Source organism: Lycium ferocissimum, unplaced genomic scaffold, assembly GCF_029784015.1.
Source record: "Lycium ferocissimum isolate CSIRO_LF1 unplaced genomic scaffold, AGI_CSIRO_Lferr_CH_V1 ctg4893, whole genome shotgun sequence".
In the NCBI taxonomy this organism is placed as follows: domain Eukaryota; kingdom Viridiplantae; phylum Streptophyta; class Magnoliopsida; order Solanales; family Solanaceae; genus Lycium; species Lycium ferocissimum.
In genome coordinates, this window is record NW_026725804.1 from 1 (window position 1) to 50989 (window position 50989).

General features: G+C 36.1%; 4 protein-coding genes and 1 pseudogene across 6 annotated transcripts; all 5 read left to right on the forward strand.

The window, feature by feature from the left end:
- Window positions 1–9533: 9533 nt before the first annotated feature.
- Window positions 9534–22338, forward strand: LOC132044577 (putative pentatricopeptide repeat-containing protein At3g16890, mitochondrial). 3 transcript variants are annotated; one of them, XM_059435071.1, is made up of 3 exons: window positions 9534–11815; window positions 21722–22061; window positions 22153–22338. In XM_059435071.1, the coding sequence occupies exon 1, from the start codon at window positions 9626–9628 to the stop codon at window positions 11678–11680; it is 2055 nt and encodes a 684-aa protein (XP_059291054.1). In that variant the 5' UTR covers window positions 9534–9625; the 3' UTR covers window positions 11681–11815; window positions 21722–22061; window positions 22153–22338. The 3 variants fall into 3 exon arrangements, with proteins under 3 accessions (XP_059291054.1, XP_059291055.1, XP_059291056.1); XM_059435072.1 differs by having other exon boundaries at window positions 21962–22061; XM_059435073.1 differs by lacking the exons at window positions 21722–22061; window positions 22153–22338 and adding an exon at window positions 18447–18587.
- LOC132044578 (uncharacterized) lies at window positions 16648–18671 on the forward strand (annotated as a pseudogene).
- A 976-nt stretch (window positions 22339–23314) lies between the features above and the next one.
- On the forward strand, window positions 23315–25338 carry LOC132044574 (uncharacterized). The gene is made up of 4 exons (XM_059435069.1): window positions 23315–23737; window positions 23833–24035; window positions 24141–24366; window positions 24990–25338. The coding sequence occupies exons 1-4, from the start codon at window positions 23632–23634 to the stop codon at window positions 25103–25105; spliced, it is 651 nt and encodes a 216-aa protein (XP_059291052.1). The 5' UTR covers window positions 23315–23631; the 3' UTR covers window positions 25106–25338.
- A 3045-nt stretch (window positions 25339–28383) lies between these two features.
- Window positions 28384–30534, forward strand: LOC132044575 (protein trichome birefringence-like 4). The gene is made up of 5 exons (XM_059435070.1): window positions 28384–28960; window positions 29052–29244; window positions 29343–29536; window positions 29615–29773; window positions 29858–30534. Exons 1-5 carry the CDS (start codon window positions 28476–28478, stop codon window positions 30189–30191), a joined length of 1365 nt encoding a protein of 454 aa, XP_059291053.1. The 5' UTR covers window positions 28384–28475; the 3' UTR covers window positions 30192–30534.
- A 3509-nt stretch (window positions 30535–34043) lies between these two features.
- LOC132044579 (AMSH-like ubiquitin thioesterase 3) lies at window positions 34044–46925 on the forward strand. The gene is made up of 14 exons (XM_059435075.1): window positions 34044–34309; window positions 35385–35449; window positions 35539–35614; window positions 35848–36051; window positions 36462–36556; window positions 42691–42796; window positions 42880–42926; window positions 43114–43438; window positions 43623–43712; window positions 43820–43882; window positions 44403–44477; window positions 45472–45534; window positions 45917–45969; window positions 46549–46925. Exons 1-14 carry the CDS (start codon window positions 34199–34201, stop codon window positions 46721–46723), a joined length of 1548 nt encoding a protein of 515 aa, XP_059291058.1. The 5' UTR covers window positions 34044–34198; the 3' UTR covers window positions 46724–46925.
- The last annotated feature ends 4064 nt before the right edge of the window (window positions 46926–50989 follow it).

The following is a 50989-nucleotide window of genomic DNA, read 5'->3' on the forward strand; positions in this document are numbered from 1 at the left end:
TCTTCTTCTTTGTTTTTCTTTCTCTCCAAATTCCTTCAATTAAAATGATGACTCCCCATATATATATATATATATGTATATATATATATATATATATGTGTGTGTCTTCCACCACTTTCCCATATTTATTTTTAAGTCCCTCAATTAAAGAAATGTGGGCACTTGACCCTTCTTTCATTGTCTAGAAATTTCTTAAATTCATAGGAAAGATGACTTATTTTTTGTCATCATTTTCCATTCTTTTTCTTTTTCTTTTTCTCTTTTTTTTTTTTGTCACATGGCCAATATGGCCCTTTTAGAACTTTCATGATCCTTTTGTGAAATTCCCGTTTTGCCCCTTGACTTTCCTCAATATTACCATTTTGCCCCTAGCCTTCCGCATTATTTCCACGGCGCATTTTGCGAATTTCTCTTTTTGCCCTTAGCCTCTCACAATATTTCCATACTAAGAATAGTCATAAATAATATTCATGACAACTCGTACATTAAAATAATTTTTGGAAAATAGTCTCGCCCTTAACTTCTCGCAATTGTCTCGAATTATTCGAACGTATGAAGTACGGGCTATAACAGTCCAAGAACAAGTAACACAGTAATAGTAATATCAAGACAGAATCAATGTAATATATGAATGAGGTGATCAGTGCATATGCAATGCAATGATATGCACTGGCCAAATGACTGTCTCCGTACACACATGCTATGGACGGATAACCTCTACATCTCCAAAGTCATGACCCATGAGGGACCTGCGAAGTCCATGTACTAGTCACTCCGCACACAGCCCAGAGATGACTTCCACAATACCAGCCACTCCGTACACAGCCCAGAGATGGTTCCATATCACTAGCCATTCCGCACACAACCTAGAGATGGATACTATATCAAGTTTGTCCAAAATCTCGAATGTTTCCTTCTCACTTATCATTATCGGTACCAATCACATATCATATTAATGTATCATGAAAATGAGTATGAATGCAATGCATAATATCAAGATCAAGTTTAATGACATCGATTCCCAATCGTGCCTCTACATGGACACATATCACAATATCAATATCGAATCAAGTTCTTTCCTTTATCAATGATAATGTCAAGATAAGTGAGAGACAACCGTATCACAACCACAATATGGGAACCAAGTAACAAGTCCGCTACCACACACATGGCGACAAGACAATACACAACAAGAGGCGATAATCCCACAAATCAACAATAATACCAACCTAGGATTCCATCCCTACTTCATACCCGAAGCCGTAACATTCTTTCTCAGTCAATAACTAACTCTACATATGCTTCGCTAACTGAAGTCTAACTAAAAGGTAAGCCACAACATACCTCCTTTGTCGAGCTGGTGCCAAGAACAATCAGATCATGGCCTTGCCCTTCCGAAGAGTCTCCGAATACTCAAAGTCTAGCCATTATCAAATTCTAAGTTATAAACAAGAAACAATGGTACCCATATTGCTATACATTCGTCCGAATCAAAATTAACGAAGGAAAAGAGTGAAATCGTGCCCACAAGCGTAAAGCGGGTATTCAATGATGGAATAGGTAACCCAACGTTATAGAAGTCCAATTCTACTCTCCATTTGCTAATTTAGCTCAAGTATTGATCAATTTCATCATTCAAAGCAAAAACCCCAATTTAGGCATAAACCGTAGCTTTCCATATTCAATTTTTTTAACTCAAATGGAAGACTCAAGCCTATTGGTTACTAATTAATGAAATTTCATGGTTACATTAGTCAAATTCATCAATTAATCTCACATTGAAAGCCTAGAATTCAAATAACAAAGTTAAGGTTAAGCCTCATCTTCTCCCATTAGTGTTCTAGATTCCCACCATTGATTCAAGCTTACGAAAGATAAATAATGAACAACGAGGTTAGAAGACTTACCCCAAAAAGAATCCACTCAGAAACACCTTAAATCGCCCATGAGACACTTAGGAGAAATAATTTTTAGGAATGGGAAATGAAAGGTTTAACTTAGCATTTAATGACTTCTGGAACAGTGATTTTCGCCGCAGCAAAAAAACGACCGCTACAGCGGACTCCCATGGAACTCACATTTCCGCACCCACGGACCAGGCCTCACAGAGGCTAGTCCGCCGGGGCACACTCAATCTCGCTGGGGTGAGACACCAGACACCAGAATTTTCCTGGTTTTTCGCCAAGTCCTTCCCAAATCCCGACAATCACCCGAGACCTCCCAGATGCAAACTAGACATTTACACACACATAAAAATGCGCTAAGGACTCACTCGTGGTCTCAGAATTTCCATCGTAAGTCTAGTTGACCTGGTCAACACCCAGTGGCAAAAAATCAAATTTCCAACCAATAATCCAAAACGCTCCCGGGTGCCTGGGGAACCAAATTGAACGTCCTATACCAAGTTATAATTGAACCTCCGGACCTCACGAATTCGGCGGATTTCCAAAAAAAGGCCGGTCTACTCAAAAGTCAACTGTCGGTCAATCATTTTTCACTTTAAGGTTCTATCTCTCATAAGTCATCATAAAACTCGCTCAATTACCTCGGGAACCGTGCCACCCAATTCGGCGGGTCAAAATCATGATAACAGGGATGGGGGAAGGGTCAACGGGGGTAAATGGGTCAAAAGCACTATAACGATCAAACGGGTCGTGACATCAGATACCAATTAGACAATCGTTTGTTCTCGAATGACAAAGTAGAGAAACGGGGGAAAAGTACTTGAAACGGTAAACAACTGGGGATATCTAGTATGCATATCGCACTCGGTCTTCCTTGTGGCCTCCTCAACAAGACGTCCCTTCCATTGCACCTTAACTGAAGCTATCTCTTTCGATCTCAACTTTCTCACTTGCCTATGCAAGATAGCTACGGGCTCTTCCTCATAAGAGTGATTCTTATCAAGCAACACGGAGTCCCAACGAATGTTATAAGAACCGTCTAAATGGTACCTCTTTAGCATGGAAACATGAAATACCGTTTGAATACTTGACAGGCCTGGTGGCAAAGCAAACTCATACGCCACTGCACCAACACGACGGAGAATCTCAAATGGACCAGTATACCTAGGGCTCAACTTGCCCTTCTTCCCAAATCGCATAACACCCTTCATGGGTGAAATCTTAAGAAGAACTGCTCACACTCTATAAACTCCAAGTCTCAAACCTTTCGGTCTGCATACACCTTTGCCTACTTTGAGCTGCCAGAAGCTTTTCCTGAATCAGCTTTACCATGTCCAAGGACTCCCTCAGCAAGTCTGTACCCCAAGGTGTCAACTCAAAAGCATTAAACCGCCCAATCGGAGAATGATATCTCCTCACATATAAAGCCTCGAATGGCGCTATATCAATACTCGAATGGTAGCTATTGTTGTACGTAAACTCTACTAATGGTAAGAATTGGTCCCAATGACCACCAGAATCAATAACGCAAGCCCTCAACATATCCTTAAGCACCTGAATAGTCCTCTCGGACTGACCATCAGTCTGTGGATGAAATGCAGTGCTAATATCTAACTTAGTACCCAACTCACTCTATAAAGTCTTCCAGAAATATGAGGTAAACTGAGTCCCTCGGTCGGAAATGATAGAAATTAGAACCCTGTGCAATCGCACAATCTCTCGGATGTAAATCTTGGCCAACTTCTTTGCATTATAAGTAACCTGAACTGGGATGAAATGTGCAGACTTAGTCAACCTATCCACAATGACCCAAACCGAATCATACTTGCCCAAGGTCTTCGGAAGACCCACAACAAAATCCATGGCTATCCTCTCCTATTTCTATTCGGGGATGGACATCCTCTGAAGCACATCACCAGGTCTCTGGTGCTCATACTTCACTTGCTGGCAATTCAAACTATTACACCTTGTAGTTTTGTATGTTGAAATTCGTTAGATGCTAGCGGCTCAATTGTAAACACTGGAGTTATTTTCTAGCATGTATGAGATTATATACGCCTATTTTATGATTATGAGGGTTAAGCTCAGGTAATAGGTCATGGAAGGATTAGAGAACAAGTGAATTAAGGAAATTAAGTTTGTTGGAACTTTGGAGAAGGGATGGGCAAGGTTTCGTACGATAATTTTGGCCTAACTTGAAAAAGGAATATCTCCTAGGATATCAGGAGTTTTGAAGTAAAACAAAAGCCTAAATTGAAGTTCAGGAAGTCTAGTTTCCAACGCAACAAACCGCGCATCGATCCGACATCAGAATCAAACGTTATGAGAATTTTAAGACAGACTGCTAGAGCAGGAATTAACCCTGCGCGAATGCTCCTGGGAGTGGCGCGAACGCTAAGGGAAGCCACTGGGAAACTCTTCACGAATGCGCCCAAGATGGCACGAACGTGAAGGGCAAAAATTGAGTCGGTGCAAACCGACTCCAAAACAATATAAAAGGGGGTTTACCCTCTTATTTTCATCATTTCACCCCTGAAAATTATCCCCAACTCCCTAGAACATTCTCCCAAATTCCACCCATAAATTTTAGCCCAAATCAAGTGTAACCTCAGTATTTAGATTTAGATAGCGTATAGTTGTAATTATAGTATCGTATTGCGATGAATCTTGGCTTAGATTCAAGGTGAATATTGAAGATATTGCGGTTTTAGCGGGAAAAAGGTAAGAATCTCTCCTTATTGATGTTGATTTAGGTTTATTTACGGAGATAGAGCTAATAAATGGTTGAAAAATGAATTAGTTGGTTGAAAAATCGAATAAACATCGTATGAGATGTTTTATAGAGTATTTTGGTATTGATGATGATGTTGTTGATGTTGTTGTTGTTGGTTGTTGGTATTGTAATTTCGGGTTAGGGATATAAGCCGGGGAGATGCTGTCGGAATTTCGGCAGATTTTAAAAGGATTTAATTTAAAGGCTTAAGACAAGCACATGACGATAAGCATAACAATAGTATGAATGGTTTTATATGTAGATTATGAGACTATGAATGATCTTATGTAGATAGCAAGACAGGAAGCAGGTTGGGAAGTCGAGAAGTAAGCTTCAGCTATGTTAAGGTTGTTCCTTCTTTTCTTGGCATGATTCCATATAAAGTAAGAGCGTAATAACCTTGTGACTAGAAATTGTCTAGGTAGAGCTTGTCATATTGTTGCATGATTTTTGAGTGTTCTGTTATTTTTTCTGAGGGGCTATATCCCCTTTTTATGTCCTTGAGTTCATAGAGAGACAGAAGAGACATGTTACAGTATCGATATTCTTTTGTACATACATGATATGCATATATTATATTTGGCCTGGCCACTTGGTCAGTGAGATAGATTTGCCTGACCGACGGGTCAGAGATATTTTACAGTTGCTTAGCCGTGTCACGACCCAAACCGATGAGTCGTGACGAACGTTTGACCTTTAGCGACCAAACACCCCTAAACACGTATTTGAAACATACTGAACATCAAAGGCCCATAAATGGCATAAACTGATCTCATAAGAGGGAAACATCGAACTCCGTACATCTACATATATATATACACAACATGCGAAGAACAAGTGCAAGCCGCCTAGGTCGCTACATATACTATACACAAAAGAATAGGCCGAAAAGGCTACTCGTCCGACCGCTACATACAATCGTCTGGCTGCACCTCTACTATATTAAAAGCTGTAGAAAGGATGGGACGGTGGCCCCGTCATACCCATATGTATACACATCTAAAAAGGGCATACCAAAACCGATGTAGCTCCGGATCAAATGGAGCGTGCATCGACCATCGCTAGATCTGAGGTCCCACCGAGCCGGACCACCGTCCGTCGTCCCGTACACGCGGTATGAACGCAGCCCCCCGAGCAACGGGGAGTCAGTACGGATAATGTACCGAGTATGTAAGGCATAAGAACAACATGTATACATAAGAATCATGGATAAGATCTGAACTCATAAACTGAAATGACTGACTGCATGTACTTGTATGAACTAGTATCTGCCTAAATCTGTATAACTGACAATGCCTCTGTGGGCACATAATATGCATGCTCATGCCTATCAATGATGGTCATGCATCTATATATGTGTGCGTATATAACGCATGTTGTATGTGTGTATATAACGCCTGTAAAGCCTCTATGGCATCTCATCATATCATATCGGCTCCTCTGCAGCCATAATCAATATAATCATCATAGTGGTAGTGCGTATATAACGCCTATATCTCTTCTCATACTTTACACATATCTAATATTCGCGTATATAACGCCTTCTGGTCACGGGTCAATGTACATAAATATATAATGAATGTAATGCATGAAATAACTGTATGCACGGAGCTGACTACAAAAGACTAGACCCATGAACAGAAGGATCACTCATAAACGGGGTACATGAACATCAAAGACTGAAGTACTTCTAATGCTTCTAAGAGTAGAGTAATATGGAAGCTCTCTTACTCGCTTGTTGGATCATATCATAAGATCATGCCAAAAGAAGGAAAGAATGGCCTTAACATACCTTGAAGTATACTCAATCGTCCAACTTCTACCTCTCGAACTTGCAAGTCTACAATCAAGATAACATAGGGCTTAATTAGGCTATTTACCTCGCTTACTAATCATTTTAAACACGAATAGAGCTTGATAATTTATGAGCAACATTTTCCTTATAAGCTTAACAAGTCTTCAACTTCTCATTCGGTCCAACATCAACCACAATACCCACAACATAATGACAACACATATAGATATCAAAATATACTTAAATCCATTCCCAATCATCTCTTAAAATAACCCCAAGTCACCATCTTATCCTTCATCAACTTACCATTCCCACAAATACCTTCTTTTTACCTAGTTCACTAAAACTCTTGGTAATAAACTCAAATACAAGGGTAGAAATCATTTACATACCTTGAGGGGTCAAAATTCCAAGAATCACTTCAACTTTAACTCCCTAAGCTTCACAACCTTGAAGAAACCCTAGAAACAACCTTCTTCTTCACAAGCTCGGGTTTACGTGGTCCGGGTCTTGTCAAATCTTCACTAATATGATGAAAATATTGGGAGAGAATATATTAGGGTTTTTTCGATTGGAATGGAGGAAAATATGAAATAAGGTCATGCACCACCTATTTATACTTGGAAGCCAAAAAGGCTACAGCGGTCCGGTTCGAAGAGCGGGTCGACGGCCCGTCGACTTGCGCCTGCAGATGCAAGGCTGCGGGATCCTGTCAACGTCGCACATCGACGGTCCGTCGACCATGTCGACGACCCGTTGACGATGACTGGTGTTCTGCATTTTTCTCGATTCGCCTCGTATCGCGTCGATTCGATTCGTTCAACTTCTAACTCTATAAAATTGCCGGGAATATCCCTCCGGTACCCTCGTACACGGGTAAGGCACTTTCTACTACAAACTCGGGCTCGGGTCTCTATTCCAAGGGCATACCCGACTAGGAACCCATAGGTTTTACCACTACGAGAACGAGGGGTGTAACAGGCCACTTGGTCAGTGAGACATATGATATCATTGTATTTGAGACAGATCAGAGGGATATTCTGAGAATTCTTTGGCCACCAGGTTATATTGTTTTCGCTCGCTCGGCTATCGTTGCCTTACATACTTGGTCTCGTTTTGTGCGACGTTCCTTTTGCGGGGGGCCGTATTTATGCTGCGGGTACGGTCCCGACGCACCGGTACACCTCCGAAAAGTGGCGAGAACCGATATCGGCCCGATTGGTGAACTCCTTTTGTTCGGAGTTGCCGTGTCCTTGGAGTCTCTCCTTTTTTTTATTACGGATTGTATGGCGCGGTCACACATTCCTGAGGCTTGTACGAGTCCCGTATATAGCGTGTACGTGTGATATGGGTCGGTTTGTATATGTCCGTTTGATCTTTTGTTGGCTTTGTACAATCAACCGCCGCCCCCGTGGGCTTGCTCGGTTGTGCGCGAGATATTCTGGGTGTATGTGCCCAGTTCAGACGAGATAGTGAGTATTTGTTTATCTATCCAGTTTGCGGCCTCGCCAGCTTGTTGGTAATGTCTGTGCACAGGTATAACTATTGGTTCAGGGTGGGGGTTACTCCCCCAGATTTTCAGGTTTAGAGTGGTTCTCTAGGGCCTAGTTTGGCATCGAGTGCCGGTCACGCCACTCCTGACTTGGCGCGTGACAAACTTGGTATCAGAGAAGGTCTGTCTTAGAGAGTCTACAAGCCGTGTCTAGTAGAGTCTTGTTTATAGATCCGATGCATATGGTGTATGAATATCATATGCACAACATTACCTTATGAGATAAAGACATACACTCTGTGAGAAAGGAGAAAATGTTATAGCACATGATTTCATATCACGTGTGCAAATTTCGATCAACAGGGTTAAATAAGTTTTATCTCGACTTATTGTTGTGTGAGACCCAAAAAGTGAGTACCCTTAGGACTCTTATCAATGACTTGAAGGTTGGTTTGATGTTCGATATCTTATCATGCTATGAAATGATCGTGAGAGATTTAGTTTGGCGGAGCATGACTAGAAACGAATTCAAGTTGAGAGACTCGTGAGAAGAGGGCGATCATGAACGAAATCTCATTTAATTAGTGGTTGCTGGTACCAATTATGACTTATGGGTCATAATTGTGGACACAAGAAATTATGATACATGAGATCTAGAGAGGTGTATTAATGTGATTCGAATGATCTGGGGTACTGAGAATACTTCTTATGACATCTACTTGAAGAATCTCATTATGACGAGAGTCTATATATTCCTAACAGATGTATAGTAATGTGCTCTCATAGTAGGCTGGTCGCACAATCTATTTATCCAGTATGAATGATGCAAGAGAAAGAAAAGAAAAATATGTTTTCTTTTAGCTTGATCGAGCTTGAGCAATCCCTTATGTATGAGTGGGAGAATGTTAATAAAAATATCTTTTGGACCTAATACACCCTTAAGGGTGCTAGCTAAGTAAGACAACCCATTTATTAATCTAATAACCCTAAGTTCTATTATGGTCTATATAAGCATCATTATGGGTGTTGGAAGATGTACTCTAAGTCATCCAGAGAACGGCTAGGGTTAGTAGAATTCTCTGCATATCTTAAGTAAGATATTTAGGCTGTGGAACTAGGGTTCCCAACCGTCACGTGAGGATTCCCGACAACTTATAATTCAAGTCGTGGTTGCTGCAGACGATTCCGCAAGTAGAAAACCCATAAGTCTCCGAACGAGCAATTACTACATAAAGTTATCCAACACCACATCACATTCCTCAATCAACTAATTTTATCTATAAAAATTACTCGAGCTCGATTATACTATTTTTTTTTATTTTTTAATTTTATTTGTCCTAATTCATTTCAGTACTCAATAATTTATATTTAAAACAAATTAATAATTCTTTATGACTATAATTTTTTTTTTTTTTTTTCATATCACAAATTTGATTCCATATTGACATATTAATCTCCAACCAAACTGAAAAGATTCTGTGACCAAAACTTAAAAGAAAATCAAAAGAAGAACAAAATAAAGATAGGTTATTTTTAAGTTTATATTAATATGGAGGTGATTAATTAGGTTATTTTTAAGTTTATATGGAGGTGATTAATAACAGAGTCTTGAACAAAACTATAGAGCGAAATCTGTACTTTGGAAAGGGGAATGAAAGAGTATGAGAAGGTTTTCCTCCCTAGCTTCAAGGGCTTCTTTCACCAATCTCTCTAAACAAAACCATAATTCCCTCACACCAAAAACTTCAAATCTTGCCACCACTAGCAATCCCAGCACTGAACAAAGGAATTCCAACACTTCAACCGCAGCTAAAAAAGGACACTTTATTGACCATGAGTATTTTACCCAGATTCTTGCACGAAAAGACTGGTATTTATTGCTAAACCATGAGTATAAAGCCAAGAGGGTTACTTTGAATCAACAGGCAGTTGTTAGTATTTTGCAAAATCAAGAAAACCCGTTACACCCTTTGAGATTTTATATTTGGGTTTTGAATATTTGTCCCTCTTTTTCCAAGAATCAATCAGTTAAAGGGGTTTTAGGTAATGTACTTTATAGAAAAGGTCCACTTTTGTTGTCAGCTGAGCTAGTTCTCGATATCAAGAATTCTGGAAATGTAGTTACTGTTGACTTGCTTTGTGTTTTGATTGGTAGTTGGGGGAGATTAGGGTTAGGGAAGTATTGTGCTGACATTTTAGAGCAAGTTTCTTATTTGGGGCTTGCTCCTAGTGCTAGGTTGTATAATGCGGTAATCGATGCGTTGATCAAGTGCAACTCGCTTGACTTAGCTTATTTAAAGTTTCAGCAAATGCAGGTCGATAACTGTAATCCCGATAGGTTTACGTATAATATTCTCATTCATGGAGTTTGTAAGGCTGGGGTTGTGGAGGAGGCGCTCCGTCTGGTGAAACAGATGGAGGGGGTGGGGTACTCTCCCAATGTGTTTACTTACACAATTTTGGTTGAGGGGTTTTGTAATGCTAAAAGGGTAGACGAGGCATTTGAGCTCTTCGGTGTAATGAAGAGTAGGGGTGTTGTTCCAAATGAAGCTACTGTAAGATCATTGGTTAATGGGGTATTTCGCTGTATGCCACCAGATAAGGCCTTTGAATTGTTATTTAGATGGTTAGAGAAAGCTGTCTTGCCTAATGTAGCTTGTTCTTCCATGCTACATTGCCTTAGTACTAATTTTTTGCCAAGAGAAGCAGCTCAACTTTTAAGAATATCAATTGATAGAGGTTACTTACTGGATAACTCAACTCTTAACATTGTACTTACTTGTTTAATCAAAGGATTAGAGCTTGATGATACTTGTCGGATGTTAGACTTCATCACTGTTCGAGGGGTGAAGGTTAGTGTTGATATTTATCTTGCACTTGCTGATGCTCTTTATAAAGCAGGGAGAGTAGAACAGGGGAACGGATATTTGGACCAGATGTTTAAGGATGGTCTTGTATCTAACACATTCTTCTATAACCGGGTCATTGATTGCTTTTGCAAAATCAAAATGATGGACAAAGCATCAGAAGCTTTCAAAGATATGCTTCAGAGAGGTGTCACTCCCAATGTTGTAACTTTTAACACTCTTATTACTGGATATGCCAAGGTAGGAGAGGTTAAGAAGGTACATGAGCTACTAGTCATGCTACTGGAACATGGTTCTCGACCAGACATTTTTACGTTTAGTTCACTGATTGATAGCCTTTGTAGAGTTAACCGGATTGGCGATGCGTTAGACTGTTTCACAGAGATGGTAGAATGGGGAGTTGCTCCAAACGCTGTTACGTACAATATCTTAATTCGTGCACTTTGTATCATCGGGGATGTTGGTAGATCACTGAAATTATTAAGAAAAATGCAAGGTGATGGAATAAAAGCAGATGTTTTCTCCTTCAACGCCTTAATTCAAAGTTTTTGTAGAATGAATAAGATTGATGAGGCACAAACACTTCTGCTAAGCATGTTGACGCTAGATTTGAGCCCTGATAATCATACTTATGGTGCTTTTATCAGAGCCTTATGTAACTCTAGGAGATTTGATGAAGCCAAGAACTTGTTTTTCTCAATGGAAGCAAATGGATGCGTCCCCGACGTTTTGACATGTAAATTATATCTTGATTCAATGATCCAATCAGGTCGTACTGAAGAAGCTCAGGGTGTTTTAAGGGAGTGCAGAAAAAGGGGAATGTTATTGGAACCCATTACTTCTTCGTAGTATCTTTGATTTAGGAGTGATTATCCCATAATGCTCCCAAGCTACGCTGCTTGTTAGCGAATCATGAACATAAACCTGCTCTTAATTCATCAGGCTGGGTTATGCTCTATATTATTGGAGCCAAATGCACTATAGGTATGACTGTTTTCTTGATAAGTTACCATAGATATGCTGGTATGATCTCCTCTCTCTGATACTTTACTTGTTTTCTTCTTCTTTTGTTGCCCTGTCCATTTTTTTAATTATAAATGTCTTTCCATTTTGATCCCTAAGTTGCTGTTTAGTTTTATTGTTTCCCCGTTGATGCATGACAAAGAAAAACCTATAGCTAATAAAAGTTACCTTTTTCCCTTCCTTGGTCCTCTGATCACTGTATTTGCAACTGTAAATCCCAAAGGTGAATGATGCCATGTAGGCAAGGACAAAGATGCGTACTGGACAGGCAGAGGAAAAAGTAGGATTTGGTTGTAATACAGTACCTAAGTGTTTGATGTATACATCTAGGTAGGGCTGTGCAGTTTGGTTCAACCCGAAATTTTGAACCAAAATAATTATTTCGGATCATTTAATTCGGTTTACGATTTAACAGGCTGGTTTACCAATTCAATGATCAGTTATAATGGTTTCACGGTTCGGTTACACTTTGGTATATTTAACACCCGAACCGACCGAATATCCGCATTGGGCATGCATATAAATGTATAGCCTGGCCTTACAGCGTATATCTAGTTTCCTCCTTTCTATTACAAAACATTTAGGGCTTCCCTTCGATGTTTCCTAAATCATAGCCGTCTCTCACTCTCTCTCACTCAGCCCTAAGTTGTGGTTTCACGGTCGGGTTATGGTTTGGTATATTTCACACCCGAGCCGACTGAGAAATCGAATTGGGCATGCGTATATAGGTACAACGTGGCCCTACAACGTATATCTAATTTCATCCTTTCTATTACAAAACATTTAGGGCTTCCCTTCGATATTTCCTAAATCATAGCTCTCTCTCACTCTCTCTGTCTCAACCCTAAGTTTGCGTCTCTCTCTCAATCTCGACTTCTCAAGAGTCTAGACCACAACCGTTGTAGTCTCTCTCACTTAGAATCGGGGTCTCTTTCTCTCCCAGACTCTCAGATTTCAAGGCTCAAGCTCCATCTCTGATTTCATCTATGGTTTTCAGGTTAAGAAATTACTCTTTTCATCTATATTTTTGTTTGATATTTTGTTGATTCTTTCCCTTCATTTTTGCTGCATAGTTGCATTCATCTTCTCCTTTCTATTTTCTGTGTATGCTCTTTTGATTTCACTGTGTAATTGTTCAATTGTCCCTTTCTATTTTCCGTCTTTGACTTTTTTGTTCGATTTTAAGTGATCATAAAATACAAAGCCGTTATTTTGAAATGGTTCATGTGTTGCACTGAAAATGTAGGTTTTTTCTTTACATTTTTATGCTTCGTTGGGTCTGATACTCTGATATGATCAATGAGCAACCCTTATAGTTCCACTATAATAGCTGGATTCACCCTTTCTATTTATGTTGAATCATTACATTCATCTTTTTCACTTTGCCTTCATAGATGACAGATGTAGGGTCCGAAGTGACGGGGAATCTGATTCACGTTGTTGCAAAAGTGGCACTTTAAATGAATCATCGACAAACACAAGCCCTACTCCTATTGGATCTCCTTCTAAAAAAAGAAAAGAAAAGAAAAAACCATGAAAGACAGATCTAAGGCTTGGAAACACTTCGAAAGGTTCATTGATGAACATGAAATCAAAAAAGCGAAATGTAAGTATTGCGATCAAGTATATGATGCTCACTCAAAAGGTTGCGGTACTAATAATTTGCTTGCACATATGGGAAAATGTAAGAACTTTACCCGTCATCTTTGACCTAACTCAAAAACAAATTGGTTTTGAACCTAAAAAAAGTGGTGAAAAAGGTCTCACGTATCCCTTGGAAATTTGATCAGGACGTGTGTAGAGGGTTTTAGCTTGTATGATTATTGTGGACGAGCAACCTTTTAATTTGGTTGAAAAGAAGGGTTTTAGAGATTTTGTTAGGGCTGTTCAACCTATGTTTCATGTTCCTTCACGTACTACTGTGACTATTGATTGTCTTGAGCTTTACAATGAAGAGAAATAAGCTTTGAAAAAGTATTTCAAAGAAACAAGACAGAATTTGTATTACTACAGAGACATGGATTTCAATTCAAAGATTTAATTATATGTGTAACTGGTGATTGATTGAATAAGATTGGAAGTTGAATAAAAGAATTTTAACCTTTTATCCAATCACTAGTCACAAAGATAATTATTTAGCTAGTGGTATTTGTAAATGTTTGCTTGAATAAGGATTGGGTAAATTTTTTACCATGAAGTTCTTATGATGTCATGGTTAAAAAGTTGTCAAAAACAATTTACTAAGTGGAATACCAATATGATGGAAGATAAACACCTTCATGTGAGGTCTATGGTCATATCAATCTAGATGTTCAAGATGGCTTGAAAGAAGGGAGTGTTCCTGTTGAACGTGTTAGACAAGCTGTTAGGTACATTAGGCAAACTCCTGCAAGATGAAGGAGCTTTAAGAATTGTTGAGATTTTGACAAGATAATATCTAAGAAATTTTTGTGCCTAGATGTTTTTATTAGGTGGAATTCTACATATTTGATGTTGAATGTTGTAGGTGCACTCTTAAGCATTGATGGGGAAAGTGTTAGATGCATTGTTAAGTGTTTTGAAATTTTTTATCAATTCACCTTGAAATTATCTGGTTCACTTTAAGTTACATCTAATGTGCCCTTTCTTGAGATTTGTGAAGTGGCTTTTTATTTGAAAGAGAAATTTGACAAGTATTGGGGTGATCCTCAAAAGATGAACAAAATGATTTTTATTCTATGTGTGTTGGATCCTCGCCACCTGTTTCACTCTCTTTCTTTCGCTTGAACTACTATGTTTGGAGAAACACAAGGGATGAAAATACAAGAGGAAGTCAAGACATACATGGAATCTTTATTCAATGAGTATGCAAAGAATAATGTTATTCATATCCATCTTTTCCATTTTCACCTACTTCATCAAAGACATCCAACGGCAATATATAATTATTATAGTCCAAATTGTCTAGAAAAGAAAAAGAATAACTCATGCAAGATTTAAATAGGCATAAGAATGGTGGAGGTATTGATTCTAAAACAGAGCTGGATGCGTATTTGGGTGAAGATGTTGAGGAAGATAGAGATGGTTTTGATATTTTAAATTGATGGAAAGTGAATTCACTTAGATTTCCTAGTCTTGGTGAGATGGCTCATGATGTGTTAGCCATTCTCATTTCTAGTGTGGCATCTGAATCTACTTTTAGTACCGGAAGGCCTATACTTGATCCATTTAGGAGTTCATTGACTCCTACATTGGTGTAAGAGCTTGTGTGTGTTCAAGATTGACTTCGTAATGAATCAACTCCCTACTATGAAGAAGAACCAACTTCACAAATTTCAAGAAGTGTGCGTTAATGCAACAATGATCCCGATACCTTCAATGTGAGTTGATGAAAATTTCAAGAAACTTCTCATGCGTCTAACACTTTCCCCATCACTACTTAAGAGTGCACCTGCAGCTTCCTCGTCCTCACAAAGATGGTTAGTAATATAGTTCATCAATCCATAATCAATATCACGATATTTTAAAAAAAAGCTTCCTTATAAACTATAGCAACATTCAATATAAAATATGTGGAATTCCACCTAGTAAGAGCATCTAATTAGAAAGATTTCTTAGATGTTATCTTGTCAAGATCACACAATCCCTAAACCTCTTCCATGTTGCGGGAGATTGCCTAATGTACCTAACAGTTTGTGTAACACATTCCACAAACATACTCCCTACTTTCAAGCCATCTTGAACAACTAGATTGATGATGTGAGCCATACACCTCATATGCAGGTGTTTATCTTCCATCATATTGGTATTCACTTAGTAAATGTTTTGACAACTCTTTAACCATGACATAATTAGAACTTTCATAATCAGCTGTCATAGTAAATTTTTTATCCAATACCCATTCAAGCAAACATTTTGAAATACCACTAGCTAAATCTTGACTAGTGATTGGACAAAAGTTTAATGTACTTTTATGCAAATTCAATCTTTGTCAATAAAATGACCAGTTAGAAATTAATTCTTTGAATTGAAGTCCATGTGTCAGTAGTAATACAAATTCTCTGTCTTGTTTCTTTGAAATATTTTTTCAAAGCTTGTTTCTCTTCATTGTAAAGCTCAAGACAATCTCTAGTTACAGTAGTATGAGAAGGAACATGAAACATGATACATAGGTCGAACAACCCTAACAAAATCTCTAAAACCCTCCTTTTCAACCCAATCAAAAGGTTGCTCGTCCACAATAATCATACGAGCTAAAACTCTCCTACAGACATCTTGATCAAATTTCCAAGGGACAAGTGAAACATCCTTTTTCACCACATTTTTTAGGTTCAGAACCAATTTGTGTTTGAGTTAGGTCAAAGCTGAGAAAATTGCTAGTACCACAATCTTTTTAAGTGAACATCATATACTTGATTGCAATACTTACATTTTGATGTTCATCAATGAACCTTTCGAAGTGTTTCCAAGCCTTATATCTATCTTTCATGGTTTTTCTTTCTTTCTTTCTTTTTTTTTTTTTCTTCCGGAAGAAGATCCAGTAGGACTTGTGTTTGCCGATGATTCATTTGAAGCGCCACTTTTGGAACAACTTGAATTTGATCTTGTGTAGTCCTAAAGTTTAGTATTCAGAGCGAAACATGACTGTTATGTTTCAAAACCCTTTACTACTCCAGTAAGATGATTGCATAAGGCGTTTCTAATTAATGCTGTTTATATTTCACCGAAATATAGAAGAATGAAACAATAGCCAGGACAAATTAATCCCAACATGCAATTCCTACAGTTAACTTTTCTTTTTTTTTTTTTTTTTTTTTTTTTTTTTTTTGATTGATTAGGCAAAGTACTAAACTTGTTCTAATTTTTGAGAAGTTGCAAGTTTAGTTTAGTCACCCATTCAACTTTTTAGATCAGGTAAGGATGCTAAACTAAACTTGTACAACTTTTTGAGAAGAATGTACAAGTGAATGGGTGACTGAAGCACTTCGTTAGCGAATAAGCAATCCAATCAGTTATAGATACAATATTTTTTTCCTTACAGGCCAAAAATATATGAAACAAAAATGATTGATATACTATTATTTCACTCAATATTCTGGAAAGTCTTCAACGGTATTGTTTTCTCTTCCTTCTCGAAATGTGAGGAAGCGCCTTTGGAACTACTAGCAGTGGTTCACTTAATTATTTCTCGTTAGTATAGATTAAGATAAACAAGAAGAGGGGGCTCTTCTTTGTTGAGAGCCAAGATCATGACATCCTCTAAGAATGAAGAAAGTGGTGCTCAGGATGCAGCAGAACAGATTAAGGCTGCAGCCTTGTCAGCTGCAAATTGTTTGAGTCATGCTCAGGCTGGGCGTGCTGCTGCTAGAAATGTCAATGCAAATGGCCAGAAGGAAGGACCCCGTCGAAGGCAGGAAAGAAAAGAAGCAAAGAGGCAGATGTATTTAATGAGTACTGAGAAACGGGTGAGACTGCATGAAAGAAGAGACAAGGCGTCAGGTTCCATGCTTGATGCAGCTTCACAATGTCAGAAATGTTTCCAGGCAGGGCATTGAACTTTTTTTGACAATGAAAAGTTCAATGCCCTGCCTGGAAGAATGAGAGGGTGTACATATCACGACCGTCTCGTACACAGCAGCTGAAAAATCCAAAGTTGAGGATGAAAATATCAATATGTTATGATCTAGAAAACCCAAATATTGAGAAGGAGATGAAGAGTGAAAAATCTGTGAAGAAGAGTAAGGGGAAGCATAAGTCTGATATGGAGACAGGGACTGTGCTTATTGGTCCGGTTTTTTATATTATCTGTTCGGTTTATCGGTTTTCGGTTTGTAAACATTCTAAATCTATAACCAAAACAATAAGATATTTGTTAGCGGTTTTCGATTTATCGGTTAGCGGTCCATAATGGTTCGGTTTTCGGTTTAGCTGATAAGAAAATGCTCTAAAAAATTTTCAGTATGTTCTGCAGAAACCGTTTTCCAACTTCAAAAGTGACCTCTGACGAACAAAAAAATTTGTTTCTTTTTTGTTTGTTTGCCAAGTAATCAATATTTGGATGAAAGTTCACTGCCAAAACTTATTCAATTGAATGACACTGGAAGCTATTTCATGCATAATGGAAACTAGAGTATAGAAAAATACAGTCACTTAGTAGAAGAAAACGTATATTTTGATATAATCTTGATATATTCATCAAAATCAGATGGAAAATTAACTGATCTTGAGCCCTCGCGCGGAAGTTCCCTGTCAAAGTCGTGCCTTGTGAGCACTCGACAGCCCTAGTTTGAGAGATCAGAGAAGGTTGGCTGGTTGAGAGAGCCGAATAGGAATAGGAATAGACGAAGAGGGTTTCTAATAAATTCACTTTTATATAATTAGGGATAAAAAAAGGTAATTTTAATAGGACCTTATTGGGTTATTGGTTTAACGGCTAATAAAAACTTAAAAACCAGAAACCGAACCTGTAGTCCAATAAAAAGAATAACAAAACCGTTTAAAAATCATAACCCAGTAACCCGATACTGATAAACCAATAACATTTTTGAACACCCCTGTCAGAGACCGACAAGTGAGGCTTCAGTGTTCGAATCTGACAGTGAGGTTCCATCAGTCACAGGGTCATATTATTCTTCTGGGGAGAGTGACTCAAGTGATAGTTCTTCAACTTATTCAGAGTAAGAGGAAGAAGAAGAAGAAGCAGTAGCAGAAAAAAAAAAGACACCGGAAATACAGCTCAACATCTGAGTCCTCTGATTCGTACTCAGATTCCGGGTCTGATTCTGAAGAGCGGACTAGCCGTACGAAAAGCAGCAGGAGGCATAACAGAAAGCAGTGAAGCATTGAACAAGATGAGAACTCCATGTGGTATCTGGTCCTTAAAACTTGAAAATATTCATATTTCTGTTCTAATGTGATAAAAGATCTTTTGAACAATGCACCAAAGATAACTAGGATTTTCCCGTCTCGAATGGATATGGTTTTGTAGATTTCTGTCATAAGCTTATGTTGTGGCTGTAGAATTCAGCGTGGCAAGAGGTGTCTCTTGTATTTAATGTTTTCCATGTGCTAGCATTGCTCATTGCCCAGCTTTTCTGTGAATGTATTTCCCTTGCTTGCTTGAAATTGTCTTACTCATTTCAGTTTCCCCGAGTTGTCCTTTTCTGGAGTTGGACTTCATTGGTAAAACTTTTACCATGTGCTTTGACCTTTACTTGGTCTTAGTTGGACTTGCCAATAGAAACATTTGATGATTTAGCAGTTGTGATATGTCTTTCATACGGTATATAGTAAGCATTATTCCTCAATCATCATTCTGTTGAAATCCTCGACCAATTGCCATTGATCCTAGCAACAGGTTCTTCGTTGCACAGACTCTTAAAGTCTTATATTGTTGAGATTTATCAAAAAAAAAAAAAAAAAAAAAAAAAAAATAATGCTTGGGACGAACCATATGTGACACCGGCTTAGGAGGAAAGTCCACATCGGCACTTAACACGGGAGGTCTTTGGGTATATAGTAAGCATGCCTTACCTCAGTGACTCGTTTTAAAGCCGTAGGCTCAAAGCGGACAATATCACTAGTGGGCTGGGCTGTTACAGATGGTATCAGAGTCACTCCTGTGTCAGCCTTGTTGATGGTGGGCCAGAGTTCGACTGAGTTTAGGCAAATCCTGCGTAGGCGGGGCAAACCTCAGTGCTGAGTCTAGGCAAATCCCATGCGGTGGGGCAAACCTAAGCGAGGACGCTGAGTCCATAAGAGGGAAAGTCCCACATCGGCATAACACAGGAGAGGTGCCGGGTATATAAGAAAGCATGCCTTACCTCCTAGTGACGTGTTTTAAAGCCGTGCGGGCCTAGGCCTAAAGCGGACAATATCACTAGTGGGCTGGGCTGTTACACCAGATCACCGGAAAGTTGGATATATTCTCTCTTTATCTGCATGTCTTAAAAGTCGAGGGTCTACCGGAAACAGCCTCTCTACCCCACAAAGGTAGGGGTAAGGTCTGCGTACACCCCACCCTTCCCAAACCCTACTTGTGGGGTAACACTGGGTATGTTGTTGTTGAATGTTGAAAAAAACTGCATGATTTTTTTGAATATGGCTGTTTTACTAGAAGAAGTTTTTGTAGAATCAGATTCCCTTGATCTACGTGTTCCTGGCTGAGCTTAAATGGATGAATGAAGAAGAGCATCAGGGTAGACTTAAGAGCTCTGATATTTTATTGAACGATAGCACAGCTAGGACCTTTCACTTTCTGATTGAGCTTATGTTCAAACAACTGATGCTTTAATCATTCAGTTGACTTCTTGCTGCTAGTCCATGTATATGATCATGCCGGCAAAAGCAGGAGTTTCAGTCAATTTTACCTACTATTAGAATCCTTCGACATTGTAGCTTTGAATTGGAGTGCTGTCTGTAATATACATCTTGTTTAATATTTCGTGGGTTACCCCGAGAATGGCAGTGGAGACCGTGGCTTATTGGAGGATAAGATGGAGTCCCTAAAAAAACCCCACTCTGCAATTTTTGGTACAATTTAGAAAGAAAGGTTTAGTAGAAACGTTTGAAGGATTAAAAATATTACCGTTTAAGTTCCTTTGCATCTAATTTGTATTTTTGGTATAACAAGGATACTCCCGTTTGCGTGGATAAGTAGCTTCAGTTTGAGTTTTTAATTACGGTCTACATATTATCTAATGTTTGTATAGCAACCAAGGGTGTTACCTAGCGATTAATGAAGCTAGAACGGACCATGGGAAATCATGACTCAAATTCCAGCTGATACAGAAAACGTTAGGGATTTCTTCCTATTTGTCCAAGTCTTGGTGGCCAGAGTTACCAAATTACTTGTACTGGTGGAAGGCAGCAGGTAACAAGTGGATTGGTCGAGATCCGTGCACGTTGGTCCTAACTCTACCTTTATCAAAAACAATAAAATTTTATAATGTTTGTATATTAGCATTTTCTGGGTTGTATCAATAACATAATTTTGAATATAAAAGGAGGTAGGAGTTTGAGGAATTGGTAGAAGTGCATAAGGATGTTGGCTGTTCCAGTAGGACAACGTTTTCCATATCAAACATTCGTGTACTTGTAGATTTTGTAGTCATAGCGAATTTGCAGAATTGATAGATACGTGATGCCGATATCTGAAGTGTGATTCCTGCTGTAGTTCACTCTTGGATAACTCTTGCTGAACAACTTTATACCATAAGACTGTGGTTGAGTGTTGCCTAGCTAACACAAATGTTAGGTACACTATAGAGATATGCTACACAGGCACCCCAAATTTCATGGCTACATATGTACACCCTTTACTTTTAGTAGATTTCTTCTACACCTCTTGATTCTTTAGCTTCAAAGAACTTCCAATCTCTTAGCTGTACTTGAAAGTCAATAGAATGCTTAGCTACTAGGCATTATTTTATATACTCCTAGTACAAGTGTGTTTGTATCATATGATTCTTGTCTTTTAGGACTCCATCAGAGAAGTTTTTGGGGTTAGGATTATCACTTGTGCTTGCGCCTCTGGTGTAGTAGTTGTATCTTTCTTTCTATATGAGGAACGACTGTGCGTTTCCAAGGAGCAGCAGTCTTTGATTGATCTGCCCTGGAGAAACAGCAAGTTTATCTTTTATCTCTTCCGTAGAAATCTTGATATTTTATATCTGCTTGGATTGATGTTTTAGCTGGTTTACTTATTAATTTGCTTGTATTGGATGGCAAAAGTTTCAATTTTGTATATCTCCTCTGTGAAATCTTGATGTTCTACATCTACTTGCATTGAGATTGTGGTAATATTTGACATTTTAATTCAATTTTTCCTATAATGAGGATGAAGACGTTAACTTATAGTTATTTTCATCTTTACTTGTGTTTCCACAGGAAGGGAATGAGCTGAGAAAGCAAGCAACATTCCAGCTATCTCTAGATCTAAAAGAATTGTTACTACTTGTTTCTCCGTGGGATCAGGAATAACTATCTTGGTGCTTTGCATTAAACACCTCTCTTGATCTTAAGAAATCTGATTTTCATTTCAAGGGCCTAACTTAAGGGAAAAGAAGGAAGTTACTGGCATGGTCTTATCAATGACAAAGTCTAAACTGATTTTTCTATCCGTTATAGATACTTCGCTGTGAATATGAAGATGGAGCTCCGTGTTTAGGTCTCATACATTAATCCTGGGTGTTAGTTGGTAAAAATATTTTTCCTGCCTTCTTACATGGTAAAGAGTTTTTCCTTCCTTTTTATCTTTAATCTTGTCTAGGTGGAGTGAACAATACTCGTGACTGATTTCAGTTTGTGTGTTCTTGCAGCTTCTGGCTGCTGCAGCGAAGTTTTTCTCTTCTTTCCTTTCCGCATCTATGGTCACAAAAGTATCAACATTCTGTTCTAAGTTGGCCATTTTGGGCTAGAATGGTTGTTCTTTTGGGGTTTAAATGAAATGTACAATGGCAGAAGTTCAATCACCCCTCAGTGCTCAGCCAAGCAGACTAGGAAAAGGAAGGATCACTTAGAAGTGATGCTGTCCCGTCTTTCACAATTCCAAAAATGGAAGCTGGGTTTGGTCTTTAACAAATTCCAAAATGGAAGTTGTCCCGTCTCATTATTTCTGTCCTTCTGGCTAAGCAATCATCAAGACACGGCCCTCTGTATCAATATATTTCTGTCACCAATGCTTGTATGAGGAATTTGTGTTACTAAATGCTTGTATTGAGAAATCGTAGCAAGTTTCCTCTTGGAAATTTTTAAATGTGAATTAACACGGACCCGGACTGGCAAATTGTCAGTTTATTCTCTCACATATACTATTTCGCAAATGTGAACACTTAGAATAAATTCTCGATATGCTTATCTAAAGAATGAATGTAGGTCTTCATACTGTCCCTTATTCTTACCTACCAATGTTACATTATCTTGCTTCTTTAGATTGGCTGTTCTGTTGCTTCTTCTCACCTAAGATTATAAGTTATTCTATTCCTCGATGTATGCCTCCCCTCAAGCTTTTTCCTTTGAGGAGTATGTTGTGATGACTGAGATTCCTTATTATTAACTAAAGACACTTGACTCAAATCTGAATGGAAATCTTTTGATAGGAAGCGCTTTACTCTTAGTAAGCCTATCTATCGTGAATCTCAACTGTCAGGCCACTGAGTTCCGAATACTTGAAAAAAAATATCCTCAAAACTTTTTGCTATATACAAATAAAAAAGGCTATGTAAGCTTCCCTAACTGACCATAATAAAACCCCTTTTTTTAAATTATTTTTTTGGTTTGGTTCAATTCCCTGCATGGCGTCAAATGGTCAATGAATGGCACTACATTGAAGACAACTTCATAACATTGGAGAGCAGTACAACTATAAAGGGTAACTTGTGGGGCAAGGGTGGATCTCTTAGGTTTGATTTCCAATACGAAAGACCTCAAGCAAGTAAAGTCTCGTTAGTTGGCCATTGTAGTTCAACTTATTAGTCACCTTTTTAGACCATCCAATATTTTAAGTTTCCATCGAGCAGATCACCCATTGCTTTTACATTTCCCCATAGATTTAATCTTGTTTTACTTGACTCTTGTAGATTCTTCACCTATAAGCTTCGTAAGTTACTATTCCATACCTAATGAAAGCTTTTAATATATATCTGCAACCATCCTGCATTTTAGAACATTACCCAAATTTTTGTTGTTCCTAATCTTGGAGAAATTATTACGTGTGAAATACAGCAAGGACTACTCTTGGTTTGAGGCATTGCTTATTTTTTATATAATCAGCCCAAACTAGTTCTCTTTTCTGTAATATGACTGTCATATACTCAGTTTTTGAGATAGCAGTTTCCATTAACATGAAGCATTCTCTTCAAGCTATAAGCGTGGCCTGTTTCTTGTTTTTGCTTTTCACATTAGGTGACATATACTTTCTGCATCTCTCCTTGTTCCATTACATTGCTGATTTTTCAAGTCATATGACAGTTTATGTGAATGTAAATTGTTCTTGATAGGTAAAGCACATGATTATGAGACTCAAACTGCCGCTGCAGGAGTCCTTGAAAATGAATATTTGCCTAACTATGGAGGCGCAAATGGAGGATATTCATCGGAAAACGGAGACGACTCACCTCACTATGGTGACTCACCTCACTATGGTGATGCTCAACCTGACTATCTTTTCTCCAAAGCTTTGCAATGTTTTACTGATAAGCATGTAAGTCATTCCTATCCATGCGTGCATGTTCTCACTTAATCTTTGGCCTAATTCGCCTACATCCTTTGAAATGCAATAAGGATGAGTAAATATGACTTGCTGCAGATATACAGTCATTGTGAGGAGTCTTATAGATTGACTGAGACAGGGGAGATCCACGTACCACCTGAATATGCCGATCAATTTTGCAGAGGACCCTGCTTGGAGGAGACTCACCTTGTGCTAAATTGTCTTGAAAACATACTGCCGCACTTCAGGTTTTACAATAAGGCCACCGTTAGAGCAGTCGAAGAGACTATCAAAGAGGGATGTAGCTATGGCCCTAAAAGAGGTTAAACTTTCTCCTGTTCTTCCACTTCACTATACAAAACTGTACTGTAGGTTATGGTGAAAAATATATTATTGGATATAATTTGCTGCAAGCGAGAGTACTTTTAAAGGAAAACTAGAATTAGAGAACATGCTGGTGCTATGTATTTTCCCTAGTATCATAAGCAAAATTCTTATGTATATCCAGGGTCGGACCTATGCCTAATATAATGGTGCTCTAGCACTCCTTAAACCCAACACAGACTAGGTATAGTTGTATAAAAAATATATGAAAATTGGGTATAAAAACTCAAAAAGCACCCTAGAAACCAAAAACAAGGCTGAGTGCTTTGGTTTCCATGTGAAATTTTAAAGATTTGGGTGGCCAGGGAACCTGAGTCAAACCTCTGCTCAGGATTTTATTTTCGTTAATTTTAATAAGGCACCCACGACCCTTAAATTCTGGGTCCGCCACTATGTATATCTTACCCTAAATCTGATGTGATTTAATTTATATATGCTGACATTACACTATCAAATGTATTTTAACTTGTAGTAGGTGACAGAAGGTGAATTACCCGAGTGTTAAATTGTTTTACATTGTTGGTGTATAGAAGTTAAACTTATTCTGAAATGTGTTGACAGGTTTTTTCAGTGTTCTTGAGCACATCCTAGACTATGATAGCACTGCTTTTCGAGCTTCAAAGTCCATGCTGCATGGCTTTGTTCTGATGACTTCGGCACTTATTTTCATCCTTTAAAGCAATGTTCAAAAGTGAAGATATTGATGGAAAATTAGCTTCATCGAGCACTCTAGTTTTTGATGCTGTTTAATTTTACAAGTGATAGTACTGATAGGTTGTATTAGTTACAAAAAAAAAAAAAAAAAAAAAATTGCCTATCTGTTCATTATATGTTGATCTGGATAAGAATGTTGTATGATGTAACATTTATTTCTTGGAAATTCTTATTCCATGTGGGCCGTTGTTGTAGATATGCATCCCAAACTCTTAGCTACATAATGAGCCATTTCTGAGTTATATGTATGACTAGATTAATGTATATGCTCACTAATTCATCTGCTCCCCATATCAAAAGGCAAAATTCCCTGCAGGAATATTGAGAGTTAATTCCTTGGATGGTCACTCAAATTTAGGGAATTTTTTATAAAAGTTACTTTTGTTTCATTTAGGATAATAAGATCACTCAAGTATCACTATTTTCCTCAAAAAGTACCTAAACACCTCAAAAGCCTCATTCTCTCCTAGTTGGTATGCCATGTCACTAAAGCCCCATTTTTATTTTATTTTAACAATAGACATATTTAACTCATCAAACTCATTTAATCAAATTCATATTTTATACCCAATTAAATATCACATGGTTAAAAAGTGGCAAAAGAATCAAACCATACTTTTTATTAAGCCACTTTTTCAAATCTAAATTCTTTTTAATCTCGCTTCAAATATATTTTCTTTCAATTTAAATTAAAGTTCAAGTAATTTAATCTTTCTATTCAAATTCACGTTTTTTTAAATAGCATATTTTTTTCCACATTGAACGACATATTCTTTCCACATTGAAATATAATTACACAGATAACACAAAAATTACATTCGTATTGGTTTAAATTTTAAAAAATCTAATTAAATCGTATATTTAAAAAATAAAGTTAGTGTAGATTTTTTTCTCTTTATTTTTAGCTATCTATTCTTATATATGTAGTGTGCAATTTTTGGCATTTTCATTTTCATACCATCGAGGTCTTTTATTTCTCATGCAAAAGGTACAGAATTTTCATTACTATAATACTTATTTTAAAATATTATATTATAACTCTTATTTTTCATTTTGAAATATTATATTATTAGTCTTATATGAAATATAATATATTCTTAATTTATTTCATGTTATTTCATGTTATGATATAGATATTCCAACTTGTCAAGTTAATCATGTTAATACCTAGAAATATATTAAACTAAAGCTCTAAACAATTTTTTTATATTTTAATTTTAAACTTTACTAATACTTATCTATAGATTTAAAAAAATTCTCTCTTTTAATTCTAATTCATGTAGATTACATGCCAGTTTGTTCCTTTGCCGATTTTTAACCGGGTCATATTTGATTAGATATAAAATATGAATTTGATTAAATGAGTTAAATAAGTCTATTATTAAAAAATATATATGAGGCTCTAGGAAAGAAGGAGGTTTTGAGGTGTTTAGTATTTTTTGAGGAAAATAGTGATATTTGAATGACTTTATGCTTAAAAAACTTTTATATGAAACTCTAAGGATCTAAGGAACTAACTCGAATATTGACACTGAATAAGTTTGCAATCAATTTAGTGGTGGCATTTTTCATCCTTCAAAAGAAGAGCCACATGGCCGTTATTTTCAGACGAAAAGAAAATGAGATGGGGTTGGAGTAATCTTTAACGGGATGAAGGTCACCTATTCCCCCAAACTTATTTAAAACGGAATAATTACCCCTAACGCGATGCCCACTCTCAAACAACGTGTGTATTTATTTGTTTTTCTTTTTTTTTTTTTAATTTTTTCGACTTACGTGTCAATTTTTTTTTTAAAATAAAAATAAAAAACTGAATTTTCATTTAAAAAAATGAGTTTTAAAACCCCCGTTTTTTTTTAATTTTGAAAATTTGATTTTTTAAACCCATTTAAAAAAAAAAAACTAAAAACATGGATTAAAAACTAATTTTCTCGATTTTTAAAACCCTTTAAAAAAAAATTGACGTTTTTTGAAAAAGAAAAAAAACTGAAAAAATGATTTTTTTTTAAATATGGAAAAATGGATTTGTTAAAAATATGGAAAACTTGATTATTTTTTTAAAATGTCTTCAAAAATCTTGATTTTCATGATTTCATTTTCTTGGACACTTTTATTTTTCAAATAAAATCCGGAAAAGTGTTTTTCTTCAAAAGAAAAAAGAATTTTTTATAAAATTTTGAAAAAATTAATTATTTTTCTTAACATGTGGAAAACCCGTTATTTTAAAACTAAATGTGGAAGACTAGATTTATTTTCAAATTTTTAAGAAAATGAGATGGGGTTGGAGTAATCTTTTCTAAACTGAGGAAGTTCATTGCCTGCGAATTTACATTCTAAAATCTGAAACTTTGGATCTATAAATGATGGGTGTTACATAGTATTAAATTGAGGAAGTTCTATACTTTCTTTCTTGAACGATATCATGTTTAATAGTATTAAATTTTTCACAATTGTGGGTTATCTTTTTGGACGACTCTTCTGAATAGGTGTTACAAATTTTAATGTATAGAATCTGCAACTAACAATATTGAGAAGGAAAAGGCTCCCAAGATGTTGAGAATAAATATGATAGATGAAAGAAACAACCAAACATACACCAACGACTCCCTTCCAAGGGTGGTAAGCATGGCATGTATAAAATGAAGGGGCTAGTCCATTCAGGCATTCATTATAGGTCCATAATTTCATATATATAAAGAGGATAGCTAAAAACTCATCAATTATTTTACCTTAGGGCCTTCATTCTCTCTTTTCCTATTTTCCCTACTTCCTAAAAAAGCTAAGACTTCTTGCTTCCATTGGTCGGTAGACGGAAATGAACTAACTGACTAGTGACGACCACAAACATTCGTATCACTTTGCCTCTACTTGTTTGTACATAAATGAATGTGTTATACTACCACATGCTCCCTCCTCTCAATTTATGTGGCACTTTTCGACTATCGAGAGTCAATTTGACTAAATTTTGAAGCTAAATTAGATTAGATACTCAATATTTTAACATTAAAATTTGTATATTTGAAAACTACATGAAAAACATTATAAATTACAACTTTTTTCCTATCAATTTGGTACAAAAATACATCTTAAAATATTGCTCAAAGTTTGTGTAGTTTAAAAAGAAAAGTCATAAATGACCCACTTTATCTGTCTCTTATCATTTAGTTATCATATTTGTGCTTTCTCTAAATTTCTTAAAACGAAAAAATAAAATTTAAAATCACCCTGAGAAAGTGTGCGCGGGTATTAGATGCAAATAAACTAAAACCGCCATTCCAACTTCATTCACAGCCTAACAAGAAACCAAAAATCCACAGAAATTACATTCTACCAATGGCTTCTTCTTTGAAGGAACTCTGCATCTTCTCAAGAAATGTTACAAACTTCCTCTCAAAATCAAGAACCCAAGTTTCTGCTTTCTTCACTCTGTTCTTCTTCACCGTAACCTTCCTCCTCTTCATCATTTTCTTATCCACCTCCAACTCCAACACCTCTCCTTCAATCATCACCACTAACATTCTTTCGTCTCGCCTTCACTCGGCCTCGTTTACTTCCATTGATTCTTCCCATACTAGCAGTACAGTTTCAGCACCTACAAACTTTCCAAGAAAATCTTGGATTTACGTTCCCATTGAAGAGGAAACTTCTTCTTGTGATATTTTTGATGGTGAATGGATAGAGGATAATGATCTTCAACCGCTTTATAAACCGGGTTCTTGTCCGTTTATTGATGAATCTTTGAACTGTTTCAAGAATGGACGCCGTGATACTGATTATCTCAGGCTTAGATGGACGCCACATGGTTGTGAGATCCCAAGGTTCAATTCTTGAATTTAAATCTCCTGTTTCTAAAGCTTTTTTTCTCACATTTTCTTATTGAATTTATCTTCTTCTTTTTTTTTTATATAGGTTTGATGGGTTGAAAATGTTGAAGATGTTGAGGGGGAAAAGACTGGTTTTTGTGGGGGATTCTTTGAACAGGAACATGTGGGAATCTTTGGTTTGTGCCTTGAGAAATTCACTCAGTGATAAGAGCAGAGTGAATGAAGTTTCTGGCCGCCGTGAGTTCAGAAGTCAAGGATTTTATTCCTTCAAATTTAAGGTCATTTAGTCACTAGTAATTATTTCAATGAATTTCACTTCTTGAATGGTACTATATTCTGAAACATGGAAAGTGTCTTTTGTTGTGTTTATGTGTAGGATTTCAAATGCTCAATTGACTTCATAAAATCGCCATTCCTAGTTCAAGAATGGAAGTTCTCGGATAAAGCAGGAGCACGCCGCGAAACTCTAAGGCTGGATACAATCCATGGTTCTCTTACTAAGTACCGGGATGCTGACATTATCATCTTCAACACTGGTCATTGGTGGACTCACCAGAAAACTCACAAACTGTAAGACTATATTCATCTTGTCCCTAGTTTATTAGTGTGGCTGGATTTTTATTAAGGTTATTTAATTTCTCTGTTTAGGAATAACTACTTTCAAGAAGGGACTCATGTGTATAACAGATTGGAAGTGGCAGATGCATATACTAAGGCATTGAAGACATGGGCACATTGGGTTGATACTACGATCAACAGCACCAGAACTAGGGTGTTTTTTAGGGGATACTCAGCTTCTCATTTCAAGTAAAACCTCTCTTAAATCTTCACAAAATTTTCAATATTTTAAAATTGTATATTCTAATGAGGTAATTAAATTCCGTCTTGCAGAGGTGGTCAATGGAACTCAGGAGGGAACTGTGATGGGGAGACAAAACCGATAAGAAACGAGACACAATTAGCTCCATATCCATGGATGATGAGGGTTCTTGAATCAGTAATATCAGAAATGAAAACACCAGTTGTTTATCTCAACATTACAAAGATGACAGACTATAGAAAAGAAGGTCACCCTTCAATTTTCAGAGAAGCAAAATCAAAGAGGAGGGCAGGGATGTTCCAAGACTGCAGCCATTGGTGTCTTCCTGGGGTACCAGATTCTTGGAATCAGCTACTTTATGCAACTTTGGTTGATTCACAGCAAAAGTTTTCCCAGCCCAAATAAGCCATCACTCTCTCTGGCCTTTTCCTAAGGTCTTGTAATCTGTAAATATGATCAAATACACAGTTCTCTTTAGTCCACTTGCTTTAAAGTTTGGTTACAGGTGATTGGGGGATTACAATATTCACATATTTGGAGGAAGAAGTATTCCTTTAGAAAGTTGGAGGAAAGTTGCTGAAGTTAGAGTTCAGGAACAAAAGTGCGGAACTGAAGGTCTGTTGCTTAGTGATACAAATTTTGCTTGGAGCTACGTATAGCAAACAGATTAACTAATATTTTAATCTTAGAACTGGAAGAAAGAACACTGCTCTAAGTTCAATATGCTGGATTAGGATACTTGAAAATGCCCATGTTATTTTGATAGCACATTGCAAAACTACTGCTCCATTTACCATTATATGTGAATGTGGTACTAAATTTGAAGAGTCAATCAATTTTTTGTTTGACTACGATTTTGTCAAACTTTTTTAAACATGTTGAATTGTTATATTTTGGTTAGTTCTTTACCTAGTATCTTCAAATATGTAATTTTTTCTTTTGAAAAATCTATGTTCAAATTCACATAAAAAATTAGGTACTATAATCATCATACTCTAAACTCTTTCAAATAAATTGAGACAAATGAAGCATTGAAGATTGAAAACTTTTAGTGAAAGAAATAATTACGTAGTAAAAAGTAGAAAGTTTATTTTAACACACATATCCTAAATATGTTTGCAAGAAGTGCATAAAATTTGTACGAAAAGGAAAAAGAACAAAGAAATGGTAATTTGCATTTTCATATTGAAGGCTGGCGGGAAATTTTATTAAGAATAAAAAAAGCACCGTAAACATTTTTGTTCCGAGTTGAAGCTCGGGCGTCGTTTGGTAGGGTGTATAAGAATAATACTGAATAGGGTGTTATTAATAATGTGGTGTGCTAGGATTAGTTATCTTTGTATTATTTTTTATCGACTATTTATTTGTTTTATTAATAACATGCGTTGCATAATTTTTAAAAAGTATTGAATAGGGTGTATTAGAATAGGAATATTATTGGTGCTGTTAATGCCATGATTTATTATGTATAAGAACAATACTGAATAGAGTGTATAAGTATATACTGATATTAGTTGTACCACACTTAAATTTGCAACCAAACATTGTATTAAAATTTAGTACCACCATTATTCTAGTTAATACACCCTACCAAACGATTCTTATAGTTTAGTGATTGCAACTTTTTTATTTTTTATTTTTTTGAAAAAAAAAACAAATTGACTATTCGATATTAGAAACTCACATATGTACTATCATAAGTTTTAGTTTACTTCAGTTAGTTGAATGCTTTCAATCCCACCAATTTTAAATATGCATATTATTTGTGTGACAATACAATTCTCTTAAAGAAATGAATAATTTTTTTTTTTTTTTAAATTGTGATCTTAAATATGCATATTATTTGTGTGACAATACAATTTTTAAGATCTAAAATTATAAATATGTCATAACATTTGTGTGACTTGACACTTATTTATTCTGTGTAAAATGAAAATTTTAAATTAATTAATTTTAAAATTTAAGAATAAATTATTCTTTTTGGCGCTAAGTAAAAAGAATATCGGAACGAAGTAAAAAACAAAAAAAAGTAGAGCGAAAAAAAAAACTGGAATGGAGGGGCGGGGGGCGGGGGGGCGGGTGTATAATTTAGTAGTTTCGACTATATGCACTTCAATGGGTGTGTCCATCCTCCTCAAATCCTTTTATTTCCCTTTTGGCCAAAAACCCAAAAAAAAAAAAAAAAAAAAAAAAGAACAGATCTTTGTATATCATGGGATGGATCAAGCTGCAAGATATATATTACTACTATATATATATATATATATATATATATATATATATATATATATATATATATAAGCGTTGATAAAAACGCTTTTGTCGTCCTCACATTACTAATAGCTCCTATTGAGATCCTACACGTGGCAACAAGGCTATTGCCCTCATTTATTTTCTTCACCCAAATTTCAGTTGGGCCTTTGTAAATTGTACGGTGTTGTTGACACTAATAACACATTTGGGATATCTTCCTATTCCTACTCCTTTCACCCAAATTCACAATAAGTGTTGACACTAATAACACATTTGGGATTTTTATTTTTTCGAAATAAGTGTTCACTTAACCTTTTTATTTTGAGTCTTTTTATATAATTAAAAATAAATAAATTATTTTCTTCCAAATTTACCCCTATTTAGATAAGTGAATTTTTATGTAATCAAGAAACTATATAATTAGGTCTTTAATTGAGGATAATTTAGTCCACATTTTTTTTTGAGTTAATATTTTCTTAAACGGTATGCGAAAGACTCTTATTTTGAACCGGAGGAAGTATTAGATTACTCTTTTTAACTTGTCTATTATATTAAAAATATTTTTTTTTCATTTGTTTATTTTATCAAATTAAGATAGATTATTAATTTTTTTAATTTGATATACCACTAATATCTTCATGCACCTTTACTTCATATTTTAAGTGGAAAAAAATCAAAAGGTGCATGATTATTGTTGTTTTGAGGTTGAATCAATACGATTCTCATGTAGTTGGTTCTTTTGTCCCTAACTTATATATATATAAGCGTTGATAAAAAGATTTTGTGAGTAATTTTATTCTAATTGAGATCTCAATATAGTGTTGGAAATGAAAGATTGTATTATCTTCGAGATGAATTTTATTTTTGAAAATCTATTGTTTGGTTAACTAAGAATGAATATTTTCAAGCATATAATATGTATGAAGAATTAGATTGATTATTATTTTTTTTAGGTTCAATTAATGAGTTTATTTTATAATTAAAAACTAAGCTTATGTTTTTCAATTTATGATCTTTTTTATCGTAATCATTTTTCATACTTTATATCATAAAGTAATATTAATTTTGTATTCCTTTGTATTTGCTAATTCTTCCTCTAAATATTTTTGTTTTGAATAATATTCAATATTACAAAGAAATTTTAATAATTATATTTTATCGACAAGATATAATTAATGCATCATTATATTTCTTTAATTAAATTTTTTTTATCATAGTTTGGGCAAAAAAATCGATTGCATGATATATATATATTAGGCGTGTTGAATCAATACGATTCTCATGTAGTTGGTTCTTTTGTCCTAACTTATTTATCTAAACTGCATAAAAGATTTTGTGAGTAATTTTATTCTAATTAGGTGGGTCATATAGTGTTGGAAATGAACTTTTTTGCAGTATTATCGGCCGAGATGAATTATTATTTTTGAAAATCTATTGTTTGGTTAACTAAGAATGAATATTTTCAAGCATATAATATGTATGAATTTACAAGTTGGTGATTATTAACCAGTTAAAATGAGTTTACACTTAATTTCGTTTAAAACTAAATTTGTTTTTCAATTTATGATCTTGAGTCGTAATCATTTTTCATACTTTATATCATAAAGTAATATTGGATTTTGTATTCCTTTGTATTTGCTAATTCTTCCTCATAAATATTTTTTGTTTTGAATAATATTCAATTATGTGACAAAGAAATTTTAATAATTATAAAGACTTATCGACAAGATATAATTAATGCATCATTATATTTTTTTAATTAAATTATTATTTTTCTATCGTGAGTTTGTCGATGCCTTTAGCTAGTATATATATGTATTAACAATGATTTTAACTAAAAGTATTAAAAAATGACAAAAAGTCAATAATACCCCTTAATATTGAAAACAGTTTAAATTTGCTCCTAACCCGTTTCATCCTAATTTGTTTAAGGGTCTAAGCCATTTCCAATACCTCTTCCAAAAAAAAAAGAAAAAGAAGAAAAAGATAGTGTTTGGCAAATCTTGTTTTGCAAGCACACCATGTCGACATAAATATTAGTACTCCATATCAATCAATCAATCAATCAAATTGTTGGTCTTGTTTAGGCTCTTTCCTTGTACTAATCACTAATCCAAGGTATACTATTTTCCTGAAATCCTAATCGGCTGAAAGGGGAAATGAGACGGCCAGCGGCAATGAACGTGGACGCGATGACACGGAAAGTGGAGGTGGACAATCGAATTCCCCTTCGCAATTACTACAGGATCGCCAATAATCTCCTCCGTCAGGTACTTTTTCTTTTGTTTTACTAATATCCTCCTGCCCATTAGGTCACCTTTATATTTCATTCATTTTTCAATTCACGTTATTATTCATATAGCTCTTTAAACTCCAACCCTTTGTTTTTACTTGTCCACTTTGGAAAACCAAGAGTTAATTTACTATTTTACCCTTATTATTAATTACTATTGGGTTGGAAATTTCAAGAAATTGTTAGTGGCTGCATAACTATAAAGTATGTTTGATTGATTTCAATTATTTTGATGATTTAGTAGTAATTAGGGGGTGATATAGTAAAATTGTCATTTTATTTATTGCTACTTAAATGTTGTGCCAAGTCAATACATGGACAAGTAAAAATGGACGGAGGGAGTACTACTTTACCTCGATCCCAAACTAGTTGGGATCCGTTTTATGATTCTTCTATACCAGTTCTGCTCTATTTGGGCCAGTTTTATGGCAAGAATTCTAAACCCCTTTATTTGTTTTTTAAACTCCATTTCCAACTTGATAGAGTTGAACTTTTTATTTTGATTTTTCAGTTGAAGTTTTAGCTTTTTATTGATATAAGCTGTTAAATGCGGAACCATTGCTAATACTACAAACGCGCCTCAATCCCAAACTATTACCTGCTTCTTGTACTTCGGTTATCGTGCTATTTTGTTGTAGTTACTGTTCATAATGCTTTGTCACGCTTTCTATCGTATTTTGGCATGGCTTCTTCATTCCCATTATTTCCTTATCCGAACTGCTTTGAACTGTTTTTCCTCGAGCTAAGGGTCTATCGGAAACATCCTTTCTACCTTCAAGGTAGGGGTAAGGTCTGCGTACACTCTACCCTCCCCGACTCGCTTTGTGGGATTATACTGGGTATGTTGTTGTTTTGCCTATCGAATACAGAGCATGATATAGAACTGTCATTTTTATGATGATAAAACTGGAACTTTCGTGGCTGATGCCTCACTCACAAGTTAGTTGGGTTCAGTTATGTGAATCCTGATATCTGTTTCATTCCAAAACTTTATGTTGACAAATGGTTTTGTTTGGATCGAGTTTTGTGATTGCCTTATGGTTTATTTACAGGCCAATATTCACCGTGGAGAGAAGAATATCATAGATTTGTATATAATACTTCTGAGATATTCAAGGTGAATCAAGTAATTCTTGTTTTTGTGGCCATTTTCCTTAGTTGGACCTATATGTGTTTGCTAATAACTTACTGGTGTTATTTGTACAGTTTGGTTACTGAAACGATACCCTCCCATCGAGATTACCAGGCTTTGCATCCTAAAGAAAGAGCATTATCGAAAAAGGTCAGTGCTTCATCAGTTCATTTTCCCAATTGGTCCTTCACGAATGGAGCTACTTTGAACACTTTTTCTTTTATTAATCAACATTCTGGATTGCAAATTATTCTTCATGTGATCTGTACACCATAATTTTTTTAAGTACTGTGTCCAGATATGATTAGTGATGTTGTGCTTTAAGTTGACTTCTGGACTTGAACATGCCAAGGTTTCAACTTTTGATTGTTTGATTGTCTCAGATGCTGTTAACAGTGCTAGATGAACTAGAGGGTTTAAAACCTGAATTCCAGCGTCAGTTTCATGGAATTGGTAAAGAAACTCAAGTAACAGCTCAGCCTTACCAACTCAATAATCAGGAGAACCATCGCTATAGACCGGTTGGCAATTCTTTAGGATGGCCTTCTACCAGCAATAAAGCATCTTCAGATTATGATAATCAATGGGTATGTAACATGCTGGTTTTCTGTTTTCTTTGAATTGTTGTGGTTTTGGTTGATTTGTTGCATTTCACGATGGATATTTGACTATTTGTTTTTTCTCCTGTCACTTTATGCTGTTTTCATTTTTCCTTCTTTAGAAATTAGAATGGTAAATAACTTTGATTATATTAGTTTTCAAAAAATTACTTAAATTTCATACATGTGCTCTTTGCTGTCTGATTTCATTAACTAGAGTTTAGGGCAAATTTTCTCTTACTTGAAGTCACAGTTTCCTATCCTTTTTCCATCTCATTAAAGTTTGGGCATCATTTTGTCGGTGTAACTTTCAAGGCCCTCTCTTCAGCCTTGTTTTTCTTTCTTACAATTTTTCTCTCTTCTTATGAAATACAAAATTGTATATGGTAAAATTGCAGGCCATAACTAATGCACCTTCATCTACATGGAAGCAGAATAAGGAATACTCTCGTACTTCATCCCCAAGTTCGATCGATATGCAGTTCCAGAAGCTGTGAGTATCTAGATTAAGAAAATTACTATTTTTTCTCAGGGGGTGGGGGTTGTTGTGTTGCAGAGCATTTTATACTTAAATAATTTGTTTGTCTTTGTTGGTTTTGCGTGAGAGGAAGTGTAGATATCAGAAATGTTCTCAGGAACAGTAACTCTAGGATGTTTTGCAGTAAGTCTAGTATGGAATGAAGTAACTTAAGAAAGAACAGTAGTAGTTTTACTGAACAAGCTGCTATACTGTTTAGCATCAGTTGTAAATGTTTTTCCTCATTCTTCTTGTTCAGTACACTTGTACATATGTAGAGACAATGGAAACTCTTTGACTTCCCGAAGACTCATTTTTCTAGAGGCTTATAGAACAACCAATAATGTATCGGTTTTAGAGGCTTTTAGAACATAATAATTTGACTAACTACTTTTGAGACAACCAAGATTGCTTTTAATTAATACAAAGACAAAACTCCCAAAAGCTCACGAAATTTCTGAAATCTTCCTTGGCCAATGCTTTAGTGAAAATCCCAGCAACTTGATTTTTGGACGTGCAATACTCGAGCTTAATCTCTTGTTCTTCAATCTTCTCTCGGATGAAATGATGCTTCACTGAAATGAGTCTTGTTCGGCGGCTATAAATTGGGTTTTGCTGATTTGTTGTCACGGAACATCCTTGTTGCTTTGTCTTAGCTTTTCTCCAACTTCCTTCAAAATTTTTCTAAGCCAAATAGCTTGAGAAGTTGTGCAGCTATTCTTGCTTCTTTGATTGCCCAGAAAATGCTCCCGAACAAAGTAAAAACATAACCTGTTGTGCTCTTTTCATATCACAATAGCTAACTTTCTTTAATTTTTGTCCTCTCGGACCTCTCCAATGCTTGATACCGTAAGCCAAGTTTTTTATATGTTGTTCCAAGGGGAATATAGATGGGATCTTGTATAGATCTTGACAATAAACTTGTAGCAAACATAATATCCGGCCTAAAGGCCGTAAGACACATCAAACTTGCAATAATACTTCTGTACAAAGTGCTGTCCACTTTTCTTTCTCCATCTTCCTTCATCTACTCCGGATTTGAGGCAAATGGTGTTGCCATTGTTTTGCAACCAAACGTGTTGAACTTTTTAAGTATTGTTTCAACATAGTATTGCTGCAACCAAGTACTCCATCAACATGATAGATCTCAAGACCAAGAAAATGATGCGACAATCCCAAATCAGTCATCTCATATCTCTTCATCGAGTCTTTCTTAACTCAGTAACTATATTCTCGTTGTTACTAGTAAAAATCAAGTCATCAACATAAATAGCAATAATAAGAACAGCGTTACCTCGTTTCTTCCAATTTTTTTTTTTTTTTAAAAAAAGTTACCTCGTTTCTGAACTAAAGAGTTAGCTCACTCTTGCTCTTGACAAATGTATGATTAGGACTGGACCTACATCGTGTGTAGTGGGTGCTCAATACTCTTGACTAGTATGTTATTTATATCCATAGGCTATTGGAAAGAAAGTGCTAAAAAAAGGAGTGAGCACCCAGCATCACTTAAGTCAAATTGCTGCAACGGTCTTGGAAGCCATTTGAATGGGTGCTTGACCCTTGCGCCGGGGGATCGAGACTTCTTCAAAATATTTTCATTTGTAGCATTTTATGCTTTTTGTTTCACCTTTCATTTCTTTATGAGCTTTCCTTTTAACTCTCTTCCCCAATTCTAGGCACCTCGTCCCAAAACGGAATTCTATTATCTTTTTTTCCTTTGTAGTTTTTTATTTTTTACATTCTTTCCCAATCAACCTCAGCTTCCCCAAAACATACAAGCACCCTCTTCTCCTACAACGCAACTGAATCCCTCCTCTTTTAGGTCTCTTCTCGAGCACCTAGGATCTTAAAATTCTTGATCTGCCACTGTCTATGATGCACAATGTAGTTGTCAATTTAACTATACCATTGCATGGTGGTTGCTTCAACCCATAGAATGCATTTTTGAGCTTGTACACTGAGTACACTTTCTCTTATAGCCTGTTTGGATAAGCTTATAACTTATGGCTTGTAAGCATAAGCCATAACTTAGGAATCCTAACTTATGGCTTATTTTTGTTATTTTGGCTTAAAAGCACTTTTTTTTTTTCCCTTATTCAAACACTACAAAAGTGTTTGAAAGATATTTTGGCTTAAAAGTAGCTAAAATAAGCCAATCCAAACAGGCTCTTATTCTCTCTTTCAACAAAACCATCATGGTTGCTTTCTTTTTCAAGTTCACCATTCAAAGATGTTGATTTTACATCAAGTTGGTACAGTAACCAATGCAATAAGAGTTCGAATTGTGTCCTTGCAAGACACGGGTGCAGAAGTCTCATGAGAATCAACTCTTGCTGTTGTGATTCTTGTGAATATTGCAACCATTCTTGCCTTGGGCTTCAGTATGGAACCATCCATATTATACTTGGTTTTGTAAATCCACTTTACTCCAACGACTTCTTTATTTTCTGGTTTGCTTACCAACCTACAAGTCTGATTTTTTTTTTTTTTTTTTTTTCAATCATTTGAGATTCTTCTACCATTTCTTTCTTCCGGCATCTTCTTTAATTGCTTCTTCAAAGCTTGCTGTGCTGGTTCAACTAATACTTGGGCTTCAGTTGCTAGAACTTGAACCATCACTTAAAGATGATGGTTGATTACATCTTAGAGCTTCTTCACCATCAACTTCTTTATCAGATTCTTCGGCCACTATGTCTTGTCTCTCAACCTTGCTTTGCTCCCAATTCCAGCTTGCTTCTTCGTCGAATAACACATATCTATTAATAGGCTATAAAAATGCATTTGTCACTTGTTTCAACAAGCATATGCCTCCTCTTTTGGAATTGAGCACAACAAATGCAACCGAAAATCTTCAAGTGCTTTACCGAAGACTTCTTTTTACTCCAAGCTTCCAAAGGAGTTCTATTTTGCACCACTATTGTTGGACACCTATATATCAAGTACACCTTTGTATACACTGCTTCAGACCAAAGAGTATTTGGTATTCCCTTCACCTTTAGCGTCGTTTTTTCCATTTCAACAACAGTTCGTTCTTCGTTTTCGGATACACCATTTTGTCGTGGAGTGGACCAATAGTTACTTGCCTTTCTATCCTTCATCTTCACAAAATTATCAAACTCTCTTGAGGTATATTCTTTACCTCTATCACTCCTCAACACCTTTATATAGCGGCCACTTTGTTTTTCGACATAAATTTTAAACTTTTTCCAAACTCCATATATCGCAGATTTTTGTTTCATGAAATAAACCCAAGTCATTCTGATATAATCATCAATGAACAAAATAAAGTACCTGTTACCGCCAAGAGATGTTGTCCTCATTGGTCCACAAACATCTTTATGAACTAACTCCAATGCTCATTTTGGTCTCCATGCACCACTTTTCAGAAAAGAGTGTTGATGATGCTTTCCAATTGCATACCCTTCTCCAACACCACTCCATCTTCAATTCTTGGCAGCTTCATCCATTGAAAAGTGTTCTAGCCTCTTCTGCCCTAGACAAGACTCGTTGATAACTTGTGCATTCAAGGGTACATCTCCCCCATAATTGAAGATCAGTTGAAAACTTCTTCCTTTTTCAATCCTCATCTTTGCCATGAGTTTCTTTTCTTCTTTTGTATCATAGAATGTGCAGTAATTTCGTGAAAATATATTGCATATTCATTCTCCACAAGATTCCTGAAACTAAGTTGAAAAAAATAAAATAAATCAGGAGCCAAATGATACTGTCACTATAATTGATGTTTTAGATACAATATAGAGAGAGGACAGTAAAAGTTAAGACTTTCTTGTCAATATGGTTTCAGTACTACCTAAGTACTGTTTGCTACATATGAAATATAGAAAAAAAAAATAGCCATACCCAGTGTTGTGAAAGGCGAGAGGCGTGGCGAGGCGTGGCTCTGCCGCCTTTTAGGGCTGTGGCGAGCTCACCTTCAAAAGGCGAGCCAAAGGCGCTAATGGCGCCGAGGCGAGGCGCCACTTGTGGCTAGGCGACAGTGGGTATTTTTTTTTTTTTAAAAAAAGCAATTAAAAGTTGAAGACTTAAATGAAAACAACGGCTAGGGTTTTTTTTGCCTCTCTTCTCCTTCAAGCTTTTCAGGTACGCTCTCTTTCTCCTTCTTCTTCTTCAGTTCTTCTTTCTTCCTCCTCTGTTTTCTTCTTCTGTTCTTTTTTTTTTTTTTCCGGCGACTTTTGCAATTTTTTTTTTTTCCTCCTTCTATTCTCTTCTTCTTTTTCTACTCTGTTTTTTTCTTTTTCTATTTTCTCCTCTGTTTTTTTTTTCTCAACTGCCAGTGAGGCAGTGACTGTATTTTCTCCTCTGTTTTTTCTGTTCAATAATTATTGAGTCATTGACTCATTCAAGTTCTAAACTTTTAGAATCTACTATCTACTTTTAATTTTTGAATTGAAATATTTGCTAATATGTTATTGCTAGTGAGATTTTGATTATTTATATATGCAATTAAATATTTTAATTTTTTGGTATTTATTGGCGCCGCACTTCAAAAAGGCGAGCGCCTCGCCTTAAGGCGAGGCAGGCCCTTGTCGCCGCGCGCCGTCCAAAACACTGGCCATACCTTTGTGTTTCCTTGACTGTCTTCTTGTAGAGCTTTTCATATGTGGTTTGTGGTTGTAGCTCTCTGATTCTTGGAAACTAGGACTCTTTCATTGCTTGCTGAATGTATTCTAGGGCTTTTGCATCTTTCTTCTTAGTCTCCTTCATTTCTGCTGCGGAAGGAGCTGGTGTATTTTCTGGTTCTTCATACCCATCTTCAGCAAGTTCACATCAGTCTAGTGATAGAAATACTGTTTTGGCCTTTAAGTACCAAAAATCACAATTTTCTCCATTTAAAATAGGAACGGACAGTTGAACAACGCCTTGTTCACTTGTGCCAGCATTATTTAACCTTTCTCTTCTTCAAGATGTTTTACTCCACATCCAGATTTTGTAATTCACAAGCTATGATACCATTTTGTTGATTTTGCGTGAGAGGAAGCGTAGAAATTAGAAAAGTACTGAGAAATAGTAACTCTAGTAGGGGATTTGCCTTCTGGGTCGAGCTCGTCGCACAGGGCTTGCCTAGTGCAGGTTATCTCTTATGTGTGGTTTGCTGGCTATTGCACAGGAGCGGGGTTTACCCTGTGCGCACCCAAAGGGTAGCGGCTGTGGGTTCCCTTGTCATCAAAAAAAAAAAAAAAAAAAAAAAAAAAAGAGGGGTGGGGGGGGGGGGGGGGGGGGGTAACTTCAGGATGTTTTGTAGTAAGTCTGGAATAAAACGTAGTAACTTAAGAAAGCACAATAGTAGTTTTACTGCACGAGCTATTATATTGTTACGGCAACAATTGTAATTGTTTTTCCTCATTCTTCTTGTTCAATACTCTTCACATATATAGATACAAGGAAGCTTTTTGGCTTCCCCAAGACTCAATTTTAGAAGCCTTTAGTATAGTCTAGATAATAATAAAATACTCACTGCTTCTGAGACAACCAATTTTACTTTTAATTAATACAAAGACAACATTAGTTTTACCAGTCTTTATGATCCTATTTCATTGGTTTTTGAGCAGAGACACTGCTGATGAAGAAGTTAAAACTGGTTTCTTCTCTTAAAGGGTTGATATCACCAAATTTTGGTTGATTATAGTCAATTAGGCAGTTTATGCTGTGAAGCTCTGTGGTGGGTTTCACTGTGTTTACGATATTCTGGAGTAACTGGTTATAAGCTTTGCTGGACATTTTGCAGTTATAGAGCTTGCTATGAAATTCATATGCTTTAAGTTTTCCTGAATAAGTCTTATCCAGGTTAAGAGAATTGCTTACCACATGCAACACTGTTGTCGCCAGGAAGAACTAGTGAAATTATCATTTTTAAGCAATTCAGCTAGTCCCCATATTTTCAGCAATTTAACTCTACCAATACAACTTTTTAACTTGCATCTTAACTTTTGTGCAAGTGAAGCATGGTCGTTTAATTTGTAATGATGGAAGTTTATTTTTCTTTCGAAGTTCTGCAATTCTTCTGAATGTATATTGTGTGATTGTTTGTATGGTAACAGGAAATTACCTGATGTAATTTAAATGGTCGTTATGTAAATTTATTGTTGCAGATCTCTCAATTTTACCGTTCCAAAGCAAGAAACATTATCAAGGCACTCTTTTTTAGGCCCAAATGGACTTCGTGGTCAGTGGTCAGGACCTAGTTCTGAGATAAAGGTAGTTTTGTGCAGTTAAGAGGTAGTTTAAGATCTTATGATGGAATTCAGCCTAAACTAAATGATCTAATTTGTTTTCTACAGGTTAATTACCCTGCAAATGATTATCTAGCTTCAAATGAGATTTTGAGGTTAGGCCCTGCCAAGTTTGGTTATTGCTATTTCAGCCTGCTAAGAGCTCTGAAGTATTATAAGACAGACAATTGAATTAGTATATCGTAGTAGCCCAAAACTTTCAATACTTATGTTTCTCTATTTTCTTATTTCTTCAAATTACTTTGGTACAACATTTTGAGTGTCGTGCCTCTATTTGTATAGCCTCAATCAGGCTGAAGATCGGCCTTTGGTGTCTAACAACACTAGCTTGAAGGTGGAAAAGTCTACTATGGATTCGGTTCTTTCTTTGGATGATGGGCGATGGTTACACCCTACTGAGGATTCTAATTTTCAATTTCTTGATGATGTGCGGAGTGATAGTATTCCAAGTAACTTAAGGCAACCTTCACCCCCTCCAGTTTTGGCACAACTACAACAAGAGTTTCGTCCTATATCTCCATCCAAAGTTGCAGATCCAAGACCTGGGCCAGCTAATTCCATTCAAGATGGACCATCCAGTTCAAATTCTTATCAACATTTGCATGTTGTGAGTTCTTATTTTATTTTATTATTTTGGCTTCTGTATCTCTTTGATCCATAGAAGTCTTGGAGTAACTGTCATATTTGTAAGAAATTTTGCTTCAAAGTCTTTGTAGCTGTTGTTTAGATCAGCTTTGCCTGATATAAAGTTGCACTAGTATGACCTTTGTTCTTTTTCTCTTATACTGCAGCCAGTGAGACTGATGGAAGATTTCTTGAGATTAGCTCGAGAAAATACAGCAAAGAATTTAGAAACTTGTGGAGTTCTTGCTGGTTCACTGGTATGACGAAACACAGTATATCTAAATGCTAAATAGAAAATTTATGAACTCTATTTACCTATTATTCTATGTATTGTAATTTGTGTCTTGTATTTCTTAACTTGCAGAAAAACCGTGTTTTTCACATCACTACTCTTATAGTCCCAAAGCAGGAGTCAACTTCAGATTCAGTAAGACAAATTTTATGTTTCATCTGTGCGTTACATTAGATTTGTGCTTCAGCTTGACCTCTAGTTTTCAGAAAGCAACATTGGATCAATTAGGATGGAAAAAGTCCAAATCCTGCATATAAACGTCTTTGGATTTTGAAGGGAAAACTGCTGAACCAAATTTGAAAATTTTTAGAGCTCTGACTCTTTATGAGGACCTTTCAAGTCTCCATTTTTTAATTTAAATAACCTGAAATGGGTGGAATTACTGGAAATAGTGCTCATTATGTTTTCAATTCCCTGTTTTCAGAATCAAAGTTAGAGTGGAGCATAAGAAATAATAAGTTAGTTGGTAGTTTATTTCAGATGCTGTTTCCTAGTACTCTATTTTAATAGTGTCCTGATTTTGAAATGAGGTTATGCGCATGATAAAACTACAGGGAAGGATAGGTCATACTAGTTAAAGCATAAATTAGTCAGATATGCTTCAATGATAAAAATTTGGTTTTACGTGTTTCTAAACTCAACTTTTGATTGTCAGTGCCAGACATTAAATGAAGAAGAGATTTTTGACATCCAAGACAAGCAGTCTCTCTTTCCTCTTGGTTGGATACATGTAAGTGTTGCAAGCAGATATGTTTGACTTCTTAAGATTCTATACTTGGTCGTCAGTGTCTTCTACTCTGGAGTATGAAGATTTGAATAGTGAATTGACTTTATTGTCTCCATGGAATTAAGATAAGTAGATAAAAACTTTCAGCTTATATGGAATTGTTTGAGTTGTTTAACTGACATCTTTATAAGTTTAATAAAGTATATACTCTCTTGAATCTTGTAAAAGTTCCTGCAGTACTGCTTGACAGCTGTCTGTTAGTGTCATTATTTTAGTTTCAATCATCGGTTGAAGTCATGGAGCTTACCAAACACTTGGTACCCTGATTGTAATACGTTTTCTATCTCAAGTTACTTCTTTTGCAATCATGGAAGGGGACTCTCTTATGGTTTATGCTGACATGTTTGATGGTTCTGTTTCACTCATTAAGGTCACAATATGCTTTGGTACATGAGTGACCGCTTTTTCTGAAAGATCGTAGGGTATGTAGGAATCTATTTGTGGAAAGGTTCAGTGTCTTGTTTTTGCTCAACACTGTTTTATATCTGCAATTATCTTTCCTCTTAAGCTTTCCTCTTTCTGCTGCATGTAAGAATAGCAACATGGGATTCCTTCTTAGTCTGTCTTTTCCCGTTTTAGCGACTGTTTATTCTTCTTTGTGTTTTGGCTTGGAGGGTCATCTTATGTAGATCACCTGTAAAATCCAGCTTCCATAGAACAACCTTTCATATTGTATCTTAGCTTATTTTATTTGATATGCTCCTCCTTTTGAATTAGGGTAAAATGTTCCAAAGAAGTTGATTGTTCTGAAAGTCATTAGATTCTTTGTTGTCATAAATGGCCTAAAATCTACTATGTTGAAATAAAAGATGAAACAATTGCGGGAGAAGTCTCTAGCGTGGTGTAAATGAACTAGATTTAGTTGCTCTCACATCTTGACAGGTTTTTATCAACCATGAGTATGACTTGTTGGCTTCCTATTTGTGGTAATTTGCAGACACATCCGTCACAAACATGTTTTATGTCATCAGTTGATCTGCACACTCATTATTCTTATCAGGTAATAAGCAATGCTTTGTGTTACTTTACCTTAGATATGACTGAGCAAGGTTCAGATATTCAATACTTTGGAATATAAAGTGTGTATATTTCTCCGAAGTTGAAGCCTTTCCATCCGAGTGTAATTGTGAATGGCCATGTAACTTTACCATCTGACAGTAGGCAGGTTTTGGTAGTTCTGTGTATTGAATATCTTTTACTTGTGGCTAAGGATTTGCTATAGATTTTAAATCTTTGAAGAGTATCGTCAGAAAAATGCGGATTATATTACCTAATAAAAAATGCTCATCCCATGGGATGAGAATGGATTTGTAGCTTTTCATTTTTTATTAGAGGGTGCATTTTTGTTTCCCTTGACACACTTTGTTTTTGCTCATTTCTAGATTATGTTGCCAGAAGCAATTGCAATTGTGATGGCTCCTACAGACACAGCCAGGTAAGCCATTATCTATTATTCTCTGGTATTGTGTTTTTTTTTTTTTTTTCTCACTCATTCTCTGGTATTGCTCAAGTAGCCTGTACCCCACAAAAAAAAAAAAAAAAAAAAGAAAAAAAAAGTGGATTCTTAGTGCGGTTCTTTGCTAAGTAATATTGTTCTGATTCCCCTTCATCTCAAAAAAAAAAAAAAAAAAAAAAAAAAAAACTATATCAAAAAAAGTAATATTGTTCTGGTTCCCAGCTCCATAGTTAACACACTCGTGAATTGTATTTTAACTATGGAAGTCTTGGATGGACTAAGCACTCTTTTAAAGAAGTCGATTATTGAATGATTTTAATTGAGTCAAAGTCCTGGTATCCTACTGTGGCCGTGCTTGGACTTGAACATGCCTTTGGGCTGTTTAGGCTCATGTGATGCTAGCGAGGAATGCACTTACCAAAGAAGTTTTTACGCTCTGGAGTCCTAAAACCTATAAAGTAGTGCAGAAATCCAAAGTACATCATTATCTGAGATCTGAAGAAAGTCGATTAACGGAAGTGACTCCAAAATACTGATTGCAGTTTCTTTATGTGACAGCCCTCATGGCATCTTCCACTTGTCTGATCCTGCTGGTGTGTCTGTTATTCGGAATTGTCAACAACGTGGTTTTCATCCACACGAGGAGCCCGAGGATGGAAGCCCAATATATGAACACTGTTCTCATGTCTATATGAATGCAAACATGAAGTTTGATATTGTAGACCTTCGCTAACCTCACAATTTTATGAACCTTGGAAGGCAGCACATTTTGGAGTTACAATGATGGTTGTATAGAGTATTGTCTGAATTTTTAAAGTAGTCTACACCTTCTTGTACATTCATTCACAGGGATCTGAGAACACTGTTTACTTGAAGTGAGCGATTGTATTTGTTAATTTATATTGTACATCAAACGAAGACTTTTGGTTTCGTCATTCACATTGTTTCCTAAACTATATATTTATTCATGATCTATTGCAGCTGTAGTCTGCAGTGTTTAAATTTTGGATAAAAGTTTGAAACTCTTCTATTCTTGAACTCACCTCGTTTTACCTTATAATTTAGTGCCAGTTTGACATTATGTGAAGGCATAAGTTTTTAAAATAGTCAAATGTAATTACGTATGCCATTTAATGCAGTATTCCTCCATTTTTTTTTTTTTTGCTAAAAAAGAACTAGGAAAACAAAAAGGTTTTACTAACATCTGCGGCACTAACTATGTACTATTAGGGGTTGTTTTGTTCGGGAACAAGTTATTTGGGATTCGTATTGTATAAATTAGTAACTCGGGAGTTAATAATTGTTACGAAATGAACGCAGTCATGTGCCTTTGTAATATACGTAGATAACTTAATCTTAGGGATTGATAGCAGATATTCAATCTTAGGGGTTTAGAGCAGATCTATAAGATTTTTCTTTTAATTCTTTCCATACTTAGAGTACTATGTACATGTATATAATCTGGTTATTTCATGGAATAAATCATCAATAATTCTTTCATACATTTTATCTTTTCATACTGTGATCGAGCCAATGTCTCGAGCTTCAGATTGTCGGTTTTACTTTGCCGAAAGTCACTGCGACATCGCTGAAAGCTACTGTGCTTCCCCGGAAGTGGTTGAGAGTTCTATCTTTCTGTTTCGAATTTGAATCTAAATATCATTTCTGTGATTGAGAAATTGATTGTTTAAGTGTGTTGAATCCATTTCGTTGTACCTGGGTCCGGATTGAAATCTGAAATCTGAAGCTCGATTGTCCGCCATTTTCGAGCGAAGCTGGTGCTTCAAAATTCTGGAATTTCGAGTGGGTGCTATATATTTTTGTTGGAGATCTGGTTGTGTACTCAAATCTGAAGTTTGAGTCATTTTGGAGCTGATTACATAAGATTGTTTCATCGAAACTTTTGAACGGATTATCGAAGAAGACAATCTGGACGTCCTTTGATTTTGAGGTTGCTTTTCAAAAAGTCTATTGGCTTCTCCGACATTGCTATGTCTTTCCCAGTCAACATCCCCTTCGATCTGATTTTCATGGCTGGTCTTGGAGACTCTTGATCAGATCTGGTTAGTCATCTATTTTTCGGTGATTGTTTTGTTTGATTTTAAGATTGTCTGTTTGGACTTGTTGGTTTCTCCATCAATTCATTTGGTACAATGAGTGTTTTCGTTGGGAAAATGACTCACTGTAATTAGAGAACTTAAAAGGTCTAAATTTGTTGCTTCTAATTCATTATCTAACAAAATAGTTTTGATTTCAGTTGAGGAGTTTACCAAATTCTCTCAATATCAGAAATTACTGAAGTGAACCCACTTCAGTTAATGAATTTGGTGAATCATATAAAACATGTCTTATCACCCCTTCAAGTAAATGGGTGATTGATTCAGGTGCCACAATCACATGATATTAATCCTAATATTTTTTCACGCCTTCGATCACACAAAACACCATCTCCGGTTCTTGTAGCTGATGGATCAACTTGTAACAGTGTTGGATATGGGACTGTTAAGCCAACCTCCACTATTACCCTGTCATTTGTATTAAGTCTACCAAAGTTGGCCTTTAATTTGATTTCTGTTAGCAAAGTTACTAGAGACCTTAATTGTAATATCTCATTTTTCCCCGATCATTGTTTGTTTCGTGATCTTATGACGAATGGGGTTATTGGTGAAGGACATGTATAAGATGATCTACATCCTTGATGACTTGGAGCCTCAGTTTGTTGCTTGCTCTAGTATCGTGTCTCTATTTGAAGCACATTGTCGATTGGGACATACTTCTCTACCTCTATCCTCAGTTCCAGAATAATTCTTCATTGGAATGTGAGTCATGTCGATTTGCAAAATGTCATCGCAGTTCATTAAGTCCGAGGGTTAATAAGCGGGCTGAGTCGGCTTTTTGAGTTAGTTCATTTTGATGTTTGGGGACCATGTCCTGTTATTTCCAAAATTGGGCATAAATATTTTGTTAGTTTTGTAGTTGATTTCTCTCGGATTACGTGGATTTATTTTATGAAGAGTCGCTCTGAAGTGTTTACTCACTTTTGTTCCTTCTGTGCTGAAGTCAAAGCTCAATTCAATGCTTCGGTACGTATTCTAAGAAGTGACAATGCCAAGAGTATATGTCAGAATTGTTTCAGTCATACAAGAGACAACATGGTATTCTCCACCAGTCTTCATGTGTTGATATACCCTCTCAAAATAGAGTTGCTGAGAGGAAGAATAGACATCTACTTGAGACAACTCGGACACTTTTATTCCAAATGAAGGTTCCTAAACAGTTTTGGTCAGATGCGGTCTCTACGACTTGTTTCTAATTAATCGCATGCCATCTACTACGCTTATTGGTAATGTGACACCTCGAAAAATTTCATGTCGTTATGCGGTAGATAGACTAACGCAGGGTGAGATGTATACGATGTCCCTACAAGTAAGAAGGGTTACTTGACGATTCTAATTAAGATTCCAACGACATTTGAGGCAAGAGAAGAAAGTTCATTGAGGAAGGCAAAGTATAAGTCGTGTTTTGGAAGGGTTTTGCAAAGTACCGAGCTAATGTTGATTTAATAATGTCTTGAGAAAGAGCTATAACGCTCCGTAGATTGTTAATGAAGTATTAAACAAGTACTAAGAAGGTTCCATAAGGATTGGAGATCAAACGAAACGACGAGGACAAGTTCGGAAAGGGTGAGTTATACGACCCATTATACGGTCTGTATAACTTTATACGGTCCATATAATGGTCCGTATAACAGTCACACTAAGGGGTGATCCTTTGGAAGATTTATACGGTCACTTATACGGACTGTATAAAATTATACGGACCGTATAAATTGTGACGGGCAGCTTTGTCTCTTTTTATAAATATAAGTCCTAAGGTCATTATTTTCATTTTCTCATTTCCTCTACACTTCTTGTAACCTCTAGAACTCTCTATACCTCCTATTAACACAAATTCAAGGGAAATCAAAGATCAAATACCAATAACCAGAGGAATCAAATGCAAGAATGCTAATTTGGGTTGATGGAAGCTAGAAATCTCTTTGGAAGTGAAGTTAGGGTTTTTTTCAAGTGAAGCATTTCCATCCAAAACCCATTCATACACAATCAAAGGTGAGTTTTATGTTCATTTCATGCTATTAAGAGTATTGAATGGTTGAAAGACTTGTTATGGAAGGAAGTAGAAAATGGAGTACAAATGAGAATAAGGAATTCTTGAGTGGTAATTTGATTTGAATCATAGTTCTTGACATGTTATGAGTATAATCTTGTTATGAATGATATTAAGAGTGTTGAAGAAGCATTATGTATGAATGAATACGACGTTGGGTGATAACCATGGTTAGGGATGACTTGAAGAGGGAATTTTGAGAATTAAATAATATCTAGCTTAACAAGTTTATTGATCATGATATTGTGGATGTTGTGTCACGACCCAACCGGAGGGCCGCGACGGGCACCCGGTGCTAGCCCACTCGGGCACCTCTTATCGTACATTCACATTTACATCTAGGTGAGCCACATAGCTAAATCATACTTTTATCCCTCGTTCATACTATTTCCATTGGGCAACAATACATTTATATCATCATCAACAACTATGCCCACAACAATGTACATAAGCCGACGAGGCTACAAAATGATATCCAAAAATATGGGCCGACAAGGCCAAATACATCTAACCATATACACATGTCTACAAGCCTCTAAGGAGAGTATGTCATATCATATAGGCGGGACAGGACCCCGCCATGCCCATAAGTATGTACACAAAAGAATAGATACCAAAAGCTGTAGCTCCGAATGAAATGGAGCTCCGCTACATAGTCCCAAAGGATAAAGCTATGGATCAAGCCTGTCTCCTTAGGCCAATTGGCGGCATGACACAACATCCCAAAAAGGACGTCACACGGCTAATGTACCGAGTATGTAAACCATGATCAACATCATTATGGATAATAAACAACTAAGAAATAACATAAAAGGGAGGAACCATTTATAAA

Excerpts from the sequence above, each read along its gene's own strand:
- LOC132044579 (XM_059435075.1), top strand. The coding sequence starts at position 34,199 with ATGAGACGGCCAGCGGCAATGAACGTGGACGCGATGACACGGAAAGTG. Across the intron at positions 34,310-35,384 it reads CCAATAATCTCCTCCGTCAG|GCCAATATTCACCGTGGAGA; the intron begins GTACTTTTTCTT and ends GTTTATTTACAG. Across the intron at positions 35,450-35,538 it reads ATACTTCTGAGATATTCAAG|TTTGGTTACTGAAACGATAC; the intron begins GTGAATCAAGTA and ends TTATTTGTACAG.
- LOC132044574 (XM_059435069.1), top strand. The coding sequence starts at position 23,632 with ATGACTGTCATATACTCAGTTTTTGAGATAGCAGTTTCCATTAACATG. Across the intron at positions 23,738-23,832 it reads GTTTTTGCTTTTCACATTAG|GTAAAGCACATGATTATGAG; the intron begins GTGACATATACT and ends TGTTCTTGATAG. Across the intron at positions 24,367-24,989 it reads TAGCTATGGCCCTAAAAGAG|GTTTTTTCAGTGTTCTTGAG; the intron begins GTTAAACTTTCT and ends ATGTGTTGACAG.
- LOC132044577 (XM_059435071.1), top strand. The coding sequence starts at position 9,626 with ATGAGAAGGTTTTCCTCCCTAGCTTCAAGGGCTTCTTTCACCAATCTC.
- LOC132044575 (XM_059435070.1), top strand. The coding sequence starts at position 28,476 with ATGGCTTCTTCTTTGAAGGAACTCTGCATCTTCTCAAGAAATGTTACA. Across the intron at positions 28,961-29,051 it reads CATGGTTGTGAGATCCCAAG|GTTTGATGGGTTGAAAATGT; the intron begins GTTCAATTCTTG and ends TTTTTTATATAG. Across the intron at positions 29,245-29,342 it reads TTTATTCCTTCAAATTTAAG|GATTTCAAATGCTCAATTGA; the intron begins GTCATTTAGTCA and ends GTTTATGTGTAG.